A 70,810-nucleotide genomic window follows, 5' to 3' on the forward strand; every position below is an offset into this window, starting at 1 on the left:
AGTATTTTTTATACATAAAATTTAGGGTGAGAGGATGATGTCTCAGTCTAAGGTAAGGAAAGTTGTCGGACTGAAAGAACACATATAGAAGACTTACATTTACCTCACCCCAGAGAGGCTAGTGGAGGTTTGAACCTGTGAACTGTCAAGTACGAGATCCTGTCATGCTCCACTAGACCAACCCCTAGAGGTTACGACTTTCCTATCTTTCGGATATATTAATATTAATAATACAAAATAGAATATTTATTAAAATTATTTGTTTTTGCCATATTATTGTATTTCAACTTAAAAATATCTATATGTTTATAGTCCCCCGAATGATAACTCAAGTGGCAAGAGTCGGAGACATATGAGTTTAGAAGGAAAATATCCAAAAATCAATTCCTAAATAATTTAATTTATTTTTCCGATGCTATGAAAAAATTTAAATAATATCATCTCAAAGATTAAGTTAGGCCTTAAAAGTTTGGCCTACTACAATCTAAAAGTCAAAATCAAATTTGAGCCGCAAAATTAGAGGCAAAACCAGAGTCTTGAAATGTGCAATGTCTGGCATGTTCTAACATATTTCCACACTATTAGCACTCAAACTCTTTATTTACTTTACCAAATCTGCTGGCTCATCATTTTACGCAGAAAACTTGGGTAGCTCTTAGGTGTCGATTACTATGAGTGATCTACCTACCAAATGTTTTGATTATCTTAAAAAGAAAATGTTATTTGTATAAATAAAATTCATAGTGGTGCCAACATATGTTTGTCTTGGAAAATCATCCAAACGCAAAGTAGAGGTGTTAGTTTCAATTATCAATACCAGGCCACTATTAATTTGATTTGACATACGTAATTGCGTGTTCTTTCTCTTTTTTGTTTTCTATCTAATAAAAGCATAAGAAAATAGTACTACGTAATGGGGTTCTATGTTTGAATTTATATAAATACAGAAAAAAGTCATAGATAATGTTTTGAAACTTCAAACAGTCGTAAACTATGCATGTCTATGTTTAGTTTGTCAACTCAAAAGCAACTATATTATTTTCATATGAGGTGTGACTTTAGTGATAACTTGAATAATTATCGAAGGGGACTTTACCATTTAGAGCTCGAATTATATTGGATTGGAACCATGCGTAAATAGGCCTTATAATTAGATTAGATTCTGAGATAAAATTAATCTCACACGAAAAGAAATTGTTTGTAAAAGAAAACAAAATACTTGTGTTTAAGAGAGGTTTTAATATATGGCATTGCTTTATAACATGATAAAATAGTTACCTATAAGTAAGGTTTTGTCCCCAATTAAGATTCTTTAGCCAAAGAACAACTCAAAATAATTGATTTCTGAGGAGTATAGATTAAAGGTTTGGTCATCTACTTATAAAACACTTCTACATATATCCCAAAAAAAACACTTCTATATATTTGACCATGTACATTTCACTCCTATTTCAATCAAAAGAAAATTTCATAAATCAAGGAATTAGGAGTCCCCATGACCAAAGGCACTTGCATCAGTTGCATGTGATGTGCTTTTGTAAAGTGGACTCAAAGTTAAGGGCGAAACTCAAGAAGCCGCCATCTTTACATAACGTGTAAAATGCATATTTTTTCTATTTTGTTGTCAAAGTGTGCATATTTGTCATATTTGGTTTAAAATAGCAGCATATACATTATTCTAAACTTTCAAATTTGAGAGTCCTACCATTTCATACTTTGAAATTACTCTTTCTCCATGATCATCATATTAAACCAAAATAAAAGTAGACTTCCTATATATGTTTTTTTAATTAGTTAAGATAGCTGCTATATTTTATTTAATTTGCTAAAAAAAATCAACAAAAATATTAAATTTTATATAAAATAAATATGCTAAAAAATTCTTCAAAAAACCTCAAAACTTACAAAATAATTTAATTTTTACCAACTCTTTCTAATTTAATTTTTATTTTTAAACAATTAAAATACCTACTATAGGGGGTGTATCAAGTGAGAACAATGTTTATTATAAGAGATGAGAGCATCAAATCGTGACCATACAATTATAAATGGATGGTTGAGATTTAATGATCATGTGACATTTTTAAAAAGCCATGTGACTTTATGTTTTAATCTTGACCATTCATGTTAATGGTCACGATTTGATGCGCTTTCATCTCTCACGATAAACATTGCTCTCACTTGATACGCTCTCACCTACTATATTTCTATTTATCCGTCGGAATTAACTAATTTAATTTTCGCGATAAACTTTGTAAAACATTTTCTTAACTTTTTGAGATTACTTTTATTTAGAAACTTATCGATTCAATTAATCCCTCTCTACTTCAACTATGTTCTTATTTCTCATGAATTTCACTTTCTAAGTTAATAACCATTTAAAATCTCATTTAGGGATGTCAATGGATACGAGTGGCATGGATAGTATGTATCCATCACCCGTTCCGCAGCAAAAAAACCTGTACTCATATCTGCTTCAGACCCACATGGATATACATTAAATGGATTTTAAACTGATATTAGAAGGGTTTAACATGAATGAAAACTAAAAATGGTAGAAGTAGAGTGAGGGTTGAACGAGAAGGCTGAAAGGACTCTTTTAGGGTTTGAAAAAAGTGAGTCATAAATAGATCAACAAGTCATCTAACAGCTCAAGCTCCATGAACGAGATCACTTGGCTCGGATAATCTTACAATTTCACGAGCAAGCTCGACACACGCTAACTCACCACAAAGACATCTAGAACAAGATCGAGCATGTAGAGGGGGGAGTAGGTGCAAAAATTGTTCTATCTTGCAATTGGAATTGCGATTTTGACAATTTTACTTGAGATGTTACTTAAGTAAATCAAGCATGTAACACAAAACGGAAAATCTGACATAAATTTTTTTCAACTTTGTAAATTCACTCAAATGTTGATATGTAGTACATGATAATTTGATCAACATTCTAATAATTTTCCTCCGTTTACTTGTCAATCATAATTAAGTTTATAGGGCTTTGCCCCTCTTTGTTACATAAAGTAAAATAAAATTATGTGTATACATGACAAGAGTATTATTGGAGCAAAATTCGATATAAAACTTCATATCAAATTTTGTACTCTTTGTGAATTAGGAAATGGAAAAAAAAAAAAGCCTTCCGAAAACTTCTTAATCATTCAACATTTGTGCATATACTCCACAAAGGAAAAAGAACCTAGTGAAAGATGCAAAGAAGACTATATAGTAGAGACCGAAGTAATTAAAGACTATATCCAAATGCCTAAAGATTCAAGTTCCAATATCTTAATTTTAACAATGTTATGAATACTTTTCTCCACATGTTGATGGGTGTTGTTCCGTTTCAGTCACGTCGATCGTATGTCAAAGCGGGATAGCCACAAACGCCGTGGTCCTCTTTCTCATCATTCATTTTTGGCTTTAACACCTCTCAAATCTCAATCCTGCAGTAAATCACAATTCACTAGCTAGAAAGCATTGATCATTTCTTCTTGCCAATAAACCAAGTAAAAAATGGGTGACAACTTGCTAAAGACTTCATCCACCTCATTTTCTCATCTCTTTCTATTATATACCAAACAATTTAAAAATCTACTCAATTTCTCACAATTTTTCTTCTATTAATATTCTCTAATTTTTCTATCTCTATTATATACCAAACAAAGCTTTAGTTAAGACATTCTCTAATTTATCTATCTTTCTTTCATAATTTATCAACAAGGTACAATATTACAGTTGTAGATAATTAGACTTTTTAAGTATTTAATCCACAATTTGACTATTGGACGTTATGTATGGAAAAAAATTATCAAAAAAGAAACTTATATTTTTAATATAATTTTCGAGTCTTGAGAAGATTAGTCTCATAGATGTTAGCAGTGAGAATATCTTAAAAAAAACAAAATGTTTTCTACTTCCATTAATAGAATAATAGTCACATTAGCAAGCTAGAGTGCAGACCCACAAAAAAGGAAGTTTGAGCAACTCTCAGTGGGAAGAATTGAAGATGAGCAAATACTCAACAAGGGAGAGAGAGACGTGAGAAACATTGGGGACCAATATATTTGTTTTTCCTTCAAAATCCAAATGCCACGGTGTCAAGAAAATGACACGTGGTAGGCACGGTTATAACGTGGCATTGAAGGCTCGAATCCCGAAGGCATGTAGACACAGGGTAGGCTTTCCCAGGATGTTACCTCCCGGAGCTCTGACAATGTACGGTTTGTGTCTATTTGATTGGGAATTTGGATGCGTAGTGTCACTAGCTAACTTCACATGTCGGTCCTACAATTATATACACTTTATTAAAACTTTAAATTCTAAATAAATTAAAATCGATATGTAGTTTTTCTACATGTATTGTTTTTGCACCAAAATTGGTATGGAATGGATCCTCGTCAAATTTTTCTCATATTTTCATGTTGAAAGTTTTTTTATCTATATTTCTTTATAGGTACGTATTAATTAATTAAGTATATGTGAGACGCTCAAAGTGTTTATGAAAAAAGAGATAAAAACAAAATATTATGATAAAAAAATATTAGAAAAATTTCACATGAGAGAATTCATCGTTAAAATTGGTCAAATTTTTAGATTTTTATCTAATTAGATTTTAGGTTAACATTTATCATATAAAGTAATAAAAATAATAATATTAGAAAATTGATGAAAGGCTAAAACTTTTTACGGGGAATAATGTGTGGGACTAATCATGCCAATAAAATTGTTTGGAAATTACTCTTGCACAATTCAAATTCATGGGGGCCAAAAATATTTTAAAACCTTATTATTGCTATAAAGTCTTATGTTATTTATTGCTCTATCTTAAAAATATAATAAATACCAAACAAAATACATATATAACATTCGTAATAGGATGACAATAGATAGGGTCTAGGTATGGTACTATAGTACCCATCCATATACCTGCATTTTCAAAAATTACTCGTACTCGTCCTTATACCCGCATGAGTAGCAACTTGAATGTCTGTCCTCGTACCTCGACACTTACATGCCCGTACTTATATTTAATACCCGCAATTTAGTTAACCAAAATATAATTTTCACAATTTTCACTTTCCAATTTCACAATTTTTTCATTTTTCAATTCAACAGACTATTATAAAGTAAAAAACATTAGTTAACAAAAGAGTATCAAATATGTAATCATTCAGCTAAATACAGATTCAAAAGGAATGAGTGAGAAAATTACAACATTAAACTTACAGTTTAAATTCTTATAATATACTCCTAAGATTGTAGGTTAATAACTTACTTATTTTAAAAAGAGTTTAATTTATATGCATTGACGGTGTAAAGGTTTTTTGCACCGTCAACCAATCAGATTTTAAGGATGTGAGAAAATATGTTTTTTTTATTTAATTTCATTAATTTACATGTCACATCCTTACAATCTGATTGGTTAACACAGTGCATCATCTTTTTTCTCTTTCAAAAATAAGTGGAGTAAATTAGCAATAATATATAATATATTTTTTATAATACTAACAAGTACTGTGTATATATAATAAAAATAATTAATAATTAGTGCATGTGAGGGTATTGACACTATAGTACCCATACTCGAACTCGTACCCACTCTATTTTACGGGGTATTTATTCATACTCATCTAGCGAGTTTTTACCTACTCATTATGGGTGTGGGTATCCAATAAATCTGAGACTCATTGTCATCCCTAATTTGTAAACACTACTGCTCAAGTGTGTGGACATGATTACATGAATGAGCAATATTGTTAAAAGTTTCACATTGACTAGAGATAGAGTATAGATAGCCTTTATAAGGGTAGTGCAAACCTCAACTCTTTAGCTACCTTTTAAGGTTAAGTATATGCCTCCCAACTTCTAATATGACATCAGAGTCTATCCTAGATCAATTTATTAGTTGTTGTGGAGACATCCCATAATTGGCACCCGTGGTTGTTGATCTCACGTTCCAATTTGTTCAGTCCTGGACGTGAGAGCGTGTGTTAGAAGTCTTACATTGGCTAGAGATAGGACATAGATAGCTTTTATAAAAGTAGTACAAACCTCAACTTTTAAACTAGTTTTTATGGTTTAGTATAAACCTCTCAATTTCTAATACATAGATCGTATAGCTAACAAAATGATCTTTTTAATCAAGAATAAATAATTGCAAAGTTTATAAAATATAAATCATTGTTTTGACTTTAGAGGTAGAAGAATAAACAAAGTTTCAATTGCTGTCCAAAAAGAGCCGTGTGTCCTTAGGTTATACTCCGATCTTTGTTTTCAACAGATACTAACAAAAACAATTCGTTTAATTGAATATAGGCTTTGTTGAGAGGTTCCTTTCCAATCTAAAATGGTTTACAGATTAATGATTAACCCACCCATATTTGTATATAATATTTATTTAATAACCATTATTTATGTGTTAATCCTCTGTATCTATCAAAATTGCAATCACTTGGAAATATGTAACATCGTGACTCAAATAATTAGAATACATGAGAATTTTTTCAATGGATATTTAATCTCAGATTGTAGTTTTTGGCGTAATATCCAAACTGAGTTATCAAATATTTTCTTAGATGTTAGAACATATTTTTTTTTTTACAATGAAGAAAACAAAAACACACACACTAAGGCGGAACAAGGACACCAAAAAGGTGTGGAAGACTGCTATCTCTCAGCAACAAAGGGTGGCAGTCCCCAAACGGGGAGTCAAACCAGTGCTCACCAAAGGGGAGAGATAGACCAAGCTTCGCCAGATGATCAGCTAGGGAATTGGAATCCCGAGTGGCATGTTGAAAGACGAGAGCCCCGTGAGCGGCTTGCAGATGGAGGATCTTCGAGACAAGGTGTCCATATCTGTGGCCAGCAGCAGCATTGGAGTTGATGAGCTGGATAGCCTCCATAGCATCAGATTCCACAATAACCTGAGGAAGGTCTAAGCCCATCACCATCTCCGTAGCGGTCAAAATAGCAAAGCTCTGTGAATAAAACATTGGCAGAATCCAGTTGGCCAAGGTTGCGAGAGAAGCCTTTAAACCAACGCCCTGCACCGTCCCGGATGTTAGAACATATTTAGTAAGTTTTTCGAAAGTAAAAGTTTTTTTTTATTGAATTTAAAGGAAGTTGAAATATAAATTCTCTCAACAAAAAATTAAGTACAATGCCAACAAAAAGAAAGTAAGACCAAAATGCAATCCTACGGCAGGATAACATGTCCTGCCAAAGAAACAACAAAAGCAACAAAAATAAAAAATAAAAAATGCAAAACACTATAAAACTCCAACAACATGAAAAATGCAAAACGCTATAAAACTCCAACAACATAAAACCTTGAGTCCCTCTAAAACGCCATAGTTCCAAGCGTGACTAACAATTTCATGTCCAACTCCAGCATTATCAACCACCAAAGGACCATGCGCACGCAACTCGGATAGACGTCCAACTTCTCACAGAACAAGACCATACCAAGAGTCATTGCTATCACAGCCTAGAAACGCAAAGGCCAAAACGCCACCTAAAGTCCCCAAACCATGCATCGTCGTGTCAAAATCCTGCCCCTTCGACTAAGAGGATTTAAAGTGTCTCACACAAGCCTCAATTGCCTCTCATTCATTCCACGAAAAACAAGCCCACAAAAAAAATCATTTTGACCTCAAATGCCATAACTTTAGGTGCGACAACAGTAATTTCATGGCCAACTCCAGTAGTATTGACCACCAGAGGATCACACCCACACTCTGACTCGGAAAACGATAACAAAGCTAGAGCCATTGCCATCAAATCCTAGAAACCCAAAGGTCAGAATGCCCACCCAAAGTCCTCAAACCATGCATCTTCATGTCAAAATCTTGTCTGAAAAAACAAAGAAAAATCAGTTTCAGGTTCAAAATTATAATAATGACGAAATGAAATAGAAAGAAGTCCAAATAGAAGGTGGAAGGAGCGAATTTAGATCTTTTATGTCTTTATTTCTTGAGTTCAGTTTTCGTTGAGGTCATAATCAAATTGGGCGATTCGACATTAGAAGCATTTCATCTAAAACCTTTCATGCAACATTTTGTGAAAAAACCTTGAGGCACATAAGCTCAAATCGGCAAGATGATTAGTGGCAAGGAGAGCAACAACAACCTCACAAACACAAAGGCTCACACTCTACTAATAGGTAAGTTTAGGTCGCCTTCTGGCAGATTGACCTTTCTAGGCGAGTAATTTGGTTGTTGGTCATTAGTTAGGGCAATTGAGTAGCCCACTGAGGTTTTGGGTCGTTTCTATGTAAGGCTCAAGACCCAAGGCATATTAGGTCCAGGGTTAATCATTTTCCCATTGTAAAATGGAAGGATCTATTGTAAATATGACATGTTCATATATATTGAAATACAGTGGCTACGCTTTAGAAACTCTAACTTCCAATTAGGGTTTTGGCTAGGTCTTCGTCACTGTTTCACTAGATCGTGAACAGGCGTGATGGACAACAATGAAAACAATGAATAAGGTATTGGTGCACGATAATAGTGGAGAAATATATTGAGCAACAACATTTGTAGGAAACTTAGACTAATGGTGGTGGTGGAGGAGGGTTTTCAACCGGCGGAGGATGTTGATGAAGTAGTGAGATGGAGATTGTAGTGATGGATGGTGTAGGTCATTTGTGGCAAGAGTTGAGGGTATATAATTATTGAGTGTCATGCAATGGCAGCGATGAGAGTGAAGGGTGTCAAGTAGTGGGGATGGCCGATGGTGTTCAGCAATGGTAACAATATTGATAGAAAGTGCTAGAAAGTCATAATAGTGGCATATTCCCAATGGTGACAACAATAGCAGCAGATTGTGGATAGTGAATAATAAAAGTATGAACTCAATTAATAAATCACCAATATTGACTATAGTATTCATACACCTTCATTTTTTTCACTGTCTCTTTTTTTCATCACATCAAATCATTTATCACTTATTTATTTTCTTATCATATCTCATTCCAGGCGTATCTACAGCACTTGAGTATCCATTAAACATTTTTTATAAAAATATAATATTGATTATTATGTGATGAAGGGAGGTAGGAAAAGTAATTCAAATGAAAAAATAATTTGTAGATCTCCACATAGTACATACATCTAATAAAAACATCTATAACGAGAAAGGAAGATAAGGGACAGAAATAACTAATATGATACATGATAGAAAGAGACATAGAAAGAAAATTAGAACATTTATTGAATGTTTGTACTATTTATAAGTCATATTATCAATGTTGAATTCAAACTAACTCGCTCGTACCCAAAGTACCCCTTAGTTTGCTTCACGCATCACATGAACCTCATATCCTCGGTCCCTGCCCATAAATATTCTATGAGATATCTTGTAAAGTATCTGCGTGGAGGTAGTTTGTTGGAATCATCATATAGCAGTGGTTTATTTTGTGAAATAGACTAAACAAAGAAAGGAAAAATATATGAAAACCGGCCGGTAAGAATAAATATTTTACGGCGTTGTTCCATTACCTCATGTAGCAGTGGTTTATTATCCAATCTCCCATGCTTATTCTTAATTAATATATTATGTAGTATGAGAGATAATAAATCATAACTGTTAGTCAAAACATTGGAATTAGGAAAACTAAATAGGGTTTGGATAACATAGAGCCCGAAAATCGGGCTCCAAAATTAGAGCTATGGGTTTGACCGGTGATCAACCTTAATTTCATTTTTGAATTTTTTTTTAAAAAATTATTAATTTACATTAAAACTTAATTAATGTACAAATCTCAATTTAATTCAATTAATCAGTTAAACCTCCCATCTTTTCTATCCCAATTTCAAAACATTTTTCAAATCTTATCACACCAATTTCTCTTAAAAACCAACAAATCATATCTCAAACAAAATCACCCCACATAACTAATTCACGGCTTTCTCTTCCCAGCCACACACGACTTTCTTCTTCTTCCTTCCTCCACACCAGTTCCTTACCCTGCCCAGAGAGACAAAAGGTGCGGCGAGACACCTTCAGGTGCGGTGGCTCAGTCCAGGAAGAGGCTTACGTGCCGTAGTTGGGCTCGGGCAAGGGAGTTGAAGCTGCGGTGGTTACCACTGATTTCCGCAGTCTCCTTTCCTTCTCCTCTCCCCGTCGCAACTCTCACCGGCAACACCGTCGCCACATCGCCTCGCCGCATTAGATCCCGGCTGGTAGTTGCCTTTGCTACAGCTACAACAATCGCCATCGCCGATCCTTTGTCAATGGATGTGCGGGATCTAGATCTCAGGTTCACAGATCTTTCATGAGGTGAGTTCTTTTCTGGATTTGATGGTTTGAAGGAGCTTCTGGGTTGGGATTTTGGGTTTGGATGGTTCGGATTTCTGGGTTGAAGGAGTTCTTCTGGGTTTGAAGATGAAGAGCATGATGAAGATGTTGATGTCGTTCATATTGATATTGTGTTGGTGAGAAGAAGAAGAGTGGGTTCTGATGATGGTATCTTTGAGCTTCAAATTTGATATTGTGTTGTAAATATTTGATTTTTCTGTTGGTTTAGTGTTCAGAACACTGTTGAGCATCTTTTTGTTCATCTAGATCTGATTCATCTTCTTTTTGTAAAATTTCCGATTTGGAGATTCAATGAATGGATAAATTTCTGGGTTTGAGATATGGGGGAAGATGAATGTGGAACAGGAAGAATATGAGATTTTTATTAACTTAAACCGTTTACTACGATTTTGAAATTAAATATATTTTTTTTTATTTTTTTTAAGTGAAGGGTGATAGCAGGTCAAAAACAGGGATCCAAAATTGGAGCCCGAAAAATAGGGCTCCACAGTAGCGGGACCCAACTAAATATATACAAGGGGTATATACGAAAGAAGATAATAAATATTTCTAAAATTTAGTAGGGGTCTTATATTAAAAGACATCAAAATGTCTATAAAGAATCTTATAAAAAGAAATGAAGCGAGTAAAAAATTATTTCAAATGATATGATAATAAGAGAGAAAAAGGGTATTGTGCCAATTAAGACAGAATTTTTTATTGACTGTTAAAAATTCAGTTCGTTTTTTTTATAGGCAAACAAGACAAGAAAATATGTCAGAAAATTAATTTCTTGATTCTGATATATATTTTGAGAAAGTTGATATTTTTTAATAAAAGCATTGCCAATTAAAAAGGAAAACATATTTGATTGAGTTATGAATCATTTAATAACAAAAGAGACAAGAACATTTGACTTTAACCTTTGGCTACGGTTTCGGGAAAAAAAAGATAACCATTTATGCCGTAAAACACTCTTGTTCCTGAAAAGGAAAAGAGCCAGCAAATAACCCAAAATTTCAAAGGAATTAGGCTTACTAATTGCGTGATAATAATCCAAAGAGGGGCAATTATATTTAAGTTTGGTTCAATGTACAAGTTTGATCTCCAAACAAGTTCTATGTTTGAGTTTTATTTATCTACTAGAGCTCTCACAATACATAGATGGAGTGTGACTAGTGATTATTAAACATGTGACCTAAAAAGTTAAACAATTACTTTTAAGTTTTAACTATTGCTACCGATAATCATTGCACAAATTTTAAATTTATGTACGACAAACTTAACGAAAGAGTTAACCCTCTAAAAATGTGAATATTTCTGTTTTAAAAATGATTTTCTCGTTAAATAATGCTAAAAAATGAGAGATGAAAAGAGAAAGTAAGTAGAAATAAGATGAAAAAAAAAAAAAATTGTCGACCAGTAAAAAGGTCTTATGAGTCATCCCAAGTTTGATTCCCCAGTTAAACATCAAAATCAGCAATAACCATGAGTCATGCTGGACACACCAGAGTGTAGCATTTCTAGCAGTAAAGTTGAAACTAAAAGGACCCCATCTAAATTATTTATGCTATGTGGACCCTAACCCCTCTATTACAAAATGGAGCCTGAAGTAGATGCATGACATAATTGCCCCTCTTGCATAACCTGGTCTTCTCTCCCTCTTCCAAGTGTTACAACTTACAACTATCAAATACTATTATTCAATTGCTTTCTGGAAAATCACTCCTTATTCAATTCCACCTTTGCTTACAATCACAAATACATTATACATACAATTTAAACACAATTGCTGAGATTTTTATTGTAAGAACTCTCTCTCTCTCTCTCTCAATATTTCCATGCATAAAGTCATGCCCCCTTATATGCTTTCTTAGGCAAATCAAACAAGTTTCCATTTTGTGTAACACAAAACACACTCTCTCTGTTTCTCTATCCATCTCTTGTGTCGGCAAAGTCAACATGCAAAATTTTGCAAGGTGACATCAAAAATATAATATTTTTGTTGAAATTGATTGTGGGTTGGTGCTTCTCAGTTTGGAGACAGAACATAGAGGAAGAAGCAGAGGTTTTTGTGTGTGTGTGAAGAAGAACAGATGAAGAACGAAGAGCAAGCTCGTAGTTTGTTTGGGATTTCACTCTCTAACAGACCCAGATGGCAGCAATTCCTCATTTGCTCATCTGGATTCTTCTTTGGATATCTTATTAATGGCATCTGTGAGGTAAATTCATTGGATGATATATCATACATGCTCTGTTTTTTCTATTGGTTTTCTCTTCAATTCCATTTTGTTTGATGTTTTGTATTTTGTGGTTCACAATTTCTGCAACAAGTGCAGAAAATGGGCAATACATGAGGTAAAGGGAACAAAATTTAAGTGACCCTTTTGTTCCTTTGTGTAAAAGGGGCTAAATTGAATTCTGTGTTGTTTAACTTGTTGTGTTTCTTCAATGTTTCTCTCTTTTTTCAAGGAAAATTGATTCTCAATAGTCTAAGATATCTTTTTTCCTGCTTCAATTTTTCCTCCTTTTTGTTTTCCAAATCTTAATAATTGTTTTTTTTTTCTGTTAAGTTACTAATTAGTATTTGCATTTAACTTGATTTCTCATTTGCTTGAATTTCAGGAATATGTGTATAACAGGCTCAAATTCAGGTGAATTTCACCAGCTTGCTACTGTTTCATTTGTTATAGCTTTGAATTGGCTCATATACTGAAATGGGTGATTTGATTTTTTTTGTTTCAGCTATGGTTGGTACTTTACATTTATTCAAGGCTTTGTTTACCTGGCTCTGATTTACCTCCAAGGCTTCACAAGCAAGCAAATGGTGAATCCATGGAAAACTTATATTAAGCTTTCTGCTGTTCTTATGGGTTCACATGGTTTGACTAAGGGTTCCTTGGCCTTTCTCAACTACCCTGCACAGATTATGTTCAAATCCACCAAGGTATGTGACATATGCACAATGGATTAGAAGCCATTTTTAGGGTCAGTTATGGTTGAAACACATAGAATGCATTTTACCTTATTCTTAAGTTGGTCACTTAGAATCATATGGTCCCATTTGTATGATTACATCATTTATCTCACTTGTAGGTTATATAGGCTTATAGCTTCTCCAAATTAGCTGACTTGTTCTAGACATTCTAATAGCATGTTCGGAAATCTTTCTACAGTTGATTCTGTAGCCAAATTCAGTTCTGGGGAGAAGCTTCGGGGATTAGCTTCTGAGTCCTAGAATTGATTCTGGGAAAAAATAAATTGATCCATACATGCTATAAACTGTTTTCTGTCCCTCAAATTGTGTCACCATGTTATCTAATTGAACATTGAACATTCAAATATAATGCATGTTTAGAATTTCTTCTGCAATTGATTCTAAGGCCAAAATCAATTCTGGGGAGAAGCTTCTGCGAGTAGCTTATGGGCGCCAGAATTGATTCTAAGGAAAAATAAGTTATCCAGACATGTTAATAGTAGATAAATTTTTGGTGTAATAGGTTCTTCCCGTAATGGTAATGGGTGCTTTCATACCGGGTCTGAGAAGGAAGTATCCACCGCATGAGTATATATCTGCTGTACTTCTGGTAGTTGGCTTGATCCTATTCACACTAGCAGATGCACATACATCACCAAATTTCAGTCTCATTGGTGTTATGATGATATCTGGTGCTTTGGTCATGGATTCTTTTCTGGGAAATCTGCAAGAAGCAATCTTTACTATGAACCCTGAAACCACACAGGTAATTTTCCATCTCTTCCAAATTCTCAATTGTCAGGGACTGGAACCGGAAAAAATTGGCAGAAGGCGAAAATTTAACAGAAAAATCAACAATGCCTAATTGAAGGAGTCAATATAAATATTTTTAGGGGGACAAAAGTAACATTTAAATACTATTCAATTGAGGAAATTTTCTCTGGGGCGATTGTCCCATTTTGCATTAACCCGGTTTCGTCCATGTCTCTTGTGTTTTTTTTTTCAAATGTATGCACTTTTTATGTCAAATTTGTGATTCAAAATATAAAATTCTTATATTTTGTCATTGCTCACATAGATGGAGATGCTTTTCTGCTCTACTGTAGTGGGTTTACCTTTCTTAATCCCACCTATGCTTTTCACTGGAGAATTATTCAAAGCATGGACTTCATGTGCACAGGTAAATTTTGGAATAAACAGCACCTTTTTTCCACAATACTACCTCTCTATTCTGCTTTCTTCTAAACAGAATCACCTTTTCTTGTCCTTGCAGCATCCTTATGTGTATGGCGTGTTGGTCTTTGAAGCAATGGCCACATTCATAGGCCAAGTTTCTGTCCTCTCCCTTATTGCAATTTTTGGTGCTGCCACCACAGCCATGGTAAATTGCTATCACATTAAACTTTCCCTGCTTTTAATAATATGTCAGTTTGGACCATTGTGCAGCGCATAACATTTAACAAGTCTCATGTGAAAAAACATACACTGTGGGTGGTGTCTTAAATGCTATTAAATGACCTAAGATGTAGCTTATTTTATGTTAAAAAAATTGAGTTTGAATTCAAAGTTGATTTGTAGCATGTTTGCATCAACTTATTTTTTACTTCACAACTAATTCCTACCCGGATTTGAGTTTCCTACGGTCAGGGAGAGCCTGCATTCAAGCAGTTATGCAATCTTGAGTCGTCCGATAGATTGGCCCGCTGATATAAATTTAAAATTTGTGCCAACGGATCTAGATCAAACAACTCAGATTCAGTGACTGCATGAATATATTTCCAAGCTACTCACATAAGCTCTCCTCATAATATATTTTACCCAACCTTTTTTTTTAGTTGTTCATTCAATATTGGTGAGATGAATATAAAAACCGTCTATCCCACTAGGTGAAGTCAAATATATAGATCACAGATTCATATTAAAGATATCGGTGACTTTTATATTGGCGCTGCCAAAAACCTAACACAACCTTAACCTAAGAATTACCAGCATATCTGGGATGATATTTCATCTTTAAATGAATCGCGATTTCTGGTCCTAACTTATCATTGAATTTGATCACAGATAACAACGGCAAGAAAGGCAGTGACATTGCTACTATCATACTTGCTGTTTACAAAACCATTAACAGAACAACATGGGAGTGGACTTCTACTGATAGCCATGGGAATTACATTGAAGATGTTGCCTGAAAATAAAGCCGCCCCCACCAAGAGGGTCTTAAGCTCTTCTTCCAGAGCCAATAATAGTGCAAAAGATGAAGAGTTGGCAACCCTTCCTGCAGATTCAAGAGAAGATGATGAAAGGAGGCCCTTGGTTTAGCCCTGTTCTTGTCGATGCAATTTTTAATTTTTTATGTCATTATTTTGAAATTGGAAATTTCTTTGACATTTACATATCATGCTGAAAGCAAAAAGAAAAATAATTTGTTATTATCCAATTTATTAAATGAACGTCTTAGATTGAAATTCTTTTGCTTCGAAAGCGCATTTACTTTTCCAAGATCACTCATGTGGTTGGAGTAAGGTGGTGTTTGTTTCAAAGGTGTAAAGTCACATTCCCAAAATCATGTGAACCCTATGTCTGGTAATGTTTTTATTTAATGGGTGGGTACATTTCATAAAGGAAAGAATCGAGTATCGTGTAAGCCAACCAGCGTAATTAGTTCACTTTGTCCCTCTGTTTAATCTTCACTTGTAAGAATAGAGCGCATTTTGTGACCAGCGCACTCGGCTAAATAAAAGGTAGTGTCAGTCATTCTTTAATTTATTTTTTAAATCGGAAAGATAAATTAAACTCTTTAGGGATTGATTTCTGAACTTTTAGTTCAATAACTCATATGTCACTCAGCTCTTACCATTTTAACTATTCTTTGGAAACTATTTTAAATTTAATTTAACTATAGCGTGATAACACAGTAAAATCTAATGTATGTGTAAATTCCATGAGAAAATTCTCCAATATTGACCAAAATTTAGTTTGCTAGTAGGGCAAATACAATTGTTAAAATAGCTAGTGACCAATTTTTATCGGTGGCTTAATATTTTTTTAAACGGAGTTATAACATTGGCTGCTAACTTTTTTTAAAGCGAAATATATGTATTAATGAGAAAAATGTTTTTTTTGAAACAAGAAAAAAAATGTTAAGGATATACAAACTTTTTTAAAGAGATAAAAAAAAAACCAGTAAAGTCGGACAACCCAATTCTAAAAGATTAAACCAACCCAAGAAATCATCAAAAAGGAAACAAAAGCTCCCAAAGCGAATAGACAAACACCCTAAGAACCAAGAGAAAACCAAAAACCCTCAATGACCCTCAAAACTAACCAACATCCAAAATTCTGCCTTTGCTACCTTAAGAAGAGGGCGACATCATACTGAAATTAAATAAAAAGACATATTTTCTCATATTATTGAATTTTGATTAGTTTATTGTGTAAAAAAACTTTACACTGTCATTGCATAGAAATTAAACGTAAAGAATATTAAAGTCTAATTATGCTTACAAAATATATAATAAGTTAAACTATTCAACATGTACCATACCTAGCAACAATAACTCACAAAAATATTTGTCGTTAAACTAGACACCAAAATACTCATTAATACAATTTAGTCCGTGATTAAACTAATTAGGGAGCCTAATTAAAGTTAATTATTGGATTTTCTTATTGTCAAGAATCATCCTTTCTTCTCTGATTCGGACTCAACTTCATCTCTACTTGGCATCGGCGGTTGAAACATTTCCTTCATATGCCTATAATTTGATTAAGAGGTTGAATCTCTGTTTCATTAATATGGTCTGAAACAGAACTTTTTTTTTCATTAATTCTTCAAACTCTTGTTTTTGTACCCACTCTGACTATGAAGAATATGAGACTTGATAATAAGTTGTACCTATACCATATATTCTATCATTTTTGGTTCCTACTGCATTACACCACACGTCTAACTTATATAATTGATTGAGAAGTTTCTCTGTCTTGGAATAATTTTTTAAGTTGCAATAAATATGAAAATTATATTTTCAATTTAATATATTTTCCTAGCAATCAATATTCTAAGTACTTTTAAACACTACAATTTTTTCTCTATTTTTTACTTCTTATTCATCACATAATATATCATATTAATTATTTATTTTTTCCAACTCTGAGTGTCAACACCTTAATGGTCTATAAAACATTTTTCTTATATTATACTCCCTCTGTTCCTTATTATAAGACTATTTTTTAGTGTTTTTCTTGTTCCTAAATATAAGTCAATTTACAATATCAATGGAGCATTAATAATTTTTTTCCAAGACTCTCCTCATATTTAATATGAAAGAGACAATGAGATTTTGAAATAATAACTTGGAGAGAGAAATTTATAAGAAATTAAATAAGGGCAATCTAGGAAAGTTAATAAATTTTTTTACAAATTTATTGTTTGTAACTACTTTTCTTAATCTAAAAGAATTAGGTAAAGTGAACTTATATATAGGAACGGATATATAGGAACGGAGGGAGTATTACTATGTAAGAGTTCAAGTTATAATAATATTAATTGACCTCTCACAACAAAGAAAAAAATGTAATGGCGTGAATAAGATATCTTCCTTTTTTTGGTCAATGTGAATAAGATATCTTCTACTAGTAGTTCACAGCTAAGAACGGTGGTGATCATGTGCTAACTATATGTACAAACGTGTCAACAAAGTTCCATGAAAAACCATAAAAATATGCATAATTCATTGCTACGTGTTTCTGCAATGTCATGCAAAGTGACACCACCGATTACCGATCGGAAAAAAAGAAAAAGAAAAACTGTGTTACGTTATTCACTAATCACTGTGAAAAGTTGAAACCTGATGAAAAGTGAAAACACCGTAGCAAAGTCATTAATCTTGCCACAACTTACCATTACCACAAGAAATAGTAATAAAAAAATAATGGGTGAGAGAGGTGGTAGCAGCGGTGGCGCCACCACAGGACTCCTCCAGGAGGTGGTGGAGGAGGGTGATGAATGTGGTGGTGACTTAGAAAGGAACAGGACTGAAAGACCAAAAGAACCTTGGAGAGGAGAATATGTGAAGAGCATAGTGTATGGTGGGCTTGATGCCATTATTACTTGTTTTTCTCTCATTTCTTCCATCTCAGCTAGCAGTAATTCATCTGGTAATTTTGCAATTCCCTTTTACTAATTATAATTATTCAAATTGATTTGGCAAATAAAATTATTTATTTCATTGATTACTAAGTCTAATTTGGTGGTACTTAAATCTTCAAAAAACTTTCCCTTCAAAAAAATATCACCACATTCTCATGTTATATATATGCATTAGCAATGGTGAATTCTACATGAAGTTAATTTATTTTCCCCTTTTCTATTATACCTATTTGAAATTTCAACATGTACTCTTGATCATTGATAATTGTAGGGATGAGAATAAATGTTTTTGTGTTGTCAAGTACGTATCTATGCGTGTACGAAAATCAGAATGATTGAAATAAAAAAACTCATAATTGAGAGTTGTGGCCCCTTGCTATATACTTGGACATAAAACTTACAAGAACACTTGTCAAGAAATTGGATTTTTCAGTGCTATGATATGATAAAACAATATGTCTCTGCAGGACTACAATATTGTCCTTTTATAAGCAAATTACACTAATCTGCCCCTGCCGACCTCTACTTCTAGACCATTATTATTATAGTACATATTCATGGCTTTTCTTACTATGGACATGGTTAACTAAACACGTGCAAAATGAGTGGAGGAGGGTATGGATGAATTATAGAATGGTTGAAATTCTCTATAATTGATTTGAAACTAAAATCAATTATGGAAAGATATTTTATCTGCGTAACTTATTAAAGACAAATTGATTTTGAGACAAGATAAGTTTAACTAAACATCCTATTAGTCTAGTAAAGGTAATATAGAACCCGTTTGCTCCAGCCAGCTAAGCTAAGCTAGTGCTTTTACAAGTACATTAGCTCCAGCCAGCTCCAATAAATTCGCATCAAAATTGACTCTTAGCTTGAGTTTCAGTGCCCAACCTAATCTCTCTTTTTTTGGGTCCACCCTAGCTAGTGAATTGAGTGTAGTTTTGGGAGGGGCCCATGACTCTAGCCATGTGTGTGTATTTTTCCATTCATTTTTGTTTGATACTGATTCTCAATCCAATGTGATGCACCAAGATAGATTTTCTTAGATATGAATGTGTAAGTGCTGTTTTAACTGATGTGTTGTGGTAAATTCTGAATGTAGTGGATGTGCTGGTTATTGGGCTTGCAAACCTAGTGGCAGATGCAATATCAATGGGGTTTGGAGACTATGTGTCTGCTAGTTCTGAGCAGGATGTGATCAATGAGGAAAGGAAAGTGACAAAATGGGATGTCTTGTATCAAAGGGACAAAGAACTGAGTGAGTTGGTCACACACTATGAAGCTCTTGGGATGGACCACAATGATGCAACCATGGTAATATGGTATACATGTGGAAAATTTACCATTTAGATGTGATTGAGAGATATTTTTAGCAAGATTTCTTAAAATCTTCATTTTGTTTCAAATCATTATCAAGCTGTTAAATTGCGGCTGCAATGTAAAGGGATTTTCAGTCCCGGCAACAGCGTCACGACCACAATTGCACCAATTTCAATCTGCATTTATATGCAATTTTCCAGCCGCAACTGCAATTTAAAACTTGATAATTACATATTTGGCTTTCATAGGTAGTTCGTTCTAAAATCTAAATTGACTGAATTTGGTTAACTGGTAAAAGGTTGTGAACATATTTGCAAAATATAATGGCATCCTGGTGGACGAGAGAATGGTGACTGACAGAGGAATGCTGCCAGCTGACCAAGAAGTGAAGCCCTGGAAGAATGGCCTAGTCACATTTGCATCCTTCATGATCTTTGGCTCAGCTCCATTGCTCTCTTTCATCATCCTCATACCTTTCACGGATAGTGAATCTGTGAAGTATGTTTGTGCTTGCCTTGTTTCTGCACTTGCACTGGCTCTTCTTGGGATGGCAAAGGCAAGGATTGCAGGTCAAAACATCATGTTCTCCATGGCAATCACTCTTTTCAGTGGTGGTGTAGCTGCAGCTGCTGCTTATTTAGTAGGGTGGGTGCTAAAGCATGTTGCAGGACTAGAAGGTTGATAAGCTAGAGCTAGGCTGAATTAGAAGCAGGATAGACAATAGAGAATTATTGGCATGCTTTTTAAACAGTTGTTTTGGTAATGAAAGGTGTAGGCCAAACCAGCCCAGTTAGAACTCCAAATTTTGGTATATATATGTACAAAAACTATCTTCTGGGCAGGTTATAAACGCACTTAATATCATAACTGTTGCTTATCAGTTTTGTGATGATGGTTGGAGGAATATTAGTTGAAATTTAGCATGTCATGTTCATGTTCGAACCTATTTCTATCTAGTATTAATCCTTATATAAATTTAACTGGCATAACCACCACAAAGCCCTGAACCTTCATGCTGATGAAATGGCCATACCCATCATATGCATTGAAGGTACAGATTTTTCTTCAGGACAAGATTAAAGTTGAGTACACCACCCGGGTTGTGGTGTACGAAAAGTTTTCTAAATGTAGAATTTAAAAAACTAAATACATGTCATTACCTCTCACGGTTGAAAGGTTTGGAAAATGAAGAATAAAGAACATTTAAACTCAACTGTCAAAAAACTGAAAAATAACATTTTTTCCTAAGGTATATAAATTCTCTCATACAAATGCAACTTAAAATAAGAACGTTTTTCATGAAATCCTCATGTCTGACTTGTTCACCCATATCTTTTAAGGGCATACAAAAAATAGAAAAACAGGCTAAATAACACTTCCGATAATCATTTGGCATTACCGGGACTAATGTGTCCTACTACTCTATTTCTCAGACGAATATGAGAGTAGTTTACTCCAATTATTGGTTAATCAGGGAACAAGAAGAACACTATACAGTTTGATATGGTTATCACTCATCAAGGAGCATTCACCTCTTCGTTTTGTGATAACTCCAGAGCATGTTCTGCTTCTTTCAAGAATAATCGAGTTAGCTCCTTCTGGCCTTGCCGGTACACTATAGCTGACCATTTGTTTCTAGTCATCATCAACTTTGATTCTTCTGAGTCATTTGCAAATGTGCTGAAATTTTGTGGAAAATAACTATTAGAAAGACAAAGAATACAACAAAATCCTTATCCAACTAAGTGAAGTTGGCTATATGGATCATCTGACATTATTGTGCTAGGTCTGAAAGACAAAAAAAATCAGTAGGAAAATTATAAATCAGGTGAGGAATGCAAGCTTTCTTTGGCTGATGAGATAATTTTAGATACTTTGCAAATCTTTTCAATCAACAAACACTTCACAATTTGACATTTATAATAGAAAGATGGTACACTGTCAGACTAAGAAAATTATGAATCACAGGAGTTTAGCATCTTAAATCCAGGGAGGGGTAAGATACACACTCACTTCACAGTTCACACTCAACAATCCTAGACTTGTATGCAACCAAAAATGTTAAACATGGAAGAATTATAAAAGCATGGATTTCAAAAGTGATTTGATTCATAAAAGAAGATTTAGCAGTGTCACCATAAGTTGTAAATCAAGTACCAGTACGCTTGATAAAAGATAAGTACCAGAGCGGTCTCCAATAATCTAAGGTATATGATTATGATTACTGAGATCAAGTACACAAGTTTTTACCTTAAATTGCTCGTGCACTGTTTGCTATCATCCTGGCTATCAATAATAAGGGCTTTCTTGAGTAAATCATGGTCACTTTCTTCTGTTCCAGAACTCTCTTCAAGATCCATCAACCTTGAATGGAGTGAAGTTAATTAGGCATTGTACATAAGATATATCAATGTTGGTGTTCTAGTATGTGTCCTTATTTGCTCCATAAATGAAATGGCACATTGGAGATAAAAAAGAAAAAATTTAACATCATTTCCAGGAAAAAAGTTGCAATGCATGCACTTGAGTAAAGTACTAAAAATATTTCAGGTTGTGATTAACATGATCCTATCCACAATTATGGTGTCTGTGTAATTCCTGGGACTCACTTTACATGAAGAAGATCAACAAGCAATTGTAAGGCTCCGGAATCGCCGCACACCTCCCATATTGCTGATTGGACATCTGTATCAGACGGTTGTCTCTCCCTTTCAGGTCCAGCAAGCTTAATAGAAAGCATAAAATTTTTATGAAGTTTGAAATCAGAGGAAATTGAAAATAAAAAATTCAAATTAATATAATGCTTAGTACTTTTCTATTGGTCTTGGCTAGATGTAATAAATTAACTTCATTTTATCCCAGCTTAAAATCGGCCAGCAATCAAAGGAAATTAAAGGAAAGAAATGTAAATGACCTTATATGCATTGTAAAAATCATGTACTATGTTCAGCACCAATTTACTATATAGCCGACCTCACTTAGTTGAATAAAGCTTTTGTTGTTGTACTATGTTCAGCACCAATTTACAATTAGTGGTTCCATTTATTCTTTTATGTTTGAATTATTAATTTCTTCCAAGTATTGGGAAATTCCAATGTAAAAGAGGTAAGGTCTGTTTTGCCTATAAAAGATAAATCATAAATGTATCATACAATTCCCAGATGCTGTCCCCATGAAGCATGGAACTACATATCAAGTAGCAGAGTCACATCACTTGTCCTAGTTAAGCGATGCAAAGGGTAGGAAATGTGGCAAATCTTGATAGAAAATTTACCAAAGCAAAAGAAAACACAGTTTCAATAGTCAGGGCAGGAGCTAAGTCTGACATCCAAGGGAAATATGAAAAATAAAATGCTGCATAGAAACTTTACCTCTTCCAGCATTGAGGAAACCTTGAAAAGCTCATCTTCTTGCATGGCTATGGTCCTCAAGGTGGCTATAAACTTCTCAGGAAAAACCAGCTTGTTTACATAAGATGGCATTTTGCGCTGACCACTCCAACTATAGTTGCAAACTTGGTTGGACTTGTTATTTTCTCCACTGTTTCGTGTGCCTAATGGAAAAAATCCATGCTCCAGCAAAGCTTTGGGTAAAAGACATCTCATTTCAGCATTCTGTAAACACAAAAATAAAGTGAAGTTACACAAGGGGGGAATTTTAGAAAATAGGTAGTACAAAGTTGGAGAGATAAATCATATTCTACTTCTTAAAAAAATGGCTTAAAGGTTAACATATATTATTACCATACCTGCACTTCAAGAAGCTGGCTTTTGGCTTCTGAAAAAGAAATAGTACTAATTGCTTCTGTTGGATAGTGGACCTGAACAGCCCAACAACACGGATTAGTAAGCCATGTCTATAACTGTATGAACCGTGCTAAACAGCCCATGATATAGAGACAGTAACTGAAGCAAAATGGCAGCAGCCATGGGCAAAATTAAGAAAGTATGGTCAAAGTATGAAATGCTACTGTAGTTGCAAACCAAAACTAATTGTACTACTATTGCAAGGAAATGGATAAAGAACAGTTGGATATTATTAATATTAAAGATTTTTAGTAAGACTTCTGGTAAATGAAAGCTGCCAAATAGCAACAAACATTGGGGGCATAGTTCTAAAGATCAAGTGATAAACAACATAAATCTTCAATAAAGTAGAAACTGAATACAAGAGTAAGTCATTACCATGAGATAGTCATCTGTGTTACCATCAATGACAAAACCGTACAGATATAGAAGTTCCTGCATCAAGTTGAAAAATATGGAAACCATGTAGTACTTGAAATAAGATTCAAATAGCCTTCAACAGAATAGAAGCTCCATTTACTGACTTTTACTCACATTTAGTAAATATATATATGAAAGTATATATTCAAAACTTTAAATGTTTCATAATGGTAGATGTGAACTCTGTTAGGAATAAAATATAAAATCATTTATGTGTCTTCAGTTCACTCTTCAACCAACAACTTAGGTTTTTGGGATAGTTGGTTCATGACATGACATTGGAGGCTCTATGACTAAGTGTTCTAGAGTTCAATCTTTGTTGACTCTATTATTTTAATAAAAAGGCGTGCATTGTCTACGCAAGAGACAATTGGCCTTGGTTATGAAGCTTGTACCATGGCCGTCCACCAAATTAAGGCCAATGGGCTCTTGCATGAAGGAACATGTTAGAAATATAATATAAAACCAATAAGGTGTCTTCACCCAACAACTTCAACTTTTTGGATAGTTGGTTCATGAGAAACTCAACTAAGCCAAAAGGCCAAGTCAATGGTGCAATGTCTAGATTTGCATTTATCGAACAATAGTTATGTATATGGTTATTAAACCTTCTTTTAGTCATATACTCATATTGAATAAACTGCCAACAAAACATTGCACCAGTATTAGCCACATGAAAAATTCCTATGACAAACCTTATTTCCCCCATGTGTCTGCATGCACATAAAAAGATTAGTGCTTGATAAAGAAGAGGGAGAAAAGTAAACTCTAGAGTATAAAAGAATAAAGGAATTTGGTTATATTTTTTCATTTTCTTTCCAATCATAACACAATATAAAGTACCTCATTTCCCTTGGTGCCATAACTAATGGAAATTTCTTGATCAGTCTGCAAGGGACTTTGAGCAGCTTTGCAATAAAAAAAATATTAATTAGACAGGAATAGTTTTACGACATACAATATTACAAAAATGCTTAAATGAAAGAGAAAAATAAAAGGAAATTATGTTAGAGATATGACAGTAACTATTAGAACTGCAGAGGTACATAAAAGGAAATAACTTTATTGGTCGTTAACAAGGACACTGAAAAGCCACGAAAAGAATGTTACCGGAAATGAGATACATGGAGAAAGGAACTCCTGTTGTTAAACCAGTTCCATCAACTTCCCATGTCGCTTTTGGCTTCAGATCTGATTGGCCATGTAATTAAGGTAAATTACTATATTAGCATGAGGTATTTGATATATCTACCATATAAGCCAAAACTCACCCTGGAACTAAGCCAAGCACACATTAATATGCATATAAATAGTTCATTAACTTTTCATTTCTCAAAGCAATAATAGATATTTCCTATCACTTGTGAACCTTGCATCTGGATTTATGACTTAGTTTATATATGATACCAGTACAGCAGTACCACATGGCACTGTCACTATGAAAACAAAAGAATACCACTTTGATAAGTGTTATTATGCAAAAGAGAATACCCCTTTAACATCACGAGAGTCAAGACAAACAGCAACTGGCATATCATAAAGGTAATATATCCCCTATCAATAAATTTACAGAAATGTTCAAGATATATATTATTCCCTCCCACACAACAGTTCTTCACTCGTTGGGGTTTGAAGTGCAACAATTGCTTTGTAGTTTGTACCAAATTTTATCAGAAAGGGGAAAGCTGAAATATTGGTCACTTGATCATCGAGACTTTGCTACCATGTCAAGAAATTATTTGACTAAATTTTATTAGGTGAAGCACTTAGACTGAGTTTCATATCAAACAACAACTAACGGGGAAACAACCAGATCCCAATAAATGAATAAAGGAAAAGGAAAGTACTTAAAAAAATAGCAAAGTGAATGTCAAGCAACAAGTTACCATGGTTGCAGAAGTCAATGCCAGGGACAAGACCTTCAACCCATACAGTGTCTCCTTGCACTGTGTTACATGTAATTTCCTTGGTTAGATTGTCCTGTTTTTTATCCTGGCTTACTGAAAAAAAACACTTCCCTATTTTAATATTACTTTTAACTCTTAAACTCAGAAAAATTTTAAATGATGACCTCACCTCTCAATTAGACACACAAGGAAGAGAAAATTCTTATAGGAAACTACTTAGATAGGAAAAAAGAGATGAAGTTACTTTTTTCATCAGCTTCTAGAATGCAACTCTCTTGAACTTCTTGCATTTCTGGAAATACATAAGAACGAGGCAAAGGGAGGTTCAAAGCCCGGCTCCAAAATACTGAATTTGCCCTAGCATCAAGGCAAGTCTGCTATCAACCTCCAAGGACTTAGTTTAAGTCATATAAAAGTTCACTAGAAGTACATACCAAAGGAAATCTTCAAAGCACGACTCACTGAAAAAGAAAAAAAAAGGTCAGACAGAAAAGATGAAATGTAAATGTCTAAAGTTTAGCAAAGAAATGGCTGTTTGAAAGTAAAATCTAGAGAGTACATTTCAATTCATCCAATGAAGAAATAAGTCATATTTATTGCTAATAAATTTAGGGTAAACAGAAATGTAAGGGTGTAAATTACATTGTATAAAATACATTTCAAATTCAACAATCTTGTACTTACAACATAAGACTATAACCAAATGAAAAGAAAGTAACCTGAATGTGATCCTATAACCTATGCATTTTTCTAACATGAAATGGACTATATCTTAGCATTCTTCAGAAAGACACATCAATTATCATAGCACTTCAATGACCAAATGACACACAAGCATAACAAGGGGTTGGCTACATGAATCAAATGATAACATAACATCCTATCATGAATCATGTGTAGAAACAAACCATTTATATCCAAACCTTTCTTAATGGTTTGCCTGACTTTTTTTCTTGGTCTCTCTCAATCTCTAACTACTCAGTTATTCGCCATCTCCCTTACGCTCCTTACTGGTTCTTCTACAGGTCTGGTCTTATAGTTGTGTAGCAAAAAAATTCTACAAGCTTAAGTCATACTTTTCATTACAAATTACACCCCAAGCATTCCTTTAGTTTACCCATGTTGCATGAATCCTATGGTTCACATCTCATTCTAAATCAGATGACTCACATCTGAGTAAAAGTAAAACATCTTGAACATGATTTATGAAGACAAGTAGGTGCACATTTAACATAGTGTAGCACATCCACATTTTGTTGTTAATTGTATACTGGTTTCATATTTCCATATAAGGTGAAGCAGTAAACTGGTAACTAGTAGATTATACTTTCAAAACTGTAGTTCTCAATCCCGAAACAAAATAAATATCATCGACATATAACTGACATTAACTAACTCAAAACTACAAGATGTCAAGATTTCAACAGGTGTCAAGACTTGTCAACCACGAATATACCACTACAAAAAATAAACAACTCAGTAAAAAGACAATTTTACTCCATACATACATCTCTGAATCTCCATCAAGAGCCAAAAGCTTCTTGACTACATCCTTCACTTTAGTTTCATACAATGACAGCAGGCTTTTCTTCTGCAAGACAAAACAGTTATGAAATAAACTATAAGTTAAGATGACTGAAGAAAATAGCATAGTTGACATGTAATTCTATCTCAGACCTTATTAAACAAACTAAACAGATTCACCTCACAGGTCGAATCAGCCAAAAAGGAAATATATCTCTAATACTTATTGGTGATCATATTAAAAAAACTAGGTTTGGCTTATATGTAATTTTCATTTCGTATCTAGTGCATGCTCTCATTCAAGCAATTGCCCAAAATATACTGCAGACAACTAATTCATATTGACTATTATTACTCAAAAACAGTTTAAATCAAATTGATTTATGGTATAAAAAGCCAAGTCCCATGATAAATTACCTGTAATTCAGTTGCACGATATAATGTGGTTCCTCTTAGCTCTTGAAGTTCATCATCACTAAACCAAAGTGTATTTTGAAAAGTGGTTGGAAGCATAGCAAGGTACCTATTCAAATTTTAACCACTCCAAAAGTGAAACTCAAAATATAATCTGAATTATAAAGTATAACACAAGTTACACAAACAACTATACATACGGCTTCCATGGAGAATTCTTACGCAAACGCTCCACAGTCAGCAACAGCATCATTAATAACCTGTCATCTACATCTCCTTCTTCAAACATTGCCCTACACTCTGGTCCTAAAAGAGGGTCTTGCAACACCCTCATCGGAGTAATTGCTAAGTCTAGTGGAACAACCACCAGAACCCCTATCATTCAGAAAAATGAAAATGGTTTCATCTGTTTCCAAAAGTCAACATACAGGTCTACAGAGCTATAAGGCACAAGCATTCAGGGTAAAATCAAAAATGTATTTGAGATATAAGCACTTAGTTACAAAATTTCCACCTTATTTTCACTTTGTTTCCGTTTTCAAGGATTTGTATTGGAAAAAGCAAAAACATAACATCTCAATTTTTTGATTCAAAGGGATGATTTTTCACAATTCCAAGATTGCACAACAAAAATGCAGTAACATAAATTGCATAAAGCTACATACTTTCCAGTTCAAAACAGCAAAAAACAATGTTACATGCTATCAAGCAATAACTCCATTTTCATATTGATATTACCATCAGAAACATCATTATCAGAAAAGATGCCAAACCCTTTTCTGGAATCACAGTACTTGATCTTGCAACCTCGTAGCTCCACCCCATTTGTCTGAAATCAATAACAAATCGAAATTCAAAGCAAAATGAAAAACAAGAACACGAAATGTTTGAAATGTTTAGCTTTTGGGCCGTAAATTAGAAATGAAGATAACGAACCTGCAGCCACTGCATGAAAGTTTCGAGCTTTGCTTCTGGGTTTTCCATGGCTAGCAGCTCAATTTTTGGTTTGCGCTTGACTTTGATAGGAGCGGTTCAAGGTTTAAAGGGTTTTTCAAGTATAGATTAATAATAATAATAACAATAATAATAATAATAATAATAAATTTAATTAAGGAAGCCTAATTAAGGAGTTTTCTCGACCTAATATGTGCTCCGAAATTTCAAGTTCGAAATTTCTTATGTACTCGATTCCATTAGCAATGTGTATTTTGATCAATTTTTTTATGTTAACTTCACAATTTTAAATTATAACTTGTTAATATATTTATTTATTAACAGCCAAAAACTCATGTTAGTTTTTTACCGCTTAGTACAATGACAATGATGTAAGGTCTTACAACTATCGCTTGTGGCATATATAAAACACGACTAACCCCCTTTATGATCGAAGAAGATTGGTAGGGATAACCTCCTACCAAGCGAACAGGATAAGGAGCACAATCTTCTAAGGAGTTTTAATCTCCTAGAGAACACCCTCATGTTGTTGTCTCAAGCGTTTATTAACCAACCACTTGTAACAAACACTGGCAGAATATTTCCCTCAAACCCTTCCAGCATAAACATTACAACCTTCCATTGTAAAAATTAAGGGTCACATTAATATCCAAAATTTGTGAGTGAATCACCATTTTGGTCCCTAACAAAGAAGGGGCCGGTCATAATAGTCCCTTGAAATTATTAATGATTCAAAAAATCCCTGAAAGTGTTGACGTCGGTCATAATAGTCCCTATCTAAGTTTAGTCGTTAGTCTCTGGGACGGAAAGTGTCCATGTGTCACGTTATGTGCCACGTATGTTTCAATTTGGTCCCCGATATTATCAATTTAGTCCCTGACAGGTAATTAAATTTTATTAAAATTTAAAAAAATACAAATACAAATTAGAAAATAATTAATTATTATTTTAATTAAAAACTCTGAAAAAAATCATAATTAAAATCCTTAATTAAATCTCTTCTTCCTAATTAATCGTTCACCTAACTAAATCATTCATCTAATTAAAAAGAAAAAAAATTAACACAAAACATAAAAAATAACCCTGCACAGATCAAATCTTCTCTTCCATTCATTTTGTATTTGGGGAGTGCTGTAAATGCTAAATGTTCCAGTTATTTGTGTCAATAATGCACCACCTGTGGCCTTTACGTCCAAATCCAGCAATCAAGACTTCATCATTCTCTTCAATGTAATTTAAGCAACCATCATTTGGAACAAATGCAGCAATCTTCTTCCCATTTTTGATGAGTTGAACCCTGGCTTATTTTCGAATGGCAGAGTTGGGCTGCTTAGCCTCAATAGCTATCTTTTCATGAACAAGATTTAAAGCCCAGATCTCAATCAAACAGATCTAATTTTTTTCCCAAAATCCCTACCAAACCAAAATCCCTACCACACCAAGAAATTAAACATGATTGAATAGTTTATCCATCATTATCTCTTATCTTCTGCAAAGAAAAAACCCACACCATGAACATATCAAAATCAGAATCGGGTGCCCATTCAAATCTCTTGTCACAGAATGAACAAAATCAAGGTGGAGACATGGCTAGTGTTGATTAGAACTGACGGATTCCAGAAACCCCAACGAAAAAACCCAAACCCATTAGAGAAAGAAAGGATTTGCCACTCCAAAAAGAAAGGATTTTTTTACGGTGAGGTCGCAGATCTGAGAGATTTGGGCCGCGATTTTGAACCATCGTTTTCCCTTCAAGGCTCCCATCTGGGGTAGTTCCTTCTCTATGGGGTTTTGGATGGTACATGTAGCAGATCTGAGAGATTTGAGCTTCAATTTTGCGGTGATTGGCTGGGTGAAAGTACGGTTTTAACATGGTGAACAAGTTCGAAGGTTGCAGCGTTGGGTCGAGATCAGGTGCTGGAGGTTGTAACAGAGGCTGCGATTGGTTTTCCCAAACTGATGGTGGTGGTTCTTTATCATATCAGGGAGAGGGAAATTTTGGGTCTGGGTGTTGGGGGAAGGGAATTGGAGGTGGGATCTGGAATCAGACATGAAGATGGAAGATTATGATTGAGATTTGTTTTAAAAATTAAAGAAGTAAGAAGAAATAAATGAGTTTTTTGAAAAGGGTATTTGAAGGTGTTGAGGAGAGAATCGATGGTGGTGGATGAAGGTTGTTCTTGAGGATGAAAAATGATGGATGATGTTGAAGATTTTTTTTTGGGTTTGGTTGTTTTTTAGGTTGAAGATGAAGATGCTGAAGATAAGGTGAAGAGGAGGATTAGTAATTAATAATTTTTTATTTTTTAATCTTAATTAAATTTAATTAGGATTTTTTATTTTTTAATTAATTATTTTAATTAAATTTAATTATCTGTCAGGGATTAAATTGATAACGTCGGGGACTAAATTGAAATCTACGTGGCATATAACGTGACACATTGACACTTTCCGTCTCAGGGACTAACGACTAAACTTAGATAGGGACTACTATGACCGACGTCAACACTTTCAGGGATTTTTTGAACCATTAATGATTTAAAGGGACTATTATGAACGACACTGACTTTCTCAGGGACGAAAATGACGATTCACTCAAAATTTGTTGACGAACCCCGACTGGTAGCAAGGTCGCCAAAAACTCCAAGTCCCACCTCTCTTGGCTCTAAACATTTGCAACAGAGATTCACGTCCTAGATTACAAAATTAACTCTCTTACAAAGAGGCTCCCTATTCATCCATGGGTCATACCAAGAAGAAGACTCCCCATTCCTAAGCTTGAATTGAAAGCCCCTCCCTGAGATAAGTTTTAATTTTCTGAACCAAATTCACACTGGAGATCTCAAACTAGACAATCCATCGTCAAAGGAAATCTTGTTTTCCCACATATGCATCTCTCACCATATAACTCATGAGTCCATGACTTATCTTTCTTCATTGAGATATTCTACACTTGTTTCTCAACAAACTGACATTCTACCCTTTAGTCTTCCTCAACCCCATGCCACCCAATTTCTTAGAGCAAGCAACCTTATCCCAATGAAAACGATGAAGGTCTTTCCCTCACAACCTTTCCACACAAAGCTCCTCATGATCGCATATGCCTCATCACACACAAGCCATCCTTCTATATCATATTAACAATTGAAAAATACAATTGAAAAATGGTTGAAAGAAAAAAAAAACTATTTAACGTTTAATCTGACAGAAAGACTTATATGTCAATACCCATAAAAAATGGCTGACGAATTAGAAGAACTAAACCTCTCTATAAGCAGAACAAACTCTAATATAAATGATATAGCTTGAAAAAGATTTCTACTATTAATATTTAATATTCAATAATGAATTAAAATGAGGATAACTGACATATCTGCAGAAATCATTCACTTTCTTAGAATTTTCCAAACTATGAATTATAAAGGTATTTTTAAAAACAAAATAAAAAATTTATGTAAGTAATTTTTGTTAATTGATACAAATACATTTCTCTAATTTTCATTGTTTCCCATTTTTCACCCAAAAAAAAAAGAAGTGAAAAGTGGGGGTGATGAGAACAGTAATCAACTAATCATACTAACCACTCCTTGTACTGAAATCTAATGTTGTGAACCTCTCTCTGTTTGTGCAGCAGAATTCCAAATTGTGGTGAATCTTTTGGTAACGCAGAGACAGAGACAGAGACAGAGTGGCGGGGGAAATAAGAACACTATCACTACCAAACCTTTTCTTTTGTTCAATTCTCATTGCCAACAATGCAAGCAAGCATCATGCTTTGAGATTTACGCAACATCTTCATCACCATCATCATTCCATCTTGTCATGTTGCGCTTCTCAACAGTTTCGCGTACTTCTCTTCTCAGATCGGACTCACGCTGACCACAACAACAGGTAACTGATCTGATTCAATCTCATGTTTTCATCAATTTTTTTTGCTTCCCCCAGAAGTTGATAATTGGGATTTCAGAGGTTATAAGCCTCTGTGAATGGTGGGTGATTGTCAAGTTTTGATTTTGGTGACTTCTGTTATGTGGGTATTTTTGGCCCTGACAGGGTATTGCTGGGTGTTTATTTGGGTTTGAATTTTCTTTGCTGTGAGCTTTGAAATTTGTTACAGAATTGGAAATGGATTTGCTCATAGTAGGCATGTCAAATGTGTGGACTTTGATTACTTAATTTTGTTTTTCTTTGATTCTGATGTGGGATTTGCTTATTGAAGAATTGGATTTGCTCCTATTATACTGCATGCCAAATTTATAAGCTTTTCACTAGGGGTGTTGGATTTTGCATGTATAATGTAGGGGGTTATCCTTGGTATCCCAGTACCCATATTTCCATGAGTTCTTGGATTTGGACTCTCCATTTAAAAGTCCGAAATCGATTGCGCTAATGAATTAGGAGTTTCTGGTTAGATAATAATGATGATTCTATAATTTTATGACAAGTGGAAATAGTGTTGGGGTGAGACCCTAGTGCACATGCTGCATGAGCAAAAGCTAAAGCTACCACCTTGGCAGTAGAGAAAAGCCATTGCAATGTTCCTGGTATAAGTTAGCGGTAGAAGCTTAAACACAGCAAATCATGGTGCGATGTAAATGGATATTTCATGCCTGCCTTGTACATCCTGGCAATGACCTAGGTACTAATGAGCTATTAACAAGAAATTATCAAACGTTTGCAGCAAATTCAGAACAATTTAGACTGAACACTGGAGAGTTAAGATTCTTTCCTGTGGAAAACTTTAGCAATGAATTTTCATTATCAAGTCCAAATATCCAATACAACATTGGATGCTTGTAGCTAGTTATGAATCTGGATTATGTAGAAAGTGCGAAATCCATCAGTGGTGTGGAAAATGTGAAGTCATAGGCCTTTTTTTTATTTATTAATAATTTAATATGACTTTTATTGGAGCATTGGCTCAATCATTGGAGTTGTTGCCATGTAACCTGAAAGTTTTGGGTTTGAGTAGTAAGGCTGCCTACCTGAAAGTGTGAAATCCACTGGTGGCGAAGAAAATGTAAGTCCTAGGCCTTATCTTTTTTCCCTTATATTTGTTAAATAATGTCATTTATTGGAACACTGGCAGTTTGGCGCAATTGTTGGAGTTGCTGCCATGTAACCTGAAGGTCACAGGTTTAAGACTATGAGTAGTGGTAAGGCTGCCTTTTATAGACCCATACAATGGGTACAAGTACAACTCTTCCCTATACCCCAAACATATTGGGGAGCTTTATAAAACTAAGCTGACCTTCAACATTGATGTTTATGATTCTATTGAAAATAATCATTTACGCTTGAGAGTTCAAGCCATCTTTAATGGGCATAAATTCATTTTTATTTCTGTTTAGCTGCCCCTCGCCCCTGTTTTATCCCCGAAATTTCACTATGCCTAACTTATATTCTTACGCACTCTTTTTGACCAAGTATATCAATTTTATTCTGTAGAAGAAGATCTAAAGGTCCTATAATACAGTAGAGCCGATACAATGAAGAATATGATTCCACCCATTCAGAGTAGCATGCCTTCTCCTACTTTTCTCTGGAGGTTCAAGGTCTGTTATTATATCTTGCATATGTTCAGTACTAGACTCTTCTCTTTTTAGGGGGATTTATGTGTATAATTTAAAGAGGGTCTGGATGGCTTTTTTCTTCTTTTAATGTTTCCTGGGTTTTAAAAGAGTCCATTATAATGTTATATTGATACCATGTCATGAACTACTATCCCAAAAGCTTAAGCTGTTAGGTGAAAACACATGAATGATTTTATATATATTTCTAAGAGTATCAAGTATGTGCCTATTTAGTTATATTTCTATCATAATTGGATGTTTGTCTTTGATTTATCTGTTATTTTATAAAACCTAGTGTTTATGAACCTCTGCCTATTATTATGTTTTTTCCAGGTGACACTCTTTCTGATATGGGGCTGTACTTGCTGCAAGGTCAAAGCCTGTCCTTTCTCTATTATAACATTTATGATTTTCCAGGGGTAGCAATGAATGTCACTTGATAAATCGCTTATAATTTCTTTACCTATTTCCACACGTAATACTCACCTTTCCTTCTCTTAATCAGATTGGTTGGGATTCTGTCATGAGAATGGATGCAAATCTGCGAGATCTGTTTTTGTATGAGGCATTTTTGTATTACAACCCTCTTCTTCTTATGGTGCGTTAGGGGTTATTTCTTCTGTTTATGTCATACATTGAAGACAATTTTTGTGAAACCTTGCCTGATGGTTTGTTGATACCGTTTACAGACTATGATGGTCTGGCTTTGGGGAGTGAATTTGTGGGTATTTCTACAATCCAATGTAAGCTATACCAAGATTTTCGATCTTGATCAAAATCACCTTACTCATAACGAGATATGGAAGGTAGTCAACTTCTTTGCCTTCCTCTTTCAGAAAACTAATTTCAATACCAAGTGGAAAGTTGTTTGTTGCTTTTCTTGATTCTCGATTTTGACTATTAATATTTCAACCATGAAGTTGTGGTGCGTATCTAGTTGTTTGAAACATACCGATAATCAAATTAATAAATGCCCATGTACTAAAAAAAAATTATGCCTTTGTATGGGTTGTCAACAGCCGAGAAAATTTTAAAACTAAGAATTTGTAAAGGGACAGTTGGCGGTTAGCCAAAGTTAGAGGGGGCGTCGTGTCCAGGCTTACACTTGAATATGGACTAAATGGCAGTGATTGTCTGCATTACAAATCAAGAATATTCAATCAACATTGTAATCACACTATAATTATCCATCAACATACCTAAAACATATCAGCAATCAACTATCTGCCACATCAACATTTCTCATGTACATCTTGGTAACATTTGGATGGAAAAGCCTCCCGCAAATACCTTTTAGTAATGACATCTGCAAGTTATCTTCTTATTTTACTGAGGATGTGCAATGTATTCTTCAGTTTCTCTATGATAAATGCATGTTAATCTATATTTGCTTCATTCTATGACGTTACACAGATTGTAAGATAGAGATGTAGTCTAAACGCCAATCCTTGTTCTTACATCAACTTCAAACTTTTTTATTTGACAGAGCGTCTAGAGGTTGTGTCAATAGCATGGTTTGATGATGCTACTACTATAAACTCATTATGTATGTTTATATATTAACTTCAACTAGTGTGTTATTTTCAGTGTAGCACTTGGATGACAATCATTGTCCCTACTAGCATGACTGCTTATCTCTATCTCTATTCCCATGGGGAAGTAAAGTTGGCTGCATCTCAACCAGTTTAGTATCTACTCTGTTCTTTCCTTCTAGCTTTCTTTAACCAGTTGAATTTGACTTCTTCCTTAAACTTGACAATCATTGAATTGTTTTTTGTATACATTTTGTTTTTTTGATTACATGATATGTGATGTAATTTTCTTTCTTTGTATTGTTGCTTGGGACTTCTTAGTTATGCTTTCATGTAGATGCTGATGTCTTAATTTTTTTTCATAAAATAATTCTTCCTGTGTGCCAGCAAATGACTTGCTTCCTGTGATCGTTCCTATAATAATCTTTTTGTCTACCTATATTCTGATAATCTAATATACATATTGCAGGTACTTCTCTACATTTGTGTCTCAGTAATCTTGATCTTTCCCTTTGATATTTTCTATTTGTCCTCTCGGTACTTCTTTTTGAGGACATTATTGCGGATAGCTTTCCCTTTGCAGGCAAGCTTCTTGACTATCATGCCAGATATGGACTTTTGAGTTTATCTGGATTTGGTTCCTTTTGTAAAGCACCTGAAACATCCAATAAGTTATTTTAGTTTGTTGATGTGAAGCTACTAATCTATTGCTAATAGTTTGGTTCAAAGGTTTTGAATAGTTTCTATGAGTTTGTTAGTTATTTTCTCATCAATGATAAAGCTTATCATTTGCCTCACAAATAACAGTTCTTTTCTTCATGCAGCCAATTACATTCCCTGACTTTTTTGTGGCTGATATTTTAACCTCCATGGCAAAGGTACTACATAGCCTAATAGTACATTTCTTGGTGCAATTTTCTATATACTTCATAAATGTGAATATCTAAGTGCTTAGAAATTTGTATATTTAGATTGTCACCTTACTACTGCTTTTGATGGTCTTTTTTGGGGGAAAACCCTCGTTGTTGTGATCTTTCTTGATTTTTTTGTCTTAATAATCAATTCCTGCTTCCTATTAGAGCAGCCAAAGGAGGAAATTAGTGAGGAAGTTAGTAGTTAGTTTAAAATGGCTTGAAAGGAAGTTATGATAGCTCAGGTGGTTAGTATGTTAGTTAATGAGGTGTAATAATAGTATGCTATCAGAAGTATGATAAGATGTATGCACCCTAGCTAATTGCTGTATAAGTACCAGTTCCATTGTATACTCAAATCTGTTCAGTAAGAATATCAATTCTCTTCTCTTCATTTGTTCTTTCAATGTTGATGAGTTTTGTTCTCTGGTATTTCTAGTTATGGCTCCTAACTGTTCATTGCATACAGGTTTTTTCAGATTTGGAGCGTTCCGTTTGTAGAATGGTAAACAGACAGGTATTGCTTAAATCAAAGATATCAAAATTTCTTTCTTTTTATTGCTAGTAACTTGTCAACATACCTAAAATGTACTCGTATGTTTGCAGAATTTTATTAGTTAAACACAGATCATTTGATCATTTTTAAACATTTAAGTAAAAACTTTATACAGCTATTTTGTATTTGCACTTTTTTTTTCATTGTTCTTTCTTTACGTTTATTTTCTACTACTTTGCATTTAGAACTCTGACGTAGTTGGTGCTAAGCTGGGCAATACATGGTTGTTTCATCAAAACTATTTTTACTGTACTACGTCATCTTTTGCCTGCGTAGATTTATGTAGTTCCTTCCATATTTTTTCTATGGGGACATGAACGAAATATTTATCTTTTTATGATATGCAGGTTGCCACAATTGCTTGGCTTGAAGCTGACTCTGTTTGTGGTAGTCACTCAGTTGCGATACCAATGGTTCTTGTTCTTCCTTATATATGGCGTTTATTGCAATGTCTTCGTCAATACAAAGACACCAGAGAAAAAAATTGTCTCTTCAATGGTAATTGCCTTCGCTCTCCTAAAATTTTGGGATGGAAATAGGTTGGGTTACTCATCAGAGTCTATAACTTAGCCTACATTAGGCCTAGACCAGGCTACAAAACTCTTCAAAACTCTATTTACCAAAATAATGTCAGTGTTTGGGTCATCTAAAAAGCTTATTAGGCCTATCAGGTCGTCCTATTAATTAAAATTATAATATTTTTATACTGTTATTATCATTATATCAGATTTTTATTAAAATGTATTGAAATTATATATTTATTGGTCAATGTAAAGATTTAATCAGGTTGACCTACTCAAAGATCTAAGTCTAAACGCCTGTTAGAAGTAGAGATGCAACCTATTTATAGATAGATTTTATTGTCTGTTTAAATATCTTATTAAAATATAGGTTTTCGAACATACTTTCGGTTACACTAGACTTTTAAAATGTTCAGGCCAGGCCTTTAGAATGACCTACATTAGGCATAGGTTAATAAGTTAGACTTAAGACCTTAAGTTTGAGAAGTAGGTCATTTTAGACCTTGAGAACTGCAGCCGAGTTTTGCCTATTTCCACTCCTACTTAAATTTTGTGACATGTCCTGGTTGAGTAGTTGTTGTCCACTTGGTTATTGAACAAATTGTAACTATGCTTGGTTATATGCTCTATAATGACTTAAAGCTTTTTTATCAAAGCTGGAGTTAGGCTTTCCCTAGCTTCTAAATCCTATATCTCTTTTGTGGACGATTAGTTCATTGTGTTCATTTTGATAAATCTTAGTTCCTATTTGATTTATTGCTTTAAATCTATCCACTTGGTTCTTAAGGGTGGAACCAGAAAAAATAGGTATGGGGCGAAAATTTAACACATTAAGCAAAGTTAAAAATGACTAACCGGAAAATACAGTATGAAAATTTTAAGGGGGCGAATACAACATTTGTATATCATGAAGATTTTTTTTTTCGACCGCCCCATTTGGGAACCAAGTGGTTCTGTCCCTGTTGGTTCTTGATAATTGATATGTTCTTATACAGTTCTGAGTTCTGTTCTGTCATTTTTGCTGGCTGTCATATGGCTTGAGGCAATATTCTTTTGCCTGCAGAACTAGCGTATTTTTCTGAGTCAGCCAGCTAACTCATACATATCAACTGCGAACTTGTTAATGCATAGGGGCTTACAATCAAATACCAATCCTGCATACTAGTTACAGTTAGGGACCAAGTAACCACTGAAGCATATTCTAGATTGGTCCTCAAGGACTTGTTTGGCATGCTGTATTAGATTTGATATTTAAGTTTACAGAGTAGATGACGACTTAGTTGTTTGGTGCAAATGCATATTCATTCATCTATTTTAAGTAATAATTGATTTGAATTTTTTAAATGCATATCAATTTAAAATTATTAAATTTTTATAATATCCATATACAGATCCGATCCTTTTTCCTTCCTCTTTTAATTGAATATACATAGTTGCTATGAGTTTTTATTTGGATTTATGGATTTTCTCTCCAAAGATATGTATAACACAACAAATTTGTGTAAATAACATATATTTTAAATAAAATTCATTTTGTAAAATTTATCAAATTTTATACAACCATGCCCTGTGTATCACTACTACCATGAGTACTATCAGAAATTATCTTATCATGTGTATCAAACAGGCCTTGTGTAAGTTTTCCTTTAAGATGCTCAAAACTACTTGTGCATTGATGTCTATTGTTGCAAGCACTCCATAACATCTAAGGATGTGTTTGTGAGTTGAGTTTTGGAGTGGAGGGAAGGGAAGGGGGAGGTTTATGAGAAGCCTTCCCCATGTTTGGGAAATTTTAAAAGGGGGGAGGGGGAGGGTTAGGAGTATTTCTAAAAACCCTCCAAGACCCCTCAAAAACCCTCTTGTAGTTATATTTTGTAGTTTCCTCCAAATTGGGGGGTTTTGGGGGAATCTGGAACTTCTAAACAATGGAAGGGCTTACCCTCCTTCCCCTCTCCTACTCTCTCCTAAAAACTCCCAAACAAATCCTAAGGCACCTTAGCCTTTTATTTTTCTTTTTTCTTTTCTTATTTAAACTAATGGTTTTGATAATTACTCCTAGTGTTCTAACTCTACTTGCTCTTGTTTTCCAGCTTTAAAATATTCGACTGCAGTCCCCGTAATTTTTCTTTCAGCCCTTAAATATCATGTCTTCCCTGAGAAATGGACAACGCTTTATCGGCCACTGTGGCTTCTTTCAAGTGTCATTAATTCACTCTATTCATTTTACTGGGATATTACAAGAGATTGGGATTTAAGGTACCGCACCTATCATCTTTCCCTTTCAGGTTTATTGTAGCATACCTTCCCATTTGCATAGATACAAGTAACGATTACATCTATAAAATGAGTGAGTAGTCACTTAGCTCCTTAAAGATATAGGGTCAATCAGTTTTGTCCCCCTACTAAGAAAATAGGCAAAATGGTCCCGAAATATGAAAACATTTCCTATATAGGCCTTCCCGAGACTAAAGTGGATCACCTTTTTAATCTTTCAAGGATTACATTGATCCTTATTTCCATCTTTTAAGGACTAAATTAACTGTTTTCCATCTTTCAGGAATTATTCTCTATTTCCGTCTTCCATGCACTAAGTTGACCGACCCCTTATCCTTTGAAGAGCAAAGTGACTATTCTCTCCTAAAAATTTGATAAGTTTAAATCTTATGACAAAAAAATAAAGAAACAACTTGACATGCACATGGGTTGAGATGCTAGTTTTGTGGTACACTTGACTTTACTTTAAATGATGAGTATTCACCCTGATTTTGCTTCTTACAGTGGCTTTTCCCGCATATTCAAGTTCAACAAACCAAGTCTAGTTTCCAACCTGTTTCATGGACGACAATGGGTAAGAAGCTGATGCATCTTATTGCAACATAAACATATTCCCTTTGATTTGACAAATCTAACTTCTGAGTTTCAGATATACTTTTGGGCAATCGGAAGCAACTTTATTCTGCGCTGTTCATGGACGTACAAATTATCTGCGCATCTCCGTCATAACTACCTGACAGTGTTCGCGATCACTCTAATGGAGATGCTACGGCGCTTCCAGTGGGTTTTTTTTAGAGTTGAAAATGAGTGGAACAAGATTACCCGGTCCGGTGTTCAACTCACAGAAATTCCAAGAGAGGAGGAGAAATTGCTAGGGTCCAACAATCATGATGTATAGAGATTACTCAGCCAACAAAATTTTGCCAATGTCTTCGTATTAGCATCAGGTCTAATTCATTTTTTTTGGCTAATATTGCTTCTAATCCCAAAAGCATTTTTCTTAATGTGTTCCTGGCCCACCAATATGAGAGAGTTTTCATGCATGTGCATGGATGTGAGATTCATATTGTTGATTCCATTGCTGAAGCAGCCCTGGCTCAGTGCATGCTCTTTTAAGTTTGTAGCTGCATTGAAAGATGCATGTGAAGAGACTGTCACACAATTTGTAGTTTTGTACTTAAAGGATGTCTCAGCAGCTCAAGAAGGAGCAAAGATCATTTCTTCATACTTGAAGAGCTGTAACAACTAACGAGCAGTACTTGAGAACAATGGCGACCATGGTGGGTGGTGCATTCATTTTTCCCCTATTGTTTGTGGTCATTTTAATTAGATCAGCATTTGTAACTAGATATGGACCCAAAAGCTTTGTTTGCTGGGTACACAGAAATTTATATCAGGAGACACTTATGATTCAAAATGGTTAAATCACTTATAGCATGTTTGCTTTAGTGTCTGTTTTGATAAGAATCGCATAAATGATTGAGAAGCTGCTCACAATAGCTTATTGTTGTATGCAATTTTTATGTCATATGTGGTTTCTTATCTACCTTCTAAACATGCACTTAAACGAACTTGTGAATGTCTTTTAAGTTTTGATCAGCTGATCTGTTAGGGTTCCAAATGGAGGGGGGCGTAGGTAGCGCCTGGAATCTTAGCTGAGATTGAGTGTGGGCCTGCGATGAAATCTGGGTAATTCTGTTTGGGCCTAGTCAACTTGTGGGCCTAGTCAGACATACCTACATCACGCACAACGAAAACGGGGCTAGAACCAACACCATCACAACCTATAAAGTCAATGGAGGGAGCAATTTTCAAAGGAGCCCATAATGTGTGACAAGAGAGAACTTTATATATTATATATATGTTATCTTCTACTTTGTTTTCCTCTTCCTCCTTCATGTGTCAAAATCATAGACATGTAGAAGGGAATTCTCGCCCTGGTTCGCTCCGTTCCTTCACTGTATACCTTAAAAATAATTTTTTTTTATAAATAAGTATGATCCTCCTCCGTCCAATATTATAAGTCACATTTTCTAAAATAAAAATTGTCCCAAAATATAAGTCACTCTCCAATTAGGGGTGGAAATAGGCCAGGCGGCTTGTCAGGGGCCTATGGCTTGGCTCGTTAGAGGCTCGGCTCGACTCGGCTCGTTTATTAACAAGGTCAGGTTTAGGCTTTTTTAAAAGCTTGATTAATTAAAAAGGCCAGGCCCAAACTATTAAAAAAACCTATTTGGCCTAACAGGCCGGCCTATTTATATATTATTTTTATTAATAATATAAATAAATATACTATAATAATATATTATTTGATTTTTTTTAAACTTATGTATACTTTAGTATAAAAAAAAACCCTAAGTTCCTACCCTAACCTAAATTAGAAAGGTTCAAGACATATTCAACATAGCACATCATCAGCCGCACAGGACGCAGGCTGCAGCCAGCCACCATTGCCGGTCTGCCGCTGCCAAGTCCACCTCTCCTCCAAACCGCAAGTCACCACTCACCACCACCGTTTTACAAGAATTGCAGGTGTCTATTTTTATTTAAAAAGAAAGTGCAATGATATATAAAAGGCTTATTAGCCCGCCAGCCTAATGACATTCTTTTGATATAATTGTCTGTTAAATAGGCTTTTAAGCAGGCTTGTAGGCCAGGCCAGGCCTTAGAAAAGGCCAGACCAAGCCGTAAAATTTGGCCTATTGATAGGCCACAGGCCAGGCTTGGGCCACGAAAAAAGAATGCAGGCCAGGCCTAGGCCACGCAAAGCTCGGCTCGGCCCGGCCTATTTCCACCCCTATCTCCAATATATATGAAGCATTAATTAAAACTTTTCATATTTACCCTCATATTTTATATGATAGAGATAATGTGATTTTAACAACTTTTAACTTGAAAAGAGAAATTGATGGGTAATCTAGGAAAGTAAATAATATTTTTTACAAATTTATTGCTTGCAACTATTTTCTTAATTCTAGAGAATTAGGTAAATGTAACTTATAAATTGTGACAAAGGGAGTAATAATAAGGCTTAAATATGTTTTTGGTCCCTCAAAATATATCATATGTTGATTTTAGTCCCTTCTTTAATACACATTGATACTACATGATGGATTCCCAAAATCTGAACACCTTCCTCTTGTCTCAAGCGTGCAGCAAACAGCTCAATGCAGCGACGCCGACGACGGAGGAGGAGCACGGCGGAAAATCCCTCTCTCTCTTCCATTCTCCCCGACGAGTTGGTTGAAGCAATTTTACTGAGACTACCGGTGAGTTCTCTTCTCCGATTCAAATGCGTCTCCAAATTGTGGTTATCTCTAATTTCCAATCCCCAATTTGCGAAATCCCAATTTGACCTAGCTGCTTCACCCACCCACCGTCTCCTCCTCAATTGCACTGACGATTCCCAAATCCAATCCCTAGACATTGAATCATCACCACCCAACGATGATGAATCTGCAGCAGTGCTCAATTACACCTATGTTAACATGTTTTATCGCTTCATCACTAGTCTTGAGGTTCTGGGTTCTTGCAGAGGGTTTCTGCTTTTCCTTTTACCCAATTTTCCACCTGATTACATTGTGTGTAATCCAGCAACGGGTGTTCAAAGACGAATTCGATCGACCCGTTTTCGTTATTCTAATTATCTGTATGGTATTGGGTATGATGAATCAACTGATGATTACTTGTTAGTTGCTATAACATCGTGTCATTTTTGGCCTACAATTGAGCTTTTTTCTTTGAGAACCAATGTACCCTTCTCGCTGAGACTGAAAGGTAAATATAGGTATATCAATCTCAAATTTGATTGTAGAAGTGGTTTGTTCTTAAATGGGTCTCTTCATTGGTTGGTTACCGTTACGTCTAGTGATACGAATCCTCGTGTACTCCTTGCTTTTGATTTGGTTAGCAAGAGTTTATCGGAGATTGCTCTATCACCTGGTTTAGCTCTGGAGTTGAATAAAGGTTCATATTGTTTAAGAGAGATGAGAGGATGTGTTGGTCTGTGTTACTCTGGTTATGGTGAAATGGCTGAAATATGGATAATGAAAGAGTACAAAGTGCAATCATCTTGGACTAAGATTGTTTTGTCTTATGACATTCTTAGCGCACCCCGCTTTTTTCCAATATGTTTCACCAAATGTGGTGATGTTTTTGGATCAAATGTGGATGGAAGATTATTGAGACTCAACAATGAAGGAAAGACGATTGCATTCTGGCCACCGGGGGAGAGCAAATATCGTTCATTATATAGTTGTATGTATACAGCGAGTTTACTGTCACTCCCTAGTTAATCTGAGGACCAACAAATACAGACATGACTAGTTAATTTGAGGACACCAACAAATACAGACATGAAGTATCAATGTATGTAATTCTCCAATCCTTTTCACCATTTTAGTACTATTACTATTTACTGCCGAATGCATGCTTACATGAAAATGATTCTGGATTTACTGAATTCACTGTTGGATACTGCATAGGGAAAATATTTTGTCTTGCTTGCTCAGAATAATGAAAGGCAATTTCAGTGGAAAATTATGTTAGAGAAACAACTACGATCCAGAGTTAAATAACAGTTCTCAGACTAAAGTCACTAAACTCTTATACAATGTATAGTTTGGTGATATTTACAATAAGCTCATTTTTCTTGCAGGCTTGAAGCATGCAAGAATACTCAGTATAGTCAGGTCAATGTCCTAGCTTTCCTTCAAATGATCATACTACAAGAAGAAAACATTGTATTTCAAAGAGAATGTAAATTATATCATGTGAAATAGTCTTGTATGCCCGGTGTCTGTTGTAGTGGTGATTTTAGTAAGGTAGGAGTGTAGATAGACTTTAGAATTTAATCATGTTCCGTAGTATGAAAGTTAGCAAATCCTGGTTGGAATTAGTACTTGATATTTTGTTTCTTTATGTATTTCCCCTCTTAATATTGTTCTTGTGTTAGCAGTTTTTCCCCTTACTGGCTTTTAATATACTGGTTTTTTATCTTATGTTCTGCACATTTATCAGTTCACTATATGATTTATTGTTTTTGTGTGTAAACAGAAAATGCCATAATTGAGTGTACAGATGAAACATGTTTACAGGCATGCATAATGCATCATATGATACTATCTCTAAGTTAGGCATCACATCATGTGTAATTTGTAGTAAAAAACCAGACACATGCTGAATATAAACTATCTGTTTTAAAGTCCCACACTGAAAATAAACTCACCAATGTTATGTTTCATCAAATGAATATATCTTTCACAGTTTTTTGCTTTTTCAGAGATACAAATGGATTGAAATTTTAAGCTCTTTCTGGTAGGCATCTTCCTGAGTATTGATTTCAGCTCTCAGCTTTAAAATTCTGTTCAAATATCATGCGATTGAACCTTTTGATATCACACTGTAGCTTGTATACTTCCTTTTTCTATTGTGTGCCTTCAAAATGCTTGGTTATTTTGTCACTCAAACTGACCCAGAATATTTGTCTGAGCCACTTTTGGCTCAGAAGTTTGAAACTTAACAAACAGGACTAGCCCATGCTACCTTCTCAGCAAGTTGATTTTCTCATGGGTTAATTCTTTACTCAGTCTGGTTTACGAAACTATGTGCATGCATGGAATCCCTTATAAGGGAGAGAAGCAAGAACAATACCAAAAACTTGGTTCTTGAGTATTTTATGCATTACTCAGTAACATTTCTGTTGTTTCACTTCTAATACTCTGCATTTGTAAACCACTCAAATAACATTGAGTCAGATGTCAAAGAAGCTGTTACCATAGTGGGTTTTCGGATTCTCACCAAGGTGGTTGAGTAGTTCATCTTGAGCAAGCTAAATCTCTTGAAACATGTTGGATTTTTCTTTTTAAATGTGTTTACCTTTTGCGTGGTTCTTTTGTGTTGCATTGCGAAGAAATGAATGAAGAAAGGCACTCACCTTTCTTTAACACTGAAGAAAAGAAAACTACTCTCCACGAGTAACTAGAACTTGATAACTCTTGTAAAGAACATGAGTCAAACTCAATTGTGGATAAGCACGAAGAACAAAGTAAGCCAAACACTTGGTTCCCAACTTAGCTATGAAATTCGTTGTCGCATTACCCTCTCGCAAATTAGTTTTGAAACGACCACCTCAACCTCTATTCACAACAACAGGATATTATTGTCGCATTACTCGGTAAGCGACGCTGATGATGGAAGGGTATTAGTGAAACTCTGAAACGTCACTCCCAACAAGTTGAAGAGCTTGTTGAAGAGCATGCAAGGAATATGAAAAAATAGCAACCATATATTGTTGGCACCTAAAAATCGTAACAACGACTTTGAGCAGGTAAAAAGACAAAAAAAAGCAGGCTAGCCGTAGCACATGAACTAACTATTAGAGGAACAATTGATGAAAGGAGAGATTAGTCCATGCCACAACATGCTAAAGCGGTTGAAGGGAGGCAAGTGTGCATCTCCAACCATGAATTGCTAGTTGGGTTACTTAAACATTATTCTGTTGGGCCCAAGTTGCTATATAGAATTTAAGCAACTCATAAGCAACTTAGTGCATCTCATATCTTCTTAATTTTTAGTTCTTAGCATTATTCTCATGAGTTCGTACTGCCACATGTGCTATAAGCAATTTTTGCATATTTCGCTTTAACCCAAGTTCTTAACTTGAAGTTCTTACCACTATTCATCTGGTCCCACCACACCACATTATTTACACTTTTTATTTTCATAAAACAATAAAACAAAACTCATAAAGTAATAAAGCAATTTAGAAGAGAGAGGAAAAATAAATTTATGCTAAGAACTCATAAAACAAAGTTGCTTATATAAGAACTTGTTCTTATTTTTAAGAGTTAAGAACTTCACGTCAGCCATCTTCAATGCTTGAGAACATGATTATTAGTTTTTAGCTTAAAACCCCACCTCTAAGAACTAGGGTTGGAGATGCTCTTATGCAGATTTCACTCCAACCACGGTTTCTTATTTTACTTTTGGTTGAGTCTCGCTATATCTTATATATTTATATTATTTCAAGGTCATGACACTATTCAAGGTCATTAATGAAAAAAATATATATAATTTTTTAGTAAAAAAGCAAGTAGAAAGAGAATAAACAACGTTGCTAAAATTTAAGCAACAACTTGTATTGTATATGCTCTTAAAGCATCTTCAATGCAAGATTGATAGTTGGGTTGCTTAAACACTATTCTGGTAGAGCCAAAATGTCACATAGGATTTAAGGAACCTAAGAAGAATTCGCTCAAACCACGGTTGCTTATTTTATTTTGTCTGGGTCCATTATACCTCATATATTTATATTATTTCAAGTTCATGAATGAAAGATAAAATAATTTTTTAATCAAAAAGGAAAAAGAAAGAGAATAGGGGCCTGTTTGATGTTTGATAACTGTTTCCAAAACAGTTTTCCGATTTTAAAAACTGAAAACTTGTTTGGTAAGACTTGTTTTCAAAAACAGTTCTCATTTTCAGTTTTTAAAACTAAAAAACCAAAACTGGTAAAAGATGTTTTCAGTTTCAGTTTTTAGTTTTCAGATATCAGTTTTCTAAATTTTCGAAAACATGTCATTCAAACTGTTTCTTTTTTCTGAAAACTATTTTTAAGAATTATTTCTGAAAACTATTTTAAAAACTGAAAACTAAAACTGCTATCAAACAGACCCTAAGCTATCACTTTTTAAATTTAAGCAATCAGATTTACCACCTCATGTTGCTCTAATGCTACTCCAAAATAAGTTATCCAACTTGATTATTCCAGGGTTCAAAGGAAGGAGCACGGAGGAGCGCCCTTCGCTCTCTTCGATTCTTCTCCCTGACGAATTGATTGAAGCGATTCTGCTGCGACTACCGGTGAGTTGTCTTCTCCGTTTCAAATCCGTCTCAAAATCATGGTTGTCTCTAATTTCCAATCCCCAATTTGCCAAATCCCACTTTGACCTAGCTGCTGCACCCACGCACCGTCTCCTCCTGAATTGCACTCGTGAACTCCGATTCCAGTCCTTAGACGTTGATTCATCGCCACCCAACAATGAAACTGCAGTGCTCAAATACCTCCGTGAAGAGTTTGATGGTTATGGTAGAGATATAGATTTACATTACAACCCCAAACTTGTAGTCCTGGGTTCTTGCAGAGGGTTTCTATTTTTACTTTCAAACAATTTTCCAGCTCATGATTTCGTTGTGTGTAATCCGTTAACGGGTGAGCATAGACGAATTCCATCATCTACTAGTTTTAGTTACTCTTATTCTTCACTGTATGGTATTGGGTATGATCAATCAACTGATGACTACTTGCTAGTTTCTATAAGATCGAATGTTCGTGATCCTAGAATTGAGGTTTTTTCGTTGAAAACCAATTTACCCAGCTCGCTCACACTGGATAATGAATATCAGTCTCTCGGTTCTGATTTTCAACACGGTTTGTTCTTAAATGGGTCTCTCATTGGTTGGTTACCGTTACGTCTAGTGATACCAATCCTCATGTACTTCTTGCTTTTGATTTGGTTAACAAGAGTTCATCGGAGATTGCTCTGTCACCTGATTTAGCTCGGCAGTTGAAGAATGAACCATGTGATTTAAGAGAGATGGCAGGATGTCTTGCTCTGTGTCCTGATCTGTGTTACACTACTTATAGTGGCATGATTGAAATATGGATAATGAAAGAGTATAAAGTGCAATCATCTTGGACTAAGATTGTTTTCTCTACTCATGACGTCCCTCACATATACGACTTTTTTCCAATATGTTTCACTAAATGTGGTGACATTTTTGGATCAGATGAGACTGGAAGATTATTGAGATTCAACGATAAAGGAAAGCTGCTTGCAGTTTGGCCGTGGGAGAGCAGATATCGTCTATTATATAGTCGTATGTATACAACAAGTTTACTGTCACTCCCTAGTTAATTTGTGGACCAACAAAAAACAGACATGAAGTATCAATGTATGTAATTCTTCAAACCTTTTCACCATTTTCGTGCTATTACTATTTTTACCTCCAAATGCATGCTTACATGAAAATGATTCAGGATTACTGAATTCACTGTTGGATAGGGAAAATATTTTGTCTTGCTTGCTCAGAATAATGAAAGGCATTTTCGGTGGAAAATTATGATCCAGAGTGAAATAACAACTTTCAAACTACTATCTCAACATTTGTGGTTTAATTGCTGAGAAGTTAGATGCTTGCAGTGGTAAAACATGATCTGTAAGTAATGTTTGCTTGATTCATGTGGTAAATGTACCATAGCTTTTGGGCTTTGTTTTCCTTTCATATTTTGACAGTAGGGCTGTTGAGTTGCAGAGTGTACTTATGGCTAAAAAGGACTGAGTAAATATTTGTTTAATTTATAGGGAAGGGATGCCTTATTCTATAATTTTAACCGGAATTAAGAGTATCTACCTTTCATTCAGACCGGTGTATTTGTAGTGTTTGCTGAGACATAAGGAAATTAAAATGGCAATTTGTTGAACTCTGCTGTATTGGACAATGTTTTTTAAGTATTCTATTTTCGGTACTATTCGATAAACTGTGCAAGAGTGTTTTTCATAAAATATTACATTGCCTTTTTACTACTCAATCATAAAGTTAAGTCATTTATTGCTCTTGGCCATTTTCTGATTAAAACTTTTGGATGTTCTGGTCCCTAATTAATTGGTATAAATCTGTTTGTAAACCACCAAGTGATGTATTGGTATTGCTAGTTTAAGGGAAGGTGGTTTTTCAAGTGAATGTAATGTTTGTTGTAGCTGAAATACACTGAATGTCATTGTGTTTGTTGCAGTCACTGATTCTCCTGAGGCTCTGTTGGTAATAGCCACCCCAATGAAATTTGCTCATTCAGCATATCCAGCAGGCGATGATAATTTGGACCTATTGTAATGTTTGACCTATTGTCTGCTCTTTTTGTCTTAGATAATGACATTTTAGATGATAAGTATTAAAACTTTTCAATTTTATGTAAGGTGTTTGATGCGCAGTTGAAGGAGAAATCAATGATGGTTGTTAGCATGTACCTCTCTATATTAAATTTTACTTTTAGACAATGCTAATTGGTTCCGAAATTCTATCGTTTTCTTTTGAATTTCGTTTTTTCGTATGAGTTCCCTGATGTAGGAGGGCCCTTTTTTTTATAGGCTTAGGAGAGCCTTTGTTATCCTCCAACCACGGTTTCTTATTTTACTTTTGGTTGAGTTTCATTATATCTCATATATTTATATTATTTCAAAGTCATGTCCTTGTTCAAAGTCATTAATTAAAAAAAATATAATTTTCTGGTAAAAAAACAAGTAGAAAGAGAATAAATAACGTTGTTAAAATTTTGTACAACGACTAGTATTAGAGATACTCTTAGACTTTTAAGGGTCAAACGTGAAAAATGTCCCTGAACTTTAGCCGATATTTGATTTTCGTCCATTGCCGAAAAATCTTCTTATGGAGCCCTCAAATTACGTTTTTTGTTTGGAAATCGTCTTTGTCATCAAATCTTCATCGACGACAAGATGGTTTCCAAACAAAAAACGTAGTTTGAGGATGTTTATATGAAGATTTTCCGGTGACTGGTGAGGGACGAAAATCAAATCTCGGTCAAAGTTCAAGGGCGGTTTTCACGTTAAACCTGACTTTTAAAATGATGTGGCACGGTGAGTCCCACATTTAATACACATAAGAGACACATGGATTTGGATCCCCTCACATGACCTAAACCATTAATTCTATTTTAATGAAATTTGTACCCTTAATGGTTATATAGAGAGAAAATTAAAATTGTGTGAGAATTAATACTGACCATCAGATTATATTAAAAAATAGGCTTAATACATCAGAAGGCCCCTGAATTTATAAAAGGAATCAGTTCCAGGGCCTGGAAAATTTTCGCATCAATTAAGGTCAAATGCTGTCAAACCTCAATTTTGTCCTAGTTATCAATTACACGTGGCTTTTATAATTATTTTTTAATTAAAGAATTATAATACTTTATTTTTTAAATTTCAAATCCTTTATTTAAGCAGAAATTCCTAATCTAATAATAACAATTAGGAATTTCTGATCTAATAACCCTTAACTAAATAATAACCTAATCTAATAATAACAAATTCCTAATCTAATAATAACAATTCAGCCCCAAATTGAACCCTCCTAAGTGATCCTCAGCCCCAATTTGAACCACAGCAGGTAAAAGACAGCTTCATAACCACAAGAAGATGTGCAATTACCAGTGCAGAGAAGCACTATCATTTGCAGAGAAGCTAGTGCAATGGAAGAAGATAGAACCACCATCAAAGAAATTAAAACCACAAAAATCCATTCCCTTCAAACCCAAGCCTTCAATCACAACCACTGCATAACTAACTGGACCCAGAATCTCAAGCTTCTAAATCAGAACAACAACCACTTCCCCATTCACTGAATCTTCAAGCAAACAGATCTCCCTAAATCAAAACCAGAAAGAGACGAAGAAGAAAGAAACCTCTTCTCAATCACCACAAAGCCAATCATGTTCCAATCAAACCCAAGCTAACCTGACCTTCCCTTCTGTCGTCCTCCTCTTCCATGCGCTGTCGCTCCTCACCGTTGCAACCACCGCACTACCGTGAGCCTTGCCATCTCGCCGCGCCGTCGAGACCTCCATCGCACCACCATCTTCAAATCGTGGATCTCTTCAAGATCTCGGTTTTTTCTTCCCAGCCTCCGTCGATTCGTTAGCAACTGTGGCCTCCATCGCCGACCGATTGTGCGAAAACTTTCTTCCTTCTCTCCTTCTCGCCAGGGACCAGTTAGAAGGTGGCGGCTGGTTGGAGGAAGAGGAAGGTCGGCTGGTTGGAAGAAGATAGTGAAGAGAGGAAGGAGGAGAGAGTTTGATTAGGTTTTCAAATTAGGTTAGGTTTTTTCAGGTTAGATTAAGTTTTTTTTTAATGACTTGGAATTAATAATAAAGGAATAATAATTATTGGTTTTTAAAAATAATTATAAAAGCCACGCGAAAATGTCATGTCTGTTAAAATTTAGACACATCGGCATCAGACACGCATTTGACCTTAATTGAATTAAAAAAAATTTCTCAGGTACTCAGTTTGATGTTCTGGAACTGATTCCCTTTACAAATTCAGAGCTCTTCTAATGTATTAAGCCTAAAAAATAAATTTAAGGTCTAGATGATCCAAATAAGTGTGAGATTAACCCATTAGGGATACTCTTAATACACATAATAAGAGACACATGGTTCAGTTTAGGAGTTCCAAAATCAAAACCTCTTCCACCCTCACGCTCTCGTTCCTGCTTCTTCTTCTTATTCCAGGGTTCAAACTTAAAATAGATTTTGAGCTCTCTCTACTGCTGCTGAAAGATGAACATGCAGCGATGTGACGAAGGAGGAGCACGGCGGAGAGCCCTTCACTCTCTTCCGTTCTTCTCCCGGACGAGTTGATTGAAGCGATTCTGCTGAGACTACCGGTGAGTTCTCTTCTCCGATTCAAATCAGTGTGCAAATCGTGGCTCTCTGTAATTTCCGATCCCCAATTTGCGAAATCCCAATTTGACCTAGCTGCTTCACCCACCCACCGTCTCCTCCTCAATTGCACTCGTAACCTCCAACTCCAATCCTTAGACATTGATTCAACTACCTCCGTGAACAGCAGGTTGGTTATGGTATATTTACAGATTTTCGGTCCAACTCTTATCTTGAAGTCCTGGGTTCTTGTAGAGGGTTTCTACTTTTAGCCACTCGCCTAGGTAGTAGTTTCACTGTGTGTAATCCATCAACGGGTGAGCATAGACGAATTCCATCAACTAGTAGTTTTAGTTATTCTGCTTCTTCTCTGAATGGTATTGGGTATGATGAATCAACCGATGACTACTTGTTAGTTTCCATAAAATCGTATGGCTGTAATCGTACAATTAAGTTGTTTTCTTTGAAAACCAATTTACCCCGCTCGCTCACACTGGATCTTGAATATCGCTATCTCGATTGTAGTCGTCGAAGCGATTTGTTCTTACATGGGTCTCTTCATTGGTTGGTTACGTCTGGTGCTACAAAGCTTCCTGTAGTTCTTGCTTTTAATTTGGTAGGGAGGTGTTTATCGGAGATTGCTCTGTCACCTGATTTAGCTCTGGAATTGAAGAATGAACCATGTGATTTAAGAGAGATGGCAGGATGTCTTGGTTTGTGTCCTGGTCTGTGTTACACTGCTTATAGTGGCATGATTGAAATATGGATAATAAAAGAGTATAAAGTGCAATCATCTTGGACTAAGATTGTTTTCTCTACTCATGACATCCATACCACACCCCGCTTTTTTCCAATATGTTTCACTAAATGTGGTGACATTTTTGGATCAGATGAGAATGGAAGATTATTGAGATTCAACGATAAAGGAAAGCTGCTTGCAGTTTGGCCGTGGGAGAGCAAATATCGTCTATTATATAGTCGTATGTATACAGCAAGTTTACTGTCACTCCCTAGTTAATTTGCCGGATGCATGCTTACATGAAAATGATTCAGGATTACTGAATTCACTGTTGGATAGGGAAAATATTTTGTCTTGCTTGCTCAGAATAATGAAAGGCAATTTCGGGGGAAAACTATGTAAGAGAAACAACTACGATCCAGAGTGAAATAACAGTTCTCAAACTAAACTCTAATACAGTATATAGTTTGGTGATATTTACAATAAGCTCATTTTTCTGGCAGGCTTGAAGCATGCAAGAGTACTCTGAATAGTCAGGTCAATGTCCTAGCTTTCCTTCAAATGATGATACTACAAGAAGAAAACATAGTATTTCAAAGAGAATGTAAATTATATCTTGTGAAATAATCTTGCATGACCGGTGTCTCTTTTAGTGGTGATTTTAGTCATGTAGGATTTAATTATGTTCCGTAGTATGAAAGTTAACAAATCCTAGTTGGAATTAGTACTTGATATTTATTGCTCTTGGCCAATTTCTTATAAAAACTTTTGGTTGTACTGGTCCTTAATTAATTGGTATAAATCTGTTTACAAATCACCAAGTGATGTATTGATATTGCTAGTTTAAGGGAAGGTGGTTTTTCAAGTGAATTTAATGTTTGTTGTTGCTGAAATACACAGAATGTCATTTTGTTTTTTGCAGTCCCTGATTCTCCTGAGGCTCTCTTGGTAATAGCCACCCCAATGAAATTTCCTCATTCAGCATATCCAGCAGGCGATGATAATCTGGACCTAATGTCTGCTCTCTTTGTCCTAATCCAGCAGGCGATGATAATCTGAACTTGTTGTGATGTTTGACCTAAGTTCTGCTCTTTTTGTCTTAGATAATGACATTTTAGATGTTAAATATTAAAACTTTTCAATTGTATGTAAGGGATTTGATGTGCGTTTGAAGGAGAAATCAGTGATGGTTGTTAGCATGTACCTCTATATTCAATTTTACTTTTAGACAATGCTAATTGGTCCCAAAATTCTATCGTTTTCATTTGAATTTCTTTTTTCCGTATGAGTTCCCTGATGTAGGAAGGCCTTTGTAATCCTCCACTTCTGGTTTGTGCTTTTGCCTTTTCAAGTTGCCACTTGAATTGAAAAGGTTTGAAAAATAAGTTTCTATTGTCACAAGCCTTCAAATTAAACCAAATGATATGTTGAAGGTGCTGGGCGTTTAACATCTTATTCTACCTCTTACCGTGGTAGAAGGTCTCTATGCTGATCTAATTTGTGTTTAAATCCATCTTTTATTGGCAATAAGTCCGAAATATGTCTCATATTTGTGTACAAGAATCTATTTCTAACCTGTAACAGGTGCCTGCTACAGCAAAAAGATGAGGGCTAAGCTCTCCAAATGCTGCTCCTTTGTATTGCTGCATTATATGGATGTCATACAGGTGTGGTAGTCTTCTAAAAGGATTCACTGTAATTAAGATATTCCCTGTATATGTCTGCTCATGTAATGATGGATGATTGTCCGATGTTGATCCTTTCCTTAATATTATTAGACTAAAAATATATATTGAGAAGTTGTCTAGCTGGTTGTGACTCACATATATCTCATTGAGAGAAAAACGGCAGGCAAGGTTATACAGAACTCCTGGCTCATGGAGGTATGCTAGCTTGGTCATGTCATCAACCCCTGAAGGCTGTGCCTCCATATCTTTAGGGTATATACTTGAAATTTCTGCAACCACCTGAAATTGGGGATAGTGCTTATTTTATATGCTTCTTCATGCTTGTACTTCAAGCATCAAATTTATGGTCTCATCTTCACCTCAAATTTAGTTTAAATCCATCTTTTATTGAGCTTAGCCCTCATCTTTTATCACATTATCTTTAGGCTTAAATATGTTTTTGGTCCCTCTAAATTCAAGCAATTTTGGTTAAGGCCCCTCTTAATTTTTTTCTAATATTCCCTTATTTTGAAAATCATAGTGAGCTCTAAGCCCCTGCTGTCATGTTCCATCCAAATAATGCTGATTCTGTTATTGGACGCTGATGTGGGTGCTTGACGTGCTAGAAGAGGCATCAAGTGAGGGAGCCAGGTCGGAAATACAAAGATTAAAATAAAATAAAAACTCTAATCCTCAAATTGATTTAACTCTAAAAAATCGCAATCCCCAATTTGTTGTGTTGTCCCTAAGCACCAATAATTCTCAGCGCTAGTAAGATTGAGTGTGTTTGGCTTAGGAGAGAAAAGAGAGAAGAAAGAAGATGATAGTAAGATAAGAGGTAAGAGATAAAGTGAGCTTTTTATGGTGTTTGGTATAGTCGAAAGAGAAAAGAAAGAAAACAGAAAGAATGATGTGCACAGTTGTCTACTCTAGTTTTGTAGAATAGTAAAAGAGAAGAGAGAAAATTCCCTCAAGTAATATAACATTTTTTTTTCAAAAGCAAAAGTTTTATTGAATAAATAAGGTGTTGAGAACAAGCCCTCCTAACAAATGATAGAGTACAACGCCAACAACGAAAAACAATGTATGATAGGATTACAACGAAAAGAAAAACCGCAAAAACTCAAATCCGTATACATCTAAATGCACCACACGAGGCACAACACATAATTTCAACAAAACATTCACTAAACCCATCAATTGACAACGCTAGTACACTCTGACTTAGACATACCTATACCACGCACAACGAAAATAGAGCTAGAACCAACACCACCACACACCATAAACCCAATGGAGGGAACGATTTTCATAGGAGCCCAAAATGTGCAATTTGAGAGAATTTTATATGTCATCTACTTTGTTAAATTATGGGGTGAATGGTCACTTTCGTCCCTAAAGTTACAGGCGTCGGGCATTTTAGTCCCTATTCTATTGAAATGTCGTATGTGGTCCCTGAAGTTGCAAAACGTCAATCACGTTAGTCCCTTGGTTGGATTCCGTCAGTGACCGGTAACGGCCAAGGTGATTTGTCACATTATGTGCCCATGTGGACTTTCCACATGATTTAAATATTGATTTTTTTTGGAGAAACTTAAAATTTTCAATTTAGTCCCTAGCCCACCCATCATCATCTTTCAAACCCAGATTTTACCCAAATATGAAAACCAAGAGTTACCCTCCCCCACCCATCTCATCTGCCATGTAACCCCTCTTCATCAGCCCCAAACTTCACTGAGACTCAAATCAGAGAAGAAAGGTGGGGGATTTATTAATAAAGTTGGTGACTTTAGAGAGAAAGGTGGTGGTGGCTCTGCTTGAACAAGAAAAACGAGAAGAAATGGGAATTTTAAGACCCTCACCACTCTTGTTCTTCATCTTTTTGATACGGGGGTCGAGTTAATTTATGGGGTGATGGTTTTCATTTAGGGGGTGGGGGTTTCAGGAAGAGGGTGTTGGATTTCATGGTGGTTGGGGTTCTGGGGGTTTGTAGATCTGAAGAAGTTTTGGGCTTTCTGAAATTTCCAATGGAAACTCATAGCTTTCTGGTTCTATTCTGGTGGGGTTCGTATGATTGCACGGTGGTTGGGTTGTTGAGGCACGAGTTTGATGATTTCACGGTGGCTGGGTTATTGTTCTCCAGAGAGGGTGATGGATTTTTCAGTGCTACCTCAAGAATGATGACAACTTCTTCAACGAGAGTCTAGGGAATGTTTTTGTTTATGGGTCGACTAACTACTGCGGATTTGTCAATGGCAGTGTAGTTACTATAATGCTTCTTGTGTTGTTAAAGAAGAATGGAGAGGGCATTGAATCTGGTTGTCACTTTCCTCTCTTCACCACCCACTTTCTTTCCCTTCTAATTCTTTCCTTCGTCTTTTTATTTTGTTCTTTTATTGCAAATCCACAAGTTTTCCTGAACATGCCCAAAATATTTATTGGATTGGAATTGCTTCAAAGTTTGGATTTTTCTTCATCTTGATAAACGGGTGTGTTTTTGGGGGTTAAGTTTTGATTTTCAAGATTTGGTTGAAGAAGATGGAAGAAGGGGAATGAATTTTATGGGTTTGGTTTAAGAAGATGGAAGGAGGAGGTTGAAGATGCATCAGAGGAAACATGAAAATATTTGGGTTGTTTTTTAATTGAGAAGATGAAGATTTTTGTTTAGTCTTTGAGGTGGAGATGTTTCTGGGTAAGATGATGAGGAGGAAGAAGATGATGGAGAGATTGAAGCTTTTCTGATTTGGGGATTTTGGCCAGGGACTAAATTGAAATTTTTAAGTTTCTCCAAAAAAAAATCAATAGTTAAATCCATGTGGAAAGTCCACATGGGCACATAACGTGACAAATCACCTTGACCGTTACCGTTCACTGACGGAATCCAACCAAGGGACTAACGTGATTGACGTTTTGCAACTTCAGGGATCACGGGCGGCATTTCAATAGAATAGGGACTAAAATGTCCGACACATATAACTTTAGGGACGAAAGTGACCATTCACCCTTAAATTATGCTTACCTGTGCCGAGTCACTCATGTCACTTGGAACTTTTAAAATGATGTGGCACAGTGGGACCCACTTTAAACAAGATGACTCATGTGTGTTAAATTCCCAAAATCCCTCTTCTTCCTCTTCTCGACTTTTTTACCTTGCTGGTATAAATTTAAAATTTATTTACCAATCTAGTGCAACTTTTAAAATATTTACACAACTAGTGTAAATCGCCACTAGCATCGGCGATATATATATATATTTTTTTCATGTTTTAAAGAAATCGCCAACAGTCGTGGCGATATATATATTTTTCTAGTATCGTCATCGTCATTGGCGTTAACCAAATATTATATATTTAAAACTTTTGAGTATCGCCACTCACATTGGCGATTTTGATTTTTTTGAGTATCGCCATTCCTAATGGCGATGTCCTTTTTTCTTTTTTTAACACTTGTTTTTTTTTGGAACAATGGTATCTTATTTTCATTTTTGTGCATAGCAATAACAACAATGATAATTACTCACACAACGTTACATCATAATAAGCATCATACATACATGCATGTATGTTATTATTATTGGCTGATTTCTCCAGCATTTAGACTGGTGCAAATATATAAACTTCATCATATCCTTTCCCAGCCTTCCCGCTAGGGGTGGCAATATGGGTTGGCGGGCCGGGTCAGGCCCAACCCGTCACTAACCCGCCAAAATACGGGTTGGGTTGGGCTAGCCCACTTTTGGTATTTGGGTTCAAAGTCTCAACCCAACCCATATTTTGACGGGATTGCGGGTTGGCGGGCTAGCCCACTTAAAAAATGTAGTATAATAAAAAAAAAGTGCAATGAGAAATTTTAAGAAATCTTTCACTTTTCATATGTTGGCACATGAAAAAATTAGAATTATACTTATTCTTTATCTTTAAATGTTATGATTTCAACTAGAAAATCTCACCAATAGTAATACCAAGAAAATATTTATCATGCGTGGTTATTAAAAGTTGTAAAATTGTAACCTCACTAGCAACTGTCTGTAAGTGTCAATAACCTTAATCAAATCATTGATAAATGTCATTTTTCTTTGATACACACTCACTTAATATTACTTATCAACACTAGATGTGTTTTACAATCATCAACAAGAGATTACTTTAGTCAATAATAGTTAACCAACAATTATAAAAGATAATGTCGAGTTGTCATGAAAGTTTTAGACAAAACATAACCTACAAATAAGAGCCGCAACTTATATAGGTGAATCAATGGAAGGTCATCATTGACTAGCTTTCAAAATAGTTTTTGTTTTTTAGTTTAGGTCTGTCATAATCTATGTGTACCTTACAATAATCTACTTAAAGAATAAAAATATAAAAAAAAGTGAAAAACGGGTTGGCGGGGTAACCCAACCCAACCTGTAATTAACCCGCCAAAATGCGGGTTGGGTTGGGCTGACCCACTTTTAAAATTTGGGTTCAAAATCCCAACCCAACCCGCCAAAAAAGGCGGGCAAAACGGGCTGGGACTGTAATAAGTGGGACTGTAATTGTAAATAATATTGTCACGTACTTCTTGAGCAACTGGTCTGTTTATGGATTTCCTAGCTTCACTGGATCCAGGTCCGTGAGAGTAGAAAAGTATAAACTAAACTATTCATAAATACGTTAAAAAGAAACAGCAAATGGAGCTCAATCATTCATAGGTAGCAAGTATGTCTAATTTCTGAACACTATTTCGATCCACAATTAAGTAGCAATTTCGGTGAGTCCAACATATTATATATATATATATATATATATATATATATTTAAAACTTAACTATGTTTTGTTTTTTTCACTTTCACGTAGTTACTTATTTTAAAATCCTAAATATATATATATAGTTAAAATATATATAGTTAAATAGCAACACATTAAAAACATAAGATAAGGTTGTAGATTAATACAATAATAAGATTGCAGATAAAACTAATTAATTAATGTCGTGAAGAGGTTGCACAATGAGGTTTTTTTCGCTGACGTTGTGGTCGCTCCATTTGAGGTTGTTCCACCACCTGGTGTGGTCGCCCACCTCTCGTTCTCGGACCACCTCGACGCCCCTGTTGAAAGGGTGGTTCTTCTTCTTCTTCTTCCTCCTCTTCCTCTTCCTCCTCTTCTTCTTCCTCGTCACTTTCTACAGTATCAACTTCTCTAGGATGGAAAATCTCATATGGCGGTGCCGCGTATGCAGATGCAGGTGTGCTCGAAGAGGTGGCAAACATTGATCTTGAGTTAAACATTGAAGGAACATGCGGAAAAGAGTGTTGAGATGGAAAAACTTAATTACCGTAGAAGCAACAATAACCCCCTCACGAGATATGTATCGACGAGTACGAGGTATATACCACTCTAGATACTGTGAGTCTTCTTGTGAAAAATTAATACGCGGCTGCCTACGAATCAGTTGAGTACGCCAATTATACCATCTTTCAATCCACTCCCTATGAAACTCTGGCCAATATTTATCTGTTTTGCCACGGAGATCAATTTTGTTGAGTTTGTCTAAATTGGCTGGGGGTTGTGGAGGACCTTGTTGATATCCAAACTGCCGCATCACCCTATCTACTTGGTGCCACTCCACAACAGCATAGCATATCAGTGGAACATTTGCGTATATAATACTAGAGACCTCAAAACCAGCAATTATGCTCCTTATTGTAGGGTCGTCGTATGGTGTCCATATGAACTGATTATAAATATTTAAAATTGTATAAGAGATTATTAATAATTAAAATGAAAAAATAATAATGAAAAATGCAAACCTCATTTATCGACAACCGATCAAACATGGTTCGTATGATAGCAACATCCAACGTCATTCACTTACAAAGACATTCACTTACAAAGACATTAAAACATAAAAAAACTGAGATAATTAACCACTACTTTGTTTATAAGGACAATGACTTCGGTTATGCCCTTCAGATCGACACATACTGCATTTCTTAACTCTATTCGGAACACGCGTATCCATTTCATTGTGGATACGGGAAGTCCTTGGTCTGCCTGAAGTATCACGTCTTCTTTCTGGATTGGGCTTAAGCGTGGGACCTGTATATGATGGCCAATATTCTTCATTCCCAAGAGGGTGAAACTCATGCGCATATGCCATATAGATATGATTCAGTTTGTAAACAGGATCAATATACAATCTATGATCCATATTGCAATGAGCGCATGCCGCAATGACATGTGAACAAGGAATCCTTAATGCTTGAAATTCTCCACAATCACACCACCGGTCATTCAACTTAACGGTGCATTTCATTGGTCGTCTACCCACACGCGGATTAACACGTTCTACCACCTCAAACTCCCACGATTCTCTAGTGAATCTATGGACATAATGAGATGTAGCTTGTACTCGTTTCTCTAGCTCTTCACAATACTCATGCCCTGCTTCCATCATGTTGCGTATTTTAATTCCTCTGTCCACAAACATTGAACTCAACCTGTAAAATGTAGTCTTCACCAACGCTGTCAAGGGCAATGCTCGAGCTCCTTTTAATACTGAGTTCAAACACTCAGCAAGATTGGTAGTCATGTGCCCGTATCTTGAACCTCCATCATAAGCTTGGGTCCATTTTTCCCTTGGGATATTATCTAACCACGCTGCAGCTTCCGGAAACTCTGACCTTAGTGCAATGAGCTTTGCTTCAAATCTTGGTTGTCTCCTCTCATATCCTGTAAATATTACATATAATTAATAATCAAAATTACGTACTCATAAACTTAGAGTAATTTAGCACCGAAAAAAAAATGACTTACCCATGTTGATGACATCTTTCTTTAGCTCAACATTTTTAAATCGTTTGTTAAAATTGCTTGCAATGTGCCGAATGCAATAAACTGACTGTGCACCGGGCTCAACCCACCCGACTCTCTGATCTTGCAAAGCTGCTAACAACCCGCTTCCTCTATCAGATATGATACATAGATTCGGTTGTGGTGTAACATATCTGCGTAGATTGTATAAAAACCACATCCAAGCTTCTTTTGTCTCCCCTTCAACAATTGCAAAGGCGATCGGAAAGAGGTCACGATTTCCATCTTGAGTTACAGCAACTAATAATGTGCCACAATACTTTCCTGTCAGAAATGTTCCATCCACTTGAATAATGGGTTTGCAATACGAAAACCCCTCAATGCATGGCTTAAATTACCAGAAGACACGATCAAGGATCAAACTAGATGGGTCTCCCATCCCCTGCTCCATTGTTGGAGAAGTTTCATATTGAACATATGTACCAGGTACAAAGTGTTGGATTGCATTTAACCATGTTGGTAGCAAATTATATGATTCTTCCCAGCCACCAAATAATCTTGCAATTGCTTTTTGTTTCGCAATCCAAGCCTTTCTATAAGTTACAGAAAAACCATATTGAGTTTTGGTCTCTGCAACCAAAGCTTTTATTGGGATATTAGGATTTGCATTTACTAAGTCAACAATACAATCAGCAACAACAGATGAGTCTAACTTTTCATGATCTTGATTCATGACTGAAGTTATGCAAGTATGGTCACCAGTAATCTTCTTTATCTCCCATTTATTGCGTATTTTGCTTAAAGATGCTCTTATCCTCCATTCACATCCACTTTCAAATTGTTTACACTTAGCCACAAATCTGTCTGGTCTCGACTCGTCAACAACATAGTCAAATGAATGTGTGATATGAAATTGTTTAATTGCATCCACTGTAGCTAGTTTGGACTCAAAAGACATGCCAACAGTAAGTTCATTACTAACACTCTGGGTGCTACCTACCATTCCATGTCCATAACCATCTGGAAAATTTGGATCTTCAAATGGTTCACTGATAGTATTAGTATAAGAAGGTGATAATGTAACTTCATTAGAAGGTTCTTGAACACATTCATCGTTTAGATTATCTTCTTCTTCACTAAACTCAGTCATTATATCTCTTATAACAATACTATCAGGAACACTTGAAGTACCAATTAAATTATATGACATCTGCAAATTTTAGAACATGATGTGAATATTTTGATAAATGACAATAAAAATAAAAATAACACAACTATAAATAAATCATCAATTATTTACCTTGAAAATTTCAAGAGCAGATCCCCGAAGATGATGATTTCTCAGCAGCAAGCTCAACTTCGACTAGTCCTCAACTTCTCTTAACTGTGAAATATTTTAGAACGTGGTTGTGGTGTGTGAAATATTTTAGAAAGTGGTTGTGGTGTGAATGTTACTGGGAAGAATCTGTGTATATATATAGAGGTTTAGTACTCAATAACTTAAAAAAATAAATATATTAAATGTATGCAGGAATGTTGTTGGCGTTATTGGATACAACCTTATCTTATGTTTTTAATGTGTTGCTATTTAACTATATATAACTATATATATATATATTTAGGTTTTTAAAATAATTAACTACGTGAAAGTGAAAAAAACAAAACATAGTTAAGGATATGATGAAGTTTATATATTTGCACAAGTCTAAATGCTGGAGAAATCAGCCAATAATAATAACATACATGCATGTATGTATGATGCTTATTATGATGTAACGTTGTGTGAGTAATTATCATTGTTGTTATTGCTATGCACAAAAATGAAAATAAGATACCATTGTTCCAAAAAAAAACAAGTGTTAAAAAAAGAAAAAAGGACATCGCCATTAGGAATGACGATACTCAAAAAAATCAAAATCGCCAATGTGAGTGGCGATACACAAAAGTTTTAAATATATATTATTTGGTTAACGCCAATGTCGATGGCGATACTAGAAAAATATATATATCGCCACGGCTGTTGGCGATTTCTTTAAAACATGAAAAAAAATATATATATATCACCGATGCTAGTGGCGATTTACACTAGTTGTGTAAATATTTTAAAAGTTGCACCAGATTGGTAAATAAATTTTAAATTTATACCAGCAAGGTAAAAAAAGTCCCTCTTCTCACTCTCGTTAGGGTTCCATTAAATGGAAGGAGCAAACAGATCAATGCAGCGACGCCGACGACGAAGGAGGAGCACGGCGGAGAACCCCTCTCTCTCTTCCATTTTCGCGGACGAGTTGATTGAAGCGATTCTGGTGAGACTACCAGTGAGTTCTCTTCTCCGATTCAAATCAGTGTGCAAATCGTGGCTCTCTGTAATTTCCGATCCCCAATTTGCGAAATCCCAATTTGACCTAGCTGCTTCACCCACCCACCGTCTCCTCCTCAATTGCACTCGTAACCTCCAACTCCAATCCTTAGACATTGATTCAACTACCTCCGTGAACAGCAGGTTGGTTATGGTATATTTACAGATTTTCGGTCCAACTCTTATCTTGAAGTCCTGGGTTCTTGTAGAGGGTTTCTACTTTTAGCCACTCGCCTAGGTAGTAGTTTCACTGTGTGTAATCCATCAACGGGTGAGCATAGACGAATTCCATCAACTAGTTTTAGGTATTCTATGTCTTGTCTGTTTGGTATTTGGTATGATGAATCAACTGATGACTACTTGTTAGTTTCTATAAGTTGCGATGACCGTGATCGTATAATTAAGTTGTTTTCTTTGAAAACCAATTTACCCCGCTCGCTCACACTGGATCATGAATATCACTATATCGATTCTGATAGTCGAAGCGAATTGTTCTTACATGGGTCTCTTCATTGGTTGGTTACGTCTGGTGCTACAAAGCTTCCTGTAGTTCTTGCTTTTAATTTGGTAGGGAGGTGTTTATCGGAGATTGCTCTGTCACCTGATTTAGCTCTGGAATTGAATAAAAGTTCATATCGTTCATATTGTTTAAGAGAGATGAGAGGGTGTCTTGGTCTGTGTTACACTGGTTTTGGTGAAATGGCTGAAATATGGATAACTAGGATTTTAGCCCGTCTCCTTGCGATGCACGGACGAGCAGTTCTTCAATTTATCATATTTATTCAATCAATTTATTTAACTTCATCTATTTAAATCACATACCAAGGAATTTATTCTCATCAACACAACTCAACTACAATTTTACTTACTACTTTCAACTTAAGCCAATAAGGAATTTCTTAGCATGTTTAAAGAACAAACATACTGGAATTTCTTAGCAAGTTTAAAAACATCCCCCTCTAGAAAACATACACGAATAGGATAAAGTGAGGAGAAGCTCAGATCAAACCATCTTGCCTGGTTAATATATAGATAGATTTTCACTAACATGTGAGTCAATTTATGTCTAAAATAACAAAAAAAACCAATTTTCGGTGCCAAATAAACACATTAGTGTGGATGCGTGCCAGCCTATGTAAAAATATCATTTTTTTCCTCTGCCCTTGCTTTTGTAATATCCACTCTGTTGTTTGATTTGTTCAAGTAATAATTGTTTGGATAAGTACTATTGATCCTTGTTACTTGACTCGACTACTGTATGGGATCATCACAATTTGTACATTTCCAGAATTAAACATTTATTTACGACTATGGAATCTTTGATTGCTCTGAGAGAAAATATTGCATATCCACTTAATTTGGGTTACTACGGGTATTTTTGAGATTTTGTTCAACTAAATTCAAATACAGACTTCAAAATTTACCCACCAATTTCGGATTAAAAAAAACTTCTTCAGCTTTTATTTAGTGGCCTTAAATTATATTTTGGAAACAATTAATTATGATTTTATACATAAATAATTTTACTTAATATTTAAACAATAAAAGCTGAAAAAGGGAAGAAAACTGGTAAAAAAACCGGCTATAACCGGTCTGGAAATGGTCCAAAACAGCTGGATGACCTGCTCAGCAGGTCACCCACTATATAAAGATCATTTCCTCTCTTCCTCACCCAAAACCCTAGCCGCTGCCTCTCTCCTTCTCTGAAATCTCGTCTGCTTCCTCCTCTCTTCATTTCTTCTTCTTCTTCTTCTTCTTCTTCTTCTTCTTCTTCTTCTTCTTCTTCTTCTTCTTCTTCTTCTTCCTCCCTTTCTCCCTTCTCTCTAAAACCCTAGCCGCTACTCTTACCGTTCTTCCCCTAATCCTTTTCTTCCTCTGATTTTTTCCTCTTCATTTGCTGTTCTTCAAACCGTATTCTTCTTCTTCCACTCCTCTGGTCCCCTCCACCATTTTCGCCCCCAAACGATCCTAAACTCTAATTTTCGCCCCCTACAAATCCAAAACCCTCATTTTTCTCCAAATCCGAGTTAAGAACCACCTGGATCGGAGATTTTTACAATCTGAGCTACACAAGCAACGATTTTTTCACCAAAATCCGAGTCAAGAAGCACCTGGATCGGACATTTTAGGCTCTGAGGTATGTTAAAATCAAATTTTTACTTGATTTTGTTCTTTTAATATTTTCATTCACTGAATCCTTCTCCTCTCCCTTCTAGATCATCTCCCTGTCAACCAAATGTGACATGCAAGCCTCTGAAGATGGAGTTTTTTTTTTTTAATGTAAATATCAATATGCAGGGTAAAAGAACAATTTTTTACTGTAAAGTTTGATTTTTTATGTAAAGATGTATTGTTATAAGATCAATATCAGTTCTTATATGTATTGCTATAAGATGTATGCTAACCTCTTTGATGAGCGATTCTGTGTGTTATGATTTTTAATTCAATGATTTATAAAATTAATAAATTTATTTATACACCATTAACTTTATCGAAACATTGGTGAGGTTAAACTAATTATTAACTTTAGTGTATATAGTATATAAAATATATGGACATTTGAAGTTTTTACATACGTGTGATGCACATATGCAAGGAAAAGACAATATACAATTATACATATTTAGTTGAATAATTTATTAAGGTGAATAAATTAACTAATTTACCAATAATTTTTAATATTTTAACATATATTAAGAAAACTACACCCACCCCTAAGAAAAGACTCAAGAGAGCATCTCCAACCCAAGTTCCTTATTTTGGTTTCTTAAACACTATTCTGCACTATTTTTATGGGCTCATACTGCCACATAGGTTTAGCCAATATATATGTCACAATACCTCACATCAGTACTGAGTATCAATGGAGCAAACACTCCTTCAGCAACCCACCTGACTTTTGTCAAGCTTGAGAACACGTGGGCTCTTATGCACCTACATCCAAAACTGCATATTGAAGATGGCAAGGTAGTGACAATTCCTTGGTTGCTCCAAAACCTCATTGTTCTTCACCCAACAACTATGATTTATAAATTTCAGTACAATTTCTCTTCCACTACCTTTTACGACACATTCCTTTTGAGATGCCTCTAAAAAGAGTGAAAACAAATATAGATAAATAAGATGGAATATGAATTGAGGGTCTGCTCTATTGCTAAGAAAGCAAATAATTCTTGCTGGCATAGAAAGATTAACAAAACATTGAGTTGTTCTTCCAGAAATTGAAAACCATTGTTGCCTCATTCTTTTCTCTTTGTGGTTGATTTGACTCTAGTATTAGGGTTTAATGTTCACAGAAAAAGTTTCAGTTCAGCAAACTGTTTGTTAAGATAATGTCAGGTGGAGAAAAAAATAGAGAAAAAAATCTATGGGGAAGAAATTATGCATCTTAGTTCAAAAAATTTGAGCACGATACTAAAATACATGGCCAACCATTCTATAAGAAAATTCAAAATTTGAGGTTATAAACAACACTTAATAAAATGTTTATAAACTAATATTTTCCTTTTCTGCCTACTTACATTAGCAAACAGTCAACATTACCCACTTGATCATAAAACATTAAAACTGAAACAATAAAAATTAAGATCATATTTAAATGAAAGGAAGCAAAAATATGGTTCATTCACAATCTTCATAGTTGTGCTTACCCACTATTATATAAAACATTATAGATTAAATTGATCCCACTACTTCGATCAATAATAGGTAAAAAGCATTCGTCCATCACAGTTAGTGCAATAGCTAGCTTGGAATTGCATTCGAACCCTGTATCATTCACACTTAACCCTTCTGATCCCCTACGTCAAATTAGTCCTATCACTTCGGCTAACATTCAAAAAAACCCTAACTTTCACTTCATATTGAATTTCAAAGCTAAATAATATGGTTCTATGGATCAGGTTCTATAATCCTAGTATATCATATAAAACTAATAAACGATTTAAATTTTTTCTTTTAATTGAAATAAAACAATCACTAAAAAAATATAATACTAAAATAAAGTACGACAATGAATAAACGCTTTAAATTTTTATTCACACTTGAATGGTCATTATTTTAAACAAAAATAATTATAATTTGTTATAAAGAAATCATAATAAAAAAATACAATAAACTTTAAGCTTAAATCATTATTAAAAAACCTATCAGCTATTGGAATAAGCTCCTTTATAAGAAAATTTTCTAGAACTTTTAAGCTAGTCAAATTAGTTTAAAGCTAGTGAAAAAAAGTTATAAGTTAACTAAAATAACATACCAAACATAGCCATAAAAAGTAAATTATACAATTTTTACATATGATCAACATAAAAATGATAAAGAAGATTAATATGAAAGTAATTAATTATAGCAAAATGAATTTATAAAAAATAACAAACTTATGTACTAAATTCAAATATGCTTACAAAAAACTAAATTCAAATATAAGAACATCTAAAGAAAAAAGAAGAAGCAATTAATACTTAAATTTTCCAAGCTTGCTTCCTTCGAAATACTCGCACAAATTTAATGTCTCACAGTTGATCAAATTTCCTGTCCCAATACCTACAATAAGTAAAAATTAATTTAAAGATTATTTAAAAAAAATTAATTTTACTTAATATTTAAAATAATAAATACTGAAAAAAAGGGAGAAAACCGGTCAAAACTTAAAAAAAACCGGCTCTAACCGGTCAAAACCGGTATGGAACCGGTCAACAACAGTTCGATGACCTGCTCAGCAGGTCACCCACTATATAATGTTGATTCCACTCTTTCTCACCCCAAAAACCCTATTGGCTTTTACAATTATTACCTTCACCGAATAGAATCCTTGTCCCATTTTTCTAACTCTGCTTACGTTCTTCTATTTTTTTTCAAGGTTACTAAACTTTTGCCACTCTTGGAGTCTTGGTATATTTATTTGTTTATTAGAACTTTAAGTACTTTAGGAGTTTAGGTTGTTACGTTATATATTTTTTTAACAAACAAATAGTTATAGTTATATATCAATGCAAGATTAAAAAAAAAAGTAGCTAGTAGATATTCTATTTTGGGTCGATTAAAATTGGTTGTGTTTTGGTTTTTGAAAGACAATTAGTTTTGTTGAGTTATAATTGTTTTCTTGTCAAGCTTTTGAATTTTAAATTTTTTTTATTTTACAGATATAGTAGTATTTTATTTATAAATAATATATCATTAAAATTTTTAAAAACACTTATGATAGTTGATAATATTTGTTATGTTAGTCTTTTTGGAATCTTGAATTATAAATATTGTTTATGATATCTAGTATTACTTTTTTTTTTGTTACATCTATCTATCTATATATTATTACTTTGAAGCTACTATTTTTGTGTGTATACTAATTTTAATTCTAATTATGTTGTGTAATTTTTATTTGTAGTGAAGGAACTTCAGATAAGGCCCAACCCAAAGCCATCGTTCAGAAAAAAAAAACAAAAAACCCCTAACTCATATAAATACTCTCATTAACACAAACCCTAAAAAACCTTCAGCCGTTTCTCTTCTCTTCTCCTCTCCAGAACCTTCAGCCGTTTCTTCCTTTCTCTTCTTCCCTTCCCACTTTCTCTTCAAACCCTAGCCGCCACCCAACCAGAATCCCTCCTCCCACCATGACTACAACCTCATCTCATCTCTTCTCCACAAAAACCCTAGCCGCCCTCTCTCTCTCTCTCTCTCTCTCTCTCTCATATATCTGACGTCCCCATCATCATCATCTTCTTCTTCTTCTTCTTCTTCCTCCCTTTCTCCTTCTCATCTTCCCGTTCTCCCCCTCATCCTCTCTTCCCCTTCTTTTTTCCTCTTCTTATACTGTTCTTCAAACCCGATTCTTCTTCTTCCTCATTTTCGCCCCCAACCGATCCAAAACCCTAACTTTCGCCCCCTACCGATCAAAAACCCTCATTTTTCTCCAAAACCGAGTCAAGAAGCACCTGGATCGGAGATTTTTAAAACGATTTGATGCATGCAAGGCTCGTTGCTATCCAAGCAACGATTTTTTCACCAAAATCCGAGGGAAGAAGCACCTGGATCGGACATTTAAGGCTCTGAGGTATGTAAAAATCAAATTTTTACTTGATTTTGTTTGTTTAAAATTTGCACTAACTGAATCCCTCTCCTCTCCCTTCCAGATCATCTCCCTGTCAACCAAACTGGACGTGCAAGCCAACCTCTGAAGATGGATTTTTTTTCATGTAAATATCAATATTCAGTGTAAAAGAACGATTTTTTACTGTAAAGTTTGATTTTTTTATGTAAAGTTTGGATTTTTATTAATACTGCTATAAGATGTATGCTAAATGCTAACCTCTTTAATGCTCATTTTCTCCTGCTTGTTGATGCAAGTTTGCCTCTACTGTAAAGTTTGATTTTTTTATGTAAAGTTTGGATTTTTTATGTAAAGTGAATGATGGGAGTAGAGTAGAGTCATGGAAGGTGGTAGGGCTGATTGAACAGGTGAACACGGGGAAGGAGGAAAGTGATGCATGAATAGTGCAATGAATAGTGCTCTTAGCTGGAATCAGGACTTTGAAAATAGCCTTTAGATTAGCAGTTGAAATCAACGGCCAGGATTTAATTTCCCTTATGAATAGTGCTTTTGAAACTGCCCATTAAGTAGATGTAGATATCAGTTCTTATATG

The 70,810-nt window shown here is 34.9% G+C and overlaps 6 protein-coding genes and 1 long non-coding RNA gene across 16 annotated transcripts; 6 read left to right on the forward strand and 1 right to left on the reverse strand.

Moving 5' to 3' along the window:
* Nucleotides 1-11,923: 11,923 nt before the first annotated feature.
* LOC130728203 (UDP-galactose/UDP-glucose transporter 2-like) lies at nt 11,924-15,746 on the forward strand. Of its 2 annotated transcripts, none has more exons than XM_057579578.1 (7): nt 11,924-12,107; nt 12,338-12,523; nt 12,927-12,955; nt 13,047-13,248; nt 13,802-14,044; nt 14,357-14,659; nt 15,343-15,746. In XM_057579578.1, exons 2-7 carry the CDS (start codon nt 12,398-12,400, stop codon nt 15,598-15,600), a joined length of 1,161 nt encoding a protein of 386 aa, XP_057435561.1. In that variant the 5' UTR covers nt 11,924-12,107; nt 12,338-12,397; the 3' UTR covers nt 15,601-15,746. The 2 variants fall into 2 exon arrangements, with proteins under 2 accessions (XP_057435561.1, XP_057435562.1); XM_057579579.1 differs by lacking the exon at nt 11,924-12,107 and having other exon boundaries at nt 12,116-12,523; nt 14,357-14,458; nt 14,552-14,659.
* Nucleotides 15,747-20,967: 5,221 nt separating this feature from the next.
* LOC130728204 (uncharacterized) lies at nt 20,968-28,899 on the reverse strand. 2 transcript variants are annotated; one of them, XM_057579581.1, is made up of 16 exons: nt 28,761-28,899; nt 28,563-28,653; nt 28,025-28,199; nt 27,828-27,933; nt 27,395-27,477; nt 26,321-26,347; nt 26,131-26,243; nt 25,866-25,925; nt 25,090-25,170; nt 24,823-24,887; nt 23,938-23,994; nt 23,502-23,573; nt 23,125-23,367; nt 22,363-22,478; nt 22,004-22,117; nt 20,968-21,433 (listed from the first exon to the last, which is right to left on the reverse strand). In XM_057579581.1, exons 1-16 carry the CDS (start codon nt 28,806-28,808, stop codon nt 21,271-21,273), a joined length of 1,614 nt encoding a protein of 537 aa, XP_057435564.1. In that variant the 5' UTR covers nt 28,809-28,899; the 3' UTR covers nt 20,968-21,270. The 2 variants fall into 2 exon arrangements, with proteins under 2 accessions (XP_057435564.1, XP_057435563.1); XM_057579580.1 differs by having other exon boundaries at nt 25,866-25,979.
* Nucleotides 28,900-32,326: 3,427 nt separating this feature from the next.
* LOC130728205 (uncharacterized) lies at nt 32,327-41,687 on the forward strand. Of its 4 annotated transcripts, none has more exons than XR_009015593.1 (14): nt 32,328-32,669; nt 34,227-34,333; nt 34,685-34,723; nt 34,857-34,949; nt 35,041-35,157; nt 35,939-36,034; nt 36,353-36,466; nt 36,708-36,761; nt 37,264-37,311; nt 37,698-37,848; nt 39,962-40,127; nt 40,429-40,494; nt 40,650-40,719; nt 40,795-40,862. XR_009015593.1 is itself a non-coding variant. In XM_057579583.1 (14 exons), the coding sequence occupies exons 3-14, from the start codon at nt 34,268-34,270 to the stop codon at nt 41,041-41,043; spliced, it is 1,263 nt and encodes a 420-aa protein (XP_057435566.1). In that variant the 5' UTR covers nt 32,332-32,669; nt 33,868-33,934; nt 34,227-34,267; the 3' UTR covers nt 41,044-41,687. The 4 variants fall into 4 exon arrangements, 3 of the variants coding, with proteins under 3 accessions (XP_057435567.1, XP_057435566.1, XP_057435565.1); XM_057579583.1 differs by lacking the exon at nt 40,429-40,494 and adding an exon at nt 33,868-33,934 and having other exon boundaries at nt 32,332-32,669; nt 40,795-41,687; XM_057579582.1 differs by lacking the exon at nt 40,429-40,494 and having other exon boundaries at nt 32,332-32,669; nt 40,795-41,687.
* A 1,563-nt stretch (nt 41,688-43,250) lies between these two features.
* LOC130728206 (F-box/kelch-repeat protein At3g06240-like) lies at nt 43,251-45,112 on the forward strand. Its single transcript, XM_057579585.1, has 2 exons — nt 43,251-44,513; nt 44,803-45,112. The coding sequence occupies exon 1, from the start codon at nt 43,313-43,315 to the stop codon at nt 44,438-44,440; it is 1,128 nt and encodes a 375-aa protein (XP_057435568.1). The 5' UTR covers nt 43,251-43,312; the 3' UTR covers nt 44,441-44,513; nt 44,803-45,112.
* A 2,737-nt stretch (nt 45,113-47,849) lies between these two features.
* LOC130728207 (F-box/kelch-repeat protein At3g06240-like) lies at nt 47,850-50,172 on the forward strand. 5 transcript variants are annotated; one of them, XR_009015596.1, is made up of 4 exons: nt 47,859-48,008; nt 48,936-49,100; nt 49,186-49,364; nt 49,942-50,172. XR_009015596.1 is itself a non-coding variant. In XM_057579586.1 (2 exons), exon 1 carries the CDS (start codon nt 47,877-47,879, stop codon nt 48,702-48,704), a length of 828 nt encoding a protein of 275 aa, XP_057435569.1. In that variant the 5' UTR covers nt 47,850-47,876; the 3' UTR covers nt 48,705-49,100; nt 49,942-50,172. The 5 variants fall into 5 exon arrangements, 1 of the variants encoding a protein (XP_057435569.1); XR_009015597.1 differs by having other exon boundaries at nt 47,862-48,008; nt 48,100-49,100; XR_009015594.1 differs by having other exon boundaries at nt 47,864-49,100.
* Nucleotides 50,173-51,710: 1,538 nt separating this feature from the next.
* On the forward strand, nt 51,711-54,776 carry LOC130714350 (F-box/kelch-repeat protein At3g06240-like). The gene is made up of 3 exons (XM_057564250.1): nt 51,711-51,830; nt 52,796-53,585; nt 54,267-54,776. The coding sequence occupies exons 1-3, from the start codon at nt 51,711-51,713 to the stop codon at nt 54,401-54,403; spliced, it is 1,047 nt and encodes a 348-aa protein (XP_057420233.1). The 3' UTR covers nt 54,404-54,776.
* A 14,890-nt stretch (nt 54,777-69,666) lies between these two features.
* LOC130728209 (uncharacterized) lies at nt 69,667-70,512 on the forward strand. The gene is made up of 2 exons (XR_009015598.1): nt 69,667-70,220; nt 70,300-70,512. It is a non-coding gene; the product is annotated as an uncharacterized LOC130728209 (long non-coding RNA).
* Nucleotides 70,513-70,810: the final 298 nt, after the last annotated feature.

Source organism: Lotus japonicus, chromosome 1 (genome assembly GCF_012489685.1).
Source record: "Lotus japonicus ecotype B-129 chromosome 1, LjGifu_v1.2".
Classification (NCBI taxonomy): domain Eukaryota; kingdom Viridiplantae; phylum Streptophyta; class Magnoliopsida; order Fabales; family Fabaceae; genus Lotus; species Lotus japonicus.

What these genes read in the sequence shown, in the direction of transcription:
- LOC130728203 (XM_057579578.1), top strand. Translation starts at nt 12,398, where the DNA reads ATGAAGAACGAAGAGCAAGCTCGTAGTTTGTTTGGGATTTCACTCTCT. An exon ending in TTATGTTCAAATCCACCAAG is followed by an intron (nt 13,249 to 13,801) that starts GTATGTGACATA and finishes TTGGTGTAATAG; the next exon opens with GTTCTTCCCGTAATGGTAAT. An exon ending in TGAACCCTGAAACCACACAG is followed by an intron (nt 14,045 to 14,356) that starts GTAATTTTCCAT and finishes TTGCTCACATAG; the next exon opens with ATGGAGATGCTTTTCTGCTC.
- LOC130728204 (XM_057579580.1), bottom strand. Translation starts at nt 28,808, where the DNA reads ATGGAAAACCCAGAAGCAAAGCTCGAAACTTTCATGCAGTGGCTGCAG. An exon ending in TGCTTTGAAGATTTCCTTTG is followed by an intron (nt 26,244 to 26,320) that starts GTATGTACTTCT and finishes CCTTGATGCTAG; the next exon opens with GGCAAATTCAGTATTTTGGA. An exon ending in CAGTGCACGAGCAATTTAAG is followed by an intron (nt 21,434 to 22,003) that starts GTAAAAACTTGT and finishes ACAAAATTTCAG; the next exon opens with CACATTTGCAAATGACTCAG.
- LOC130728205 (XM_057579583.1), top strand. Translation starts at nt 34,268, where the DNA reads ATGAAGAATATGATTCCACCCATTCAGAGTAGCATGCCTTCTCCTACT. An exon ending in AGTTGGCTGCATCTCAACCA is followed by an intron (nt 36,035 to 36,352) that starts GTTTAGTATCTA and finishes TACATATTGCAG; the next exon opens with GTACTTCTCTACATTTGTGT. An exon ending in GTAGAATGGTAAACAGACAG is followed by an intron (nt 37,312 to 37,697) that starts GTATTGCTTAAA and finishes TATGATATGCAG; the next exon opens with GTTGCCACAATTGCTTGGCT.
- LOC130728206 (XM_057579585.1), top strand. Translation starts at nt 43,313, where the DNA reads ATGCAGCGACGCCGACGACGGAGGAGGAGCACGGCGGAAAATCCCTCT.
- LOC130728207 (XM_057579586.1), top strand. Translation starts at nt 47,877, where the DNA reads ATGCTACTCCAAAATAAGTTATCCAACTTGATTATTCCAGGGTTCAAA.
- LOC130714350 (XM_057564250.1), top strand. Translation starts at nt 51,711, where the DNA reads ATGCGCTGTCGCTCCTCACCGTTGCAACCACCGCACTACCGTGAGCCT. An exon ending in TGGATCTCTTCAAGATCTCG is followed by an intron (nt 51,831 to 52,795) that starts GTTTTTTCTTCC and finishes CGTGAACAGCAG; the next exon opens with GTTGGTTATGGTATATTTAC. An exon ending in ATATCGTCTATTATATAGTC is followed by an intron (nt 53,586 to 54,266) that starts GTATGTATACAG and finishes TGTTTTTTGCAG; the next exon opens with TCCCTGATTCTCCTGAGGCT.